This window comes from Papio anubis, chromosome 1 (genome assembly GCF_008728515.1).
Source record: "Papio anubis isolate 15944 chromosome 1, Panubis1.0, whole genome shotgun sequence".
NCBI lineage: Eukaryota > Metazoa > Chordata > Mammalia > Primates > Cercopithecidae > Papio > Papio anubis.
This window is the reverse complement of record NC_044976.1, coordinates 26,038,581-26,105,358: the sequence shown is the minus strand read 5'-3', so window position 1 is coordinate 26,105,358 and position 66,778 is coordinate 26,038,581. Positions and strand designations below refer to the sequence as shown.

The following is a 66,778-nucleotide window of genomic DNA, read 5'->3' as shown; positions in this document are numbered from 1 at the left end:
CCATTCTCTTATTGATGGATGTTTGCATTGTTTCCAATTTGGTGTTATTATGAAGTTCATAGCAGTATTTATTTTTACTAATTCCAAACTGGAAACAACTTGAATATCCATCAACAGAGGTTTGTATAAACAGATATTATAGAGCACAAAAATAAATGGCCTACTGCTGTGTGAACAACATAGGTGACCTCTTCCCAACAATGCATAGCTAAAGGAGCCAGATGCAAATTAGCCAGGCATGGTGGTGCACACCTGTAGTCCTAGCTACCTGAGAGATCAAGGTGGGAGGATCCTTGAGGCCAGGAAGTCAAGGCTGCAGTGAGCTATGATCGCACCACTGCACTCCAGCCTGGGCAACAGAGCGAGACCCTGTCTCTTAAAAAAAAAAAAAAAAAAAGGAGAAGCAGCAGCCAGACATAAAATGAGTACAATCTGTATCATTTCATCTTTATTAAGTTCAAAACTGGCCAAATTAAATCTGTGTTATTAAAAGTCAGAATAGGACTAGGTGCAGTGGCTCATGTCTGTAATCCCAGCACTTTGGGAGGCCAAAAGGATGGATCACTTGAGCTCAGGAGATTGAGACTATCCCGGACAATATGGTGAAACCCTGTCTCTACAAAAAATACAAAAATTAGCTGGGCATGGTGGCACATGCCTGTAGTCCCAGCTACTCGGGAGGCTGAGGTGGGAGGATGGCTTGCACCTGGGAGGTAGAGGTGGCAGTAATCCAAGATCATAAAATATCACTATCACTATCAGTATGGTGAGCTTCCTGGGGACTGTTAGGGAGGAGTTAATGGGGAAATTCACTTAGATTGCAAATAATACTGTATTAAACTTAGTGCTCATATATTGCTGGTGGGGATGCAAAATGGTACGGTCACTTTGGAAAATAGTTTTACAGTCTCTTATACAGTTAAGAATAAATTTACCTTACAGCCCAGCAATTCAGCAGCTCCACTGCTATATATTTACCCAAGAATAATAAAAACACATTTCTATTAAAAGACCTGTATGCAAATGTTCAAGGCAGCTTTATTCATAATAACCAAAAACTGGAAGCAGCTCAAGTGTCCATCAACTGCTGAAGAGATAAACTGTGGTACATCCATACAGTGGAAAACTATTCAGCTATAAAAAGAAACTACTGAGACTTGGAATAAATTACTGAGACATGCAAAAAGACGGATGAATCTCGAACACATATGCTAAGTGAAAAAAGTCAGACACAAAAGGCCATATCCTATGTGATTCCATTTGTATGACATTCTCTTTTTTTTTTTTTTTGAGATGGAGTTTCACTCTTGTCACCCAGGCTGGAGTGCAATGGCACGATCTCGGCTCACTGCAACCTCTGCCACCCAGGCTCAAGCGATTCTCCTGCCTCAGCCTCCCGAGTAGCTGAGATTACAGGCATGTGCCACCATGCCTAGCTCATTTTGTATTTTTGGTAGAGATGGGGTTTCACCATGTTGGCCAGGCTGGTCTTGAACTCCTGGCCTCAGGTGATCTGCCCACCTTGGCCTCCCAAAGTGCTGGGATTACAGGCGTGAACCACCGCACCTGGCTATATGACATCCTCTAAAAGGCAAAGGTATAGGAATATAAATCAGATTAGTGGTTGCATAAAGGCTGGTGTGGAGGGAAGGGCACCAAAGGACACAAGGGAACTTTGGGGGTTGATGAATATGTTCCATATCTTGATTATGGTGGTGATTACACAACTTCATACACTTGTCAAAACTCATTGTGCACTAAGGAGGGTTATTTTAGTGTATGCCAATTTTATACACACACACACAGACACACACATACTTAAATGGCACTCTAGAAATCAATGCAATAAAATGGCATATATGAGGTAGGTAATGTGGAGTTGAAAAAGAGGTTATAAAAGTTGTGGGTTGCAATAATGGTCTGATGGCCTAGAGGTGACCTAGGAATAAAGTGACTTTGGAAGCAAAAAAACAAGTAAACATACATGTTCATTCTAATTTATCCCTCTATCACCTTCCTTCTTAGAAAACATAAAATGTTGATTCTGTAGAAGTCATAGGTGACAATAGCTTACAAAATTGAGTGCATACTATGTGCCAAGCACTGTTCGCCCAGGCTGGTGTGCCTGGCAGCTACATGACTTCTACATGTAGCTGGGCATAGTGGCTTGTGCCTGTAGTCCCAGCTTCTCGAGAGGCTGAGGTAGGAAGATTGCTTGAGTCTAAGAGTTCGAGGCTGCAGTAAACTATGATCATGCCACTGCACTCTAGCTTGAGCAACAGAGCGAGATCGGACTCTTTTTTTTTTTTTTTTTTTTTTAGACTGAGTCTCCCTCTGTCACCAGGCTAGAGTGCAGTGGCGCAATCTGGGCTCACTGCAACTTCTGACTCTCTGGTTCAAGCGATTCTCCTGCCTCAGGTTCCTGAGTAGCTGGGATCACAGGAACGTGCCACCACGCCCAGTTAATTTTTTTTTTTTTTTTTTTTTTTTAGAGACGGGGTTTCACCGTATTAGCCAGGATGGTCTCGATCTCCTGACCTTGTGATCTGCCCGCCTCGACCTCCAAAAGTGCTGGGATTACAGGCGTGAGCCACCGCGCCCAGCCGACGCCCAGCTAATTTTTGTATATTTAGTAGAGAGGGAGTTTCACCACGTTGACCAGAATGGTCTCAATCTCCTGACCTCATGATCCACCTGCCTCAGCCTCCTGAAGTGCTGGGATTTCGGGTGTGAAACGCCGCGCCTGGCTGAGATCTGACTCTGAAAACAAACAAACGAACAACAACAACAAAAAAAACACTTCTATATGTATTATTTAATCCTCACAGCAACTCTAAGGTAAGTAGAGACAGGAAGTTTCCACTTCAGGCAGCCTGACATCATAGCACTACATGGTCTCACTTTTCAAATAGGGTTGATAATTTGCTGGAGGGACAGCCTGGCAAGCCCTGGTAGTTGGAGAAGTCATGGATTCCAGTAATAGCTAAGAAGTATGAACTACTTTCCCCCAAAAGGTAATTTTTATTGCTATCTTCAAAATCCAGAGGTTCACACAATCGTTACTCAATCCTGCTGGCCAAAAGTCAATGTGGTAGCTAGCCTCCAAGGTGGACCCTTGATATCATCTTCTGGTATTAATGCACCTGGACAGTCTCTTCCCACATCAAAGTGTCAGTAACTTGACCACTGTAACCAATAGGCTATTGTAGAAATTATGGAGTGTGATGTCTGAAGGTAGGACATGAAGGACATTACAGCTTGCTCTCTCTGATCTGGCTTAGTTCCAAAACCCATTCCCTGAGTGGCAGATTGTATTTTATAAGATGGTCAGTACAATAGCCTCCACCTCACATGCTCTTCTACTTTGTTGTCCTCTGTCCTGTGAAACGGCCGTATATGCAAAGTGACCTCCAAATGCCAAGAAGCCAAGAAGCCAAAGGAGGAGGCAGACAAATCCAATTTGTCAGTATTGGTTGATTTACTGAGGGAACTTATAGACAAACGCATAGTCTTGGGCAGCCACAAGACAGGTAGATTTCTGTGCTGTTACTCCCCAGACCCAAAGCTTATATGCCATAGTGAATAGGTATACATGTTCTAGGAAGCCAGTTAATTAAAGGCAATCCTCCAGGACAGGCAGAAGTGCCATATGCGTCATAATTTGTGCAATTAACATCAAGGCTGACATGTTCTTACACTAGGGACAGTAAATAAAGTAGAAACCAGCTAATTTTTGTATTTTTAGTAGAGATGGGGTTTCGCCATGTTGGCCAGGCTGGTCTACGAACACTTGACCTCGTGATCTGCCCACGTCGGCCTCCCAAAGTGCTGGGATTACAGGCGCGAACCACTACTCCTGGCCTGTTTATACTATTTTCTTACCCTAAGTGGTTTTAAAGGCTGAGTAAATGAGTCAATTAAGATAATTCACATAATAAAGGTAGTCATAAAAATAGCCTACAAAATAGGCGGGGTGTGGTGGCTCACACCTGTAATCCCAGCACTTTGGGAGGCCAAGGTAGGCAGATCACTTGAGGTCAGGAGTTCGAGACCAGCCTGGCCAACATGATAAACCCTGTCTCTACTAAAAATACAAAAATTAGCCAGGCTTGGTGGCGGGCACCTGTAATCCCAGCTACTTGAGAGGCTGAGGCTAGAGAATTGCTTGAACCAGGGAGGCGGAGGTTGCAGTGAGTCGAGATTGCAGCACTGCACTCCAGCCTGGGTGACAGAGCGAGACTCCATCTCAGAAAAACCAAAAACCAAAAAACAAAAACAGGCCAGGCACAGTGGCTCATGCCTGAAATCCTAGCACTTTGGGAGGCCAAGGCAGGTGGATCACCTGAGGTTAGGAGTTCAAGACCAGCCTGGCCAACATGGCATAACCCTGTCTCCACTAAAAATACAAAAATTAGCTGGGCATGGTGGCGCATGCCTATAATCCCAGCTACTTGGGAGGGTGAGGCACAATAATCACTTGAACCCAGGAGGCAGAGGTTGCAGTGAGCCGAGATCGCACCACTGCACTCCAGCCTGGGTGACAGAGCAAGAGTCTGTCTCAAACTAAAATAAAAACAAAAACAAAAACATAACCTACAAAATAAAACTATCTTCAACTTATTCTGAGAAAATTAGGTTTGAGTTTATAGAATGACCAGGATGTAACAGTGACAGTGTCTGAAAGGCACTTCTCATTTTAAAACCTACTGGCTCTAGGGTTTCAAAGGGATGCATTCCTCTCCTTGTGAGATGACATTTCAAAAAGCTTTCACTCATACTTTATGAAGATTCATTCTGTATTATGTTTTGAATAATAAGAATAAAAATTAAGGAACATGGCTGGGCATGGTGGCTCATACCCGGGTAATCCCAGCTCTTTGGGAGGCCAAGGTGGGAGGATCACCTGAGTCCAGGAGTTCACGACCAGTCTGGGCAATATACTGAGACCTCATCTCTACAAAAAATAAACAAAATTAGCTAGGAATGGTGGTACACACCTGTAGTCCAAGCTACTTGGGAGGCTGAGGTGGAAGGATCAATTGAGCCTGGGAGGTCAAAGCGGCAGTGAGCCAAGATCACATCACTGAACTCTGGCATAAGTGAGAGAGAAAGGCTGTCTCAAAAAAATTTTTTTTGGCCAGGTGCAGTGGCTCACACCTGTAATCCCAGCACTTTGGGAGGCCAAGGGCAGGTGGATTACCTGAGGTCAGGAGTTCGACACCAGTCTGGCCAACATGGTGAAATCCTGTCTCAACTAAAAATACAAAAAAAATTAGCCAAATGTGGTGGTGCGCACCTGTAATCCCAGCTACTTGGGAGGTTGAGGCTGGAGAATCGCTTGATCCCGGGAGGTGGAGGTTGCAGTGAGCCGAGATCATGCCACTGCACTCCAGCCTGGGCAACAGAGCATGACTCCGTCTCAAAAAAATTTTTTTTTCTTTTTAAATCAAGGAACAATGGTGGTGTGGTGGTGTCCAATATTCCACTAAATGGAAGCCCCATAAAGACAGTAACTTGTTTTTGTCACTGCTGTAACTGCACTGCCTAGCACAGTGCCTATCACATGAGCACTTAAACTGGGTAAATAGAATCACCAAGAGGCTCAGTGTGGTAGCTCATGCCTGTAATCCCAGCACTTTGGGAGGCTGAGGTGGGCGGATGGCTTGAGCCCAGGAGTTGGAGACCAGCCTGGATGGCAAAACCCTATCTTTACAAAAAATACAAAAATTAGCTGGGTATGGTGGTGTGCATCTGTAGTCCCAGCTACTTGTGAGGCTGAGGTGGGAGAATCCCCAGGAAGTCAGGGCTCAGTGATCCACTTGCCACTGCACTCGAGCCTGGATGACTGAGGGAGACTCTTGTCTCAAAACAAAGTCATAGAAGAGAGAAAGAGAATGAGTTTATTCTCTAATGGACAGGAAATTCCCAATTAGCAGTTAGGCTTTTAATTTTTTAAGTCTACAAGCAAGACAAACTTTTCTAGGCTGAAGGGGATAATGGGGTATGTCTATTGGTAAATCAGCAAGAAATAAAAACAAAACCCAACAATTACACTTGAGTCAATATGAATTTTTATTAACACACATTTGTCAAAGTCTGTACAAACCAAAACATTCCTGTTTTAAAATGTCCATTATTACAAACATACAAAGAAACAAAAGGTGTTACCAAAAGTTAGCTACTCAATTTCATGGTAAAACAGTGTCATGATCTTTAAAAAGCAAAATTTCAAGACTGAGGTTTCTTCTTTCCCTTTTTGGAACTTACGGAAAGTTAGAAAATGTGTGAATTTACTTTATATTAAATGCCAAGACCTTAAAAAAAGATTTAGTATAAAACTAAATATGTTTTTATATTGTCATACATCATGTAACAGAATTTCAGTCCTCAAAATAAAATAAAAAAAAAACACCATGACTGTCATTTCCCCAATTTTTCTCCCATAGTCAGTGCAAATGCATCTGAAAAATATTATGACAGTTTATCTTTACCTAAAAGTTTCTCATTCAAAAACTTTACAAAACTATTTAGCACTGCCATTTCCCTTGCTTAGAAGGGAAAATTATATCCCCTAGTAGGGTGATATATAAGCGACATGGTCCACTGTATCCCTTATCAGAAGGAAACTACCATTTCCACATCTCTGTCCAATTATGTGTAGGACTCCATTTATGAGAATGCTATCACAAATTATAGAGCATCTGCTTCCAGGAAACGCCTAGAAGTTAAATTTAGTGCTACAATTTTTTGGTAGACTGAGGTACAAATGTTATCTGCCCTTATTATTATTTCTAACTTTAGTACCCCCTGCATAAATGATTCTAGGATAGTTGGTTTTGTTGTTTCATGGCACACATGACACACCCTAATTCCTTTCACAAACATCACAAAGAGGACCTGAGAGTATGCCTAGAAATGTAAATCTATCCCCTTTCCTGGAAAAGTAAATCCATGTGCCTACAGGGTTAAGAAGGGAAGACAGGCAGGGCACACATAACTCTGGTTGAGGCAAAGTGCTTCTGAGAAGCACCTGTTTTCAATACATATCCATGAAAAGCAGGGAGTGTATGGGCTCGGGTGGGTGAGGAGTGGGGAGAAGGTACAGTGATACCACTTTTCCCAATCAGACTCAGAGTCCTTACTAGAGCAGCTCATGCTGACCCCCAAAATTCTCTGTAGTTCAAATAATATTCCTTTTTTTTTTTTTTTTGAGACAGAGTCTCACTCCATTGCCCAGGCTGCAGTGCAGTGTTGCGATTTCAGCTCATTGCAACCTCCACCTCCTGGGTTCGAGCAATTCTTCTGCCTCAGTCTCCTGGGTAGCTGGGATTACAGGTGCGCACCACCAGTCCCGGCTAATTTTTGTATTTTTTTTTTTAGTAGAGATGGAGTTTCACCATGTTGGCCAGGATGGTTTCAAACTCCTAACCTCAAATGATCCACCCGCCTCGGCCTCCCAAATTGCTGGGATTACAGGCGTTCGAGCCACTGCGCCTGGCCATATTATTCCATTTTTAATCTGTTCATGTAAAAAAAAAAGTTCTCTGACAGCAGCCCAGTATGACAACTGATATAAGCAAATAAAGGATTTTATTTTTTAAAGAAGTGGCAGTGTTCAAATTTAAAATCAATCACATAAAACAATCAGGAAAAGGGTGGGGAGAGAAGTGTCCAGTACAACCTGGACAACCTTGCTTTCTGCCCTTACTTAAAAAGACAGACGGTTCAAATCTTTGCTACCTCCCTTAAGTATCTCCATAAATGCTCTTCCAAGAAATCCTCCAAAAGGCACTTAGCTCCATACTTATGCATTGAATTGTTTCACCTTAGCAATGTTTTTAAGACAAGGTAACAAAAAAGAAAAGATCTGATTATTTTACTAAAAGCTAGTGAATAGGACCTTTTTTTTCAAGAGGCATCACTTTTACAAGAACTAGCTAGGCTACCATTATTCCTTTATCAAGAAAAAGTTTCTTTTTTAAAAAATAAATAAAACTCTGGCTATACATAGTACAAAGTTCATACATAATACATCTGGAAAAAAACCCAAGAGTATACCCTGAAGCAAAAGGTTTATTGGAGAGAGAAAGCCTCTTCCATTATACCAAGTCTGAAGGTGGCAGTTTTCAAAGTTCAGAGGGTGGCAGTGATATATAATTAATGCCAAACAGTTTGCTCATGGGTATGGCAGGATGCAATGATGGACCAAAAAAAAAACCAAAAAAAACAAAAAACCATTCTGCACATTATACTGAGCAGTGACCACCACAAAAAAAAAAAATAATAAAATAATAAAAAAAAATAAAAAAAAAATAGAACCAAAATAGAGAGAGAAGAGGAAGAAGAAAAAGAAAAGTCCTAATAGTGAGAGAAACAGAGTGAGCTTGAAATCCCAAACACTCAAGCATGCAGTCTAACACAGCACAAACCAGGTGTTTCCATTCAGCCCACTGTAATCGCACAAAGAAGGATAACTGTAATAAAATAGAGATTTCTTAAGAAAGCTTGCAATTCCCACAGAACAGCCAGGTCTCCAACCCTAACCCTGGACAACTCCATTTGCTGTTGCTATGGAGCCTCCTTGAGGTGTGTCATGGAGAGGTTATAGCTCCTGACTTCTCTGACTTCTTGCTCTTGGACAAGGCAGCTGCCTGCTTCAGGAGCTCTCGGTTTTTGGCCTAAAGAAAAAAAAAATCAGTGTAAGAAGGATGTTTTAAACAGGATATAATGTTTTTTCATGCAGAATAAGTGCACATGCTAAGGCAGACGATGTGGAGGGTCAGAAAGAGACAAACAATTCTAGAGGTGGAAAACAACAGGAAGTTCTAGGGCTTGACACTTGGTTCAGGAAAAAAAAGTATTTGCCAGAGGTTAATCAGTGTACCTCAATCTCTTGGGACCCACTGTTACAAAGGGATGCTTTATGCAATACAAACTGTGGAGTGACTTCATGAGCTAGATAAACAGAATCTATAATTCAGACATCTGGAATCACATCTGGTTTATTCAAAAATCAAAGAACACACTTAATATTTCTACTGTTTTTGAGGGGGAAAAGATCAGAACACATCCAAGAGTGAAACAATACAAAGTATCTACAGGCTGGGCATGGTGGCTCACGCCTGTAATCCTAGCACTTTGTGAGGTTGAGGTGGGAGGATCGCTTGAAGCCAGGAGTTCAAGACTAGCTGAGGCAATACAGCGAGAGCCCATCTCTGCAAAAAAATTTTAAAATAAATTAGTGGGATAGGGTGGTATATGGCTGTGGTCTTCGCTACTTGGAAGGCTGAGGTGGGAGGATCACCAGAGCCTGGGAGGCTGAGGCTGCAGTGAGCCATGATCGTGCCACTGCTCTCCAGCCTGGGTGACAGAGAGAGAACCTGTCTCAAAAAAAAAAAAAAAAAAATCTAAAAAGGGGATTAACATGATTTGTCAATACTTTGAGAAAAAAATAAATCTATGAGATGATCACTTAAAATAGAATCAGCTAGGTATACCAGGTAGGTACACAATTTTAGCATGTAAAATAAGCAGTCACCTGCAATTGTTCTGTGACTTCTTTGTGGGTTTTCTCCATCTGGTTCATTTTGGCTCTCATCTGCGATTCCTGGTACTGAAAATCAGCCTTCAACTCTGTAATCTGAGGGAAACAAGGCAGAGTAACTAGAATAAATTTCTGTGCAATAAAAAAAATTTGCTTTCAGAGAGCTAAATGGTCACCCAAATTAATGAAACCCAGGGCTCTCCTGCAGATCCGTATCTAAATCAAAGCCAGGGAGTTCCACACTCTCTTTTCTCCTAAAGCTTTCCTAAAAATTACACAAAGTCCTGAACTAACATTTCTGAATATCTGAGAATAATAGCTGCTACCAATTACTGAACTTTTACTATGTTGTAGAAAAACTGATTACTTCAGCAGATCTTTATGATAACATTGTGAGGGTAGTAGTCCCATTTTATAGAGGAGAAAACTGATCTTTAGAAAGAGTTAAGTAATGTGGCCAAGATCATATACAGAGTTAGCAAGGGGCAGAGCTAGATTTCAAATCCCAGACCCTCTTCTGAATAGTTGACTACTATTCAAGGAAATTCTAAATCAGAGAGGTGATGTGTGAGCTGAGCTTTGAGATGTAGTAACAATAGGCACATAAGGTGAGCAGGAGGGCATCTAAACAGAGAACAGTATAGGCACAGACAGATAAATGTGAGATAACAGAGATTATCTGGATGGCTGATGAGGTTGGAGAGATGGGCAGGTATTATGCTAAAGAGCCCGTATTCCAAGCTGAGGAGTGTGACCTTGATCCTGAAAGCTTTGGGAAACAATCTATTTGTTTTTGCTCCTTTAAAAACCCTAACTCTGGGCCAGACGCGGTGGCTCATGCCTGTAATCCCAGCACTTTGAAAGGCCAAAAGGGTGGAACACTTAAGCTCAGGAGTTTGAGACCAACATGGACAACATGGTGAAATGCCATGTCTACAAAAAAAAAAAAAAAAAGACAAAAATTAAAATAGCTGGGCGTGGTGCTGTGCGCCTGCAGTCCCAGCTACTTAGAGGACTGAGGTGGGAGGATCACTTGAGCCAGGGAAGTTGAGTTTACAGTGAGCTGAGATTGCACCACTGCCCAACAGCCTGGGCAACAGAGCAAGCCCCTGTCTCAAAAAAATAAAAATAATAAATAAAAACTCTCTCTCTGCAAAGCAGTAGAAACAAGTGTTCATCTTGTCCCTGTTTTACCGAAATCCTTTTATGTGCCATTCTGATCTAGTCCATAGAGAGAATATACTTGGGCCATTTTCACTTGACAGTCATGTAGTTATGTGAAAGAACACAGATCTCTTCCCATGAATTTCCACCTTCCTAGCAGGAGAAAGCATAGCACAGTAGAAAGAACAGTAGAGTCAGAAAGATTTCCAGTCTCTTGTTCCGCCATTTACTAGCTGTATGGTTTGGACATATTAACCTCTTTGGGTCTGTTTCCTCATCTGTAAAATGAGGTAGAAATTACATGAATGCAAGAAAGGAATTTACATCAATGTCTTAGCTATTCAGAATGAATCACAGCATTCTGAACTTGGCACAAGACAACATAAAGAGCCAGGGGAGGGAATTAGAAACCCCTAAGAAGAAAAATACTGGCGGCATTCTTAATCTATGAAATGATTATAACAATTCCTACCTCAAAGACTTTTTTTTTTTTTTTTGAGACGGAGTCTTGCTATGTCGCCCAGGCTAGAGTGCAGTGGCACGATCTTGGTTCACTGCAAGCTCCACCTCCCGGGTTCACGCCATTCTCCTGCCTCAGCCTCCTGAGTAGCTGGGACTACAGGCGCCTGCCACCACTCCCGGCTAATTTTTTGTATTTTTAGTAGAGATGGGGTTTCACCATGTTAGCCAGGATGGTCTCGATCTCCTGACCTCATGATCCACCCACCTCGGCCTCCCAAAGTTCTAGGATTACAGGCATGAGCAACCAAGCCCAGCCTCAAAGGCTTATTATAAGAATAAACAGGCCGGGTGTGGTAGCTCATGCCTGTAATCTCAGCACTTTGGGAGGCCGAGGCGGGCGGGTCACTCGAGGTCAGGAGTTCAAGACCAGCCTGGCCAACATGGTGAGACCCCCATCTCTATGAAAAATACAAAGATTAGCTGGCCATGGTGCCACGTGCCTGTAATCCAAGCCACTCAGGAGGTTGAGGCAGGAGAATCACTTGAACCCAGGGAGGTAGAGGTTGCAGTGAGCAGAGATTGCACCACTGCACTCCAGCTTGGGTGACAGAGAGAGACCCTGTCTCAAACAAAAACAAAAACAAAAACCAGCCAGGCATGGTGGCGGGCGCCTGTAGTCCCAGCTACTCAGGAGGCTGAGGAATGAGAATTGCTTAAACCCAGGAGTCAGAGGTTGCAGTGAGCTGAGATCGCACCACTGCACTCCAGCCTGGGTTACAGAGCAAGACTCTGTCTTTAAAGAAAAAAAAAAAAAAAGGAATAAATGAGTTAATACATATAAAGCACTTAAAACAGAGTCAGGCATGAAGTTACATCCAATAAAAGTTAGCTATTATTATTATAATATTAAGGCAAAATGAGATATTATTTTTTGTTTGTTTTTGGAGACAGGGTCTGGCTCTGTCACCCACAGGCTGGAGTGCAGTGGTATGATCACGGCTCACCACAGCCTTGACCTTCCGGGCTGAGGTGATCCTCCCACCTTAACCTCCCAAGTAACTGGGACCACAGGTGCACACCATCAAGCCCTGCTAATTTTTGTATTTTTTTGCAAAGATGAGGTTTCACCAATGGCCCAGGCTGGTCTTGAATTCCTGGGCTCAAGCAATCTGCCTGCCTTAGCTTCCCGAAGTGTTGGGATTACAGGTGTGAGCCACTGCACCCAGCCTAAAAATGAGATACTATTTAGAAAACCTGAAAACAAGATAAGAGACATGAATCAGAGTAAGAATGTAAAAAAGGAAGATAACTATCAGACCATAATAAGACTGGTCTTATTCTGAAGATATTAATGTGGAGATATTAGAAATATAAGGTAGAAGATATTCTGATGTGAAAATAAAATATTAACACTGAGGCCAGGCGCAGTGGCTCACGCCTGTAATCCCAACACTTTGGGAGGATGAAGCAGGCAGATCACTTGAGATCAAGAGTTTGAGACCAGCCTGGCCAGCACGGTGAAACCCCGTCTCTACTGAAAATAGAAAAATTAGTCAGGCATGGTGGCGGGCACCCGTAATCCTAGCTACTTGGGAGGCTGAGGTAGGAGAATCGCTTGAACTCGAGAGGTAGAGGTTGCAGTGAACCTGGGCAACAGAGACTCTGTCTCAAAAAACAAAAAATGAAAAAAAGAATATTAATACTGAAGATAAATTAAGATTAAAATATTAACATATTAAAGATGGGTCACTTAGTAACAGACTTGTTAGCAGTGGAATCACAGTGACGTAAGAGTCATGGCAGAAGGCCCACGTGAACACTGTTCAGGGAAGAGGAAGAACTGGCCCGTGAACTTTGCGTATTATTGTCCCACAGACATGGCCACCCCCATAATAAGAGAAGGAGACATTAGGTTCTTTTCGCTGGACAGAATCGAACATTCCAGTTACATAACTACCTCCTCTTGTCCCAACTCTATGCTTATTCAGCACCACCTGATTACAGCCTTTCCAGGTAGCTCATGCCAAGAACACTGTGCTGTTACATGCTCCGCTGTGAACTGAGATGTGAACACTGTTTTTTTAAATACATTGTCTCTATAAGCTCAGTTAACAAATGTCCTCTCTGAGGCCAGGGGCAGTGGCTCACGTTTGTAATCCTAGCACTTTGGGAGGCCGAGGTGGAAGGATCACGTAAGACCAGGAGTTCAAGACCAGTCTGGGCAACATAGTAAGTCCATGTCTCTACAAAAAAATTTTTTAAATTGACCGGGTACAGTGGCACATGCCTGTAGTCCCAGCTACTCAGGGGGCTGAGATGGGAGGACTGCCTGAGCCTGGAAGGTAGAGACTGCGTAGCCATGATCGTGCCACTGCACTCCAGCCACTCCAGCCAGGGTGACACAGCTGAGACCCTGTCTCAAAAACAAAACAAAACAAAATAAAATGTCCTCTCTGAGAAATGGAAGCTGCAAGTACTGAGAAAAATCCGTTTTTTGAGCCCAATTGACTGGAGTAATGCCATCCCAAGAGTCATCTTGGCAGACAACCAGCCTCTCCCCAGGATATCCCAACCTGGACATAGGCTCTCAAAGTGTCAATGTTAAGTACCCAACAAACATCAGTTTTAAAAAGTTATTATCATGTCCCATACCACATTTCTCACCCTCACATCATTCTGGTCAGAGAGGAATAAAATAAACCATACCTTCTTCTCTTTCTCTAAAATCATTTGATCCTTTTGATGCAACATCTTCTTCAGGGTAGCCACTTCTTCCTTCAGTTGGGCAATGATGACAAAGTGGTCAGTGCCTGGTGAGTCCAGAGCCAGGTCTGGGGAGAAGCTAGATTTGAAAATCAGGGGAAAATATTGTAACTTGGATGGATAAACTTTTCCCTACCTGAGGATGCATCCTAGACTACTTGACTGCAAGCTCCTCAAGAGCAGGAATCCTAGCATCAAGCACATTGCACCACACATGCTGGGCTCAACGGCACTTGCTGAACTGAACTGCAGAGGTAAGGTGGCCATCAGATAACTCTACAAACCAAAGCCACAACCTGGCAGCATCCCTGCAGCATCTTCTCTCACATTTAGGACTAAAATAAATGCCACATCCCAAGAGCTAAGGATACTGTTTCAGGTTCCTTGAAGATCCCCAATGATGTACTAGAAAAACAGTCCTAATTTTTGTGATTAGATAAATTCCTTAGAATTCCAGATAAATTATAAACTGTGAGCTCATGCATTTTTCTTTAATGCTCCACTCAGAGCTCGTCTTTCAGGGCCTTGTCTTCTGTCTCAAAGCACCACAATGCAGTCAGTGTATCTGCCGAGAAGCTGCTGGATTCCCACCCAGGAGCAGTCAGTTCTTTTTCAAAAAAGATGAAACAGGAATGAAGCCAGCTTCCCCTACACTACAAATGGCTTGCAGATTGTCATTTCCAATATCAGGAATTTGGTAACATTGCATTAGGAAAGGAACCAAGAGGTGGCAAATTCCAGAGTCACAACACAACTTGGGCTTTCAACAGATTCCTCCCAATAACAGCATTGGAGCACTCCATTTTGTCCAAGTGCCAGGTGGACTCTATGTCCTTTTAGCAGAGCCTCTTAAGAAGGGACAGTTTGGGGCCGGGCGCGGTGGCTCAAGTCTGTAATCCCAGCACTTTGGGAGGCCGAGACGGGCGGATCACGAGGTCAGGAGATCGAGACCATCCTGGCTAACATGGTGAAACCCCGTCTCCACTAAAAAAAAAATACAAAAAACTAGCCGGGCGAGGTGGCAGGCTCCTGTAGTCCCAGCTACTCGGGAGGCTGAGGCAGGAGAATGGCGTAAACCTGGGAGGCGGAGCTTGCAGTGAGCAGAGATCCGGCCACTGCACTCCAGCCTGGGTGATAGAGCGAGACTCCGTCTCAAAAAAATAAATAAAAAAGAAGGGACAGATGGCCGGGCACGGTGGCTCACGCCTGTAATCCCAGCACTTTGGGAGGCCGAGGTGGGTGGATCACAAGGTCAGGAGATCAAGACCACGGTGAAACCCCGTCTCTACTAAAAACACAAAAAATTATCCGGGCACGGTGGTGGGCGCCTGTAGTCCCAGCAACCCAGGACGCTGAGGCAGGACAATGGCGTGGACCATGAATCTGTGAGGCAGAGCTTGCAGTGAGCCGAGATCGCGCCACTGCACTCCAGCCTGGGGGACAGAGCGAGACTCCATCTCAAAAAAAAAAAAAAGAAGGGACAGTTTTAGGCCAGGCTCGGTGGCTCATGCCTATAATCCCAGCACTTTGGGAGGCCAAGGCAGGCGGATCACCTGAGGTCGGGAGTTAGAGACCAGCCTGAACAACATGGAGAAACCTCGTTTCTACTAAAAATACAAAATTAGCTGGGTGTGGTGGTGCATGCCTGTAATCCCAGCTGCTCGGGAGACTGAGGCAGGAGAATCTCTTGAACCCGGGAGGCGGAGGTTGCAGTGAGCCAAGATTGCGCCTTTGCACTCCAGACTGGGCAACAAGAGCAAACTCCGTCTCAAAAGAAAAAAAGAAAGAAAAAGAAGGGATGGTTTCACGAAATCTGCAAAACCCCAAAATTATATGTACAATCTCGTCTACACATATAATGGGTGGTTTTTAGAGTGAGGATCCATAGCTTTCAATGGCCAGTCACAAATGCCTCAGACTCAAAACAAGTTAAGGAATCACTGCCAAGAGGGTCAAATCCTGTTCTCTAGAGAGTTCCCAAAGAACGCTCTTTACTTTTCCCAGGACAATCTTTGAAGTAAAACACAAACCTGTTTTTCCTAAGCAGACACTGGAATACTCATTCTCAACTCCCTAGATATAGCAACAACTCACAGTTCTTATATCCTAAACCACGTCTAAGAGCCAACATTTCTCTACACAGGAAGAAACTCCAAATAGCAAGCCTAACCAGTGGACAAACTACCTCACAGTTACCAAGTCAAACATTTCTATGGCTAGAATAGGAAGATATAGATATTCGACAAGAATATTCCTACCCTCCTCTCAGTCTACATGAAGCATATGAGAAGACTGTCAGAGGAAGAATGAATCAATGTTCTCATAACTAAAGAATGGATGGAATTACTGCGTAACAAAAATAAATGCAAAATCATAAAACAAGGCACGCAGGAGAAAGTACTGAAAGGAACTATTACCATCTCTACTAGTTTCAGATCTGGAAGCACCCTTATAGCTGCAGTCTCACATCTGTTTCAATACCTGCTAAGGACCTTTCTTCAACTGAATAGAGTCTATTTAAACCCATAACTAGAGTAATAAGCTAACGTAAGTAACTTTTTGCTGTCCCCAAACTCCTAATGCCCTATCCTTCCTGCTTCTTGTGAGAGGATTCCCCCCATACCAATAAATAGTTGACGAAACCCATCCTTTCTATCCTGTGTTAGGAACTGGCCTCACTCTCTCTTTTTTTCTTTTCTTTTTTTTTTTTTTTTGAGACAGAGTTTCGCTCTTGTTGCCTAGGCTGGAGTGCAATGGTGTGATCTCGGCTTACCACAACCTCCGGCTCACCACAACTTCTGCCTCCCAGGTTCAAGTGATTCTCCTGCCTCAGCCTCTCAAGTACCTGGGATTACAGGCATGTGCCACCACACCTGGCTAATTTTTGTATTTTTAGTGGAGACAGCATTTCTCCATGTTGGTCAGGCTGGTCTCGAACTCCCGACCTCAGATGATCCACCCGCCTCGGCCTCCCAAAGTGCTGGGATTACAGGCGTGAGCCACTACGCCCAGCCCTCACTCTCTAATTCCTGGTTCAGTAAGAACTGCTAGAAATGAAAAAAGATGGCTAGGGTAACAAGGCAAAAAAACCAGTCTCTTTCCTAATGGCTCCAATGACAGGGAACTACTACTTCTCCAGAAAAACTGTCTTTTACAAAAGCTCATAATGTAAGAACAATTTTCTTGGGTTGACCCAAAACCTGCCTCTCTATAACCCTACATATGGTCCTGAGACTGTCCTCAAAGGCTATACAGATTAAGTCTAATCTTCCAGGCACATTTCAGGGGAGGATAAAATGAAACTATGAGTTAAAAAAAAGAATGTCTTTTAGAAACAGTAAACCACAAGCTGTGCCTGAGTGCCACCAGCTGTTGCGGCTGCTTTTTTGATTGCCTATGGAACAACAAACAAGCATGATTAAAAAGTAGCCAGTGTATTTTCTAGAGGGAAGAAAACTAGAAATTAACTTAGATTTTCCTAAAATTGAAAAGTTTTTGTCACAATTTCAACAAATAAATTAGGACACATTGAGACAGAGACTGTGGATTTTGTAGGATACTTAGAAAAAAAAGACTAAAGCATCTTATTATAAAGCCATTTTTGAAAGCTAAAATGTGTTCTGTCTGAACAAAATGGAAGGCTAATGGATAAAGAAAAAGAGGAGGAAAAATAATCAAACATACCTCAGTATTAAATAAGTAAGAGAAGATAATGTGGTAGTATAGAAAGGTCAATGAAAAACCATTAGGCAGCAATTTGCAGAAAACATGGGGAATAAAAATAAAAGAATAAGAGCATAAATTTAAAAGTATATGAATATTTTAGGGGCTGAGTGTGGTGGCTCATGCCTATAATCCCAGCATGTTGGGAGGCCAAACCAGGAGGATCACTTGAGGCCAGGAGTTTAAGACTCTGTCTACAAAAAAAAATTAGCTGAGTGTGGTGGCATGTACCTGTAGTCCCAGCTATTTGGGAGGCTGGGGTGGGAGGATCATTTGAGTCCAGAAGGTCAAGGCTGCAGTGAGCCATGATCGTGCCACAGCACTCCAGCCTGGGTGACAAAGTGAGACCTTGTCTCAAAAGAAAAAAAAAAAAAGCCAGGCATAGTGGCTCATTCTTGTAATCCCAGCACTTTGGGAGGCCAACGTAGGAGGATCGCTTGAGCCCAGGAGTTCAGGACTGACCTGAGTAACATGCTGAAACCCTGTTTCTACAAAAAATACAAAAATTAGGCGGCATGGTGGTGCACGTCTGTAGTCCCAGCTACTTGGGAGGCTTAGGTGGAAGGATCACTTGAGCCCAGGAGGTCGAGGCTGCAGTGAGCCAAGATCATGCCACTGCACTCCAGCCTGGGCAACAGGGTGAGACCCTGTCTCAAAAAAAAAAAAAAAAAAAAAAAAAAAAAAAAAAAAAAAAGAAAAGAAATAGGTAGCCAGTGAAATTTTGGTTTGGATGACATTAAAAAAGGACTGTCAAAAAAAAGTCAGAATGCTTTTTTCAAGGCAAAGTAAATGCAGGGAAAAATACCCACAAAAAGTAAAGAGGACAGCAAAGTGGAATTTATCTTGTGTTATGAACATTTAAAAACAAGAAAAGCAAACAAGTAGAATAGAATGTTAAAAATGCTAATGCAGAACATTTCAAATGGAATTTATATGGGTATGAAAATAGTTTTTGTGACAGCAGAAAACATTTCCAAATTTTCAAATTATAAATTACTTAGAAAAATAAATTAGCATGTCATTTTAAGGAAAAACTTATCTCTCCTACCTTTTTTTTTTTTTGAGACAGAGTCTCACTGCCTCGGCTCAAGTGCAGTGGCGCAATCATGGCTCACTGCAGCTCAACTTCCCCAGGCTCAGGTGGTCCTCCCACCGCAGCCTCCTGAGTAGCTGGAAGGCACACACCACCATGCCCAGCTAATCTTTGTATGTTTTGTAGAGATGGGGTTTCATCATGTTGCCCAGGCTGGTCTCAAACTCCCGGGTGATTCACTAGCCTTGGCCTCCCAAAGTGCTGGGACTGCATGTGTGAACAACTGTGCCTGGTCAAAATGATCATTTAATATCTTTTCTGGAGGACATCATGAAAGACCATGTACCTATGTCAAGGATCAGCTTCCAACCTGAGGAAAACATCATTGCTGATGACTGGATGCAATAAAACTCTGAATACAAAACTTGAGTTTTTAGCTTGGTGTATCCATAGCAATGGACAGCAAGAATAGCGGCAGTATCTCAGAAACAAAATAAGCTAATAGAAAGTGAACCTGGCCGGGCGTGGTGGCTCACGCCTGTAATCCCAGCACTTTGGGAGGCCGAGGCGGGCGGATCACGAGGTCAGGAGATCAAGACCATCCTGGCTAACACGGTGAAACCCCGTCTCTACTAAAAATACAAAAAAAAGTTAGCCGGGCGTGGTGGCGGGCACCTGTAGTCCCAGCTACTCAGGAGGCTGAGGCAGGAGAATGGCGTGAACCTGGGAGGTGGAGCCTGCAGTGAGCCAAGATTGCGCCACTGTACTCTGGGCGACAAACCGAGACGCCGCCTCAAAAAAAAAAAAAAAAAAAAAGAAAGTGAACTTTAAGGACTGGTCGGTTAAACTGGAGGATACGAACGAGCTTTTTCCAGGTCATTCAAACACAGCCTGGATCATAAATGAGCACAAAACAGAAATGAATCTAAAGGCATAGGTCTTGGCTTAGGCCTTTATAAAGCAGGGCATTCAAAAAGTTCATTCCTTGAAGTAGTTTTTGCAGGGTCACATGCGCTGGCAGAGGTGATGGACAACCTGTGCCACATCTCTTTCTTCACAAGGGCCAGACTAGCTTCTGAGAGAACAGTAAAGCTGGCCAGAAAGATGATCTTTATGGTTCCTCCCCCCATGTAATCTGACTACCTAAATTAAGCATTCCAGAAGGTTCAATTCAAGAAGTTTAAAATCAATGAAACTAGTTCAAACTAGTTCTAAAAACCTTGTAGAATCTGAAAGCAAGTTAACAAAAAAGGCAATGGGAAAGAATTTTTTGTTTCCCTCTAAATAAAATCAGTCCTGGTAAGCCTATATGCTGGTCTGCTCCTATATCCACTACTGGCTGGGAAAGAGAACTGTGAATGGGTGGAGTTTTCAGAATGGAGATGATTTCTTTTTTTTTTTTTTTTTTTTTTTTTGAGACGGAGTCTCGCTGTGTCTCCCAGGCTGGAGTGCAGTGGCGTGATCTCGGCTCACTGCAAGCTCCGCCTCCTGGGTTCAGGCCATTCTCCCGCCTCAGCCTCCCAAGTAGCTGGGACCACAGGCGCCCACCACCACACCCGGCTAGTTTTTTTGTATTTTTAGTAGAGACGGGGTTTCACCATGTTAGCCAGGATAGTCTCGATCTCCTGACCTCGTGATCCACCCGCCTCGGCCTCCCAAAGTGCTGAGATTACAGGCTTGAGCCACCGCGCCCGGCCCAGAATGGAGATGATTTCAAGGATCTTAGGAAGTGTGTCAGGTGGTTTCACTTCGGGATGCCCAGGCCTGAGGAACAGGAAAATGGTTGGTCCCAAGACTTTTGTTGAGAAGCAGCCCACTGTACCAACACAGATGGGACACTCTGGATATTAGGACCCAAGCAGCTCACAAGAGGAAGTATCACTGAGGAGGGGAGAGGGAAGTGAGGACTAAAAGTATGCATTTAGACTGGCTTGAAATGAAATACAAATATGCAAATGAATCTCATTCTCTCCTGATCCAGAATCTGCGCTGGGCTGGCTTTCTGAATGTTAAGGAAGTATGGATCCTCACAAATTTGGCAGCATTGCCTTATTCCCAACCTGTTTTTACCTCTCAAGATCAACTCCTCTTCTGCCTGCAGGAGGACATGGGCACAGATCACAAAGAAAAGGATCCAGCTCTGGACTTCTTAGAATTACTGTAGGGAAGGCTAGGCAAGGTGGCTCCTGCCTGTAATCCCAGCACTTTGGGAGGCTGAGGTGGGTGGATCACTTGAGGCCAGGAGTTTGAGTCAACATGGTGAAACTAAATGTACAAAAATTAGCTGGGCATGGTGGCACCCCTGTAATTCCAACTACTCGGGAGACTGAGGCATGAGAATTGCTTGAATCCAGGAGAGAGGTTGCAGTGAGCTAAAATCACACCACTGCACTCCAGCCTGAACGACAGAGTGAGACTCTGTCTCTAAAAAAAAAAACAAAAAGAATTAGGAATTAGTGTAGGGGAATAATTTAGTGGACTGCAGAATTCAACTGCTATTAAATCAAGTTACAAGTTCTTATCTTTTAATGACAAGATTAGATTTATAAACAAATATCAGTACTGCTTTCTTATAAGATGCACTGACAGCCATAGACTAATTCCAAGGCAGACCCTAAAACGTATTCCTGTTTCAGGAACTGTGTATGTATGTCAAATGTGTGCGCACACATACTCCAACTGGCTCACCTGTCTCCATTAGTTGTGATTGACTCAAACTTGGACTTTTTCTTTGGGATTTCATTTTGAATTGAAGATGTAGAAAGTGTTTTCTGGCTTTTAATGGCAAAAATAGAGAGACACACATTAGAAATCAAAGATTAACAAAACATCACAATGAAAGTCTGTCAAATAGACCAATGTAAGATAGCAGCTCTACTATGCAAGAGCTAATAATTCTCGATTAATAATCTACCAAGGTGATGATTTTGTAGGCCTGGATGGATGGGTAGCTAGTTTCCACAGGATCAAAAAAAAAAAAAATTCTTGGCCTTAATTAATTAAATATTACCTGCTTTATTAATAACCATGAGAACAAAAATCAATAAAACTTCAATAAGAAGTATAATCTGTCTTCTAGTTTAAAAAGTTCTTTTACATTCACTGTCTCACATGCATCTTATAATTCTGTGAGGTAGAGGTAAGTTATTATTTCTACTGTGCAGAAATAGCTCAAGATCAACTTATCTACCAAAGGACATATAGCTAGTAGTAGTAAAGTAAAGAAACCAGGTCAATATATTTGAACTCCTAGTCTACTTTTTTTTTTTTTTTTTGAAATGGAGTCTCACTCTGTCACCCAAGCTGGAGTGCAGTGGCACGATCCTGGTTCACTGCAACCTCTGCTTCCTGGCTTCAAGTGATCCTTCCACCTCAGCCTCTCGAATAGCTGGGACTAAAGGTGCGTGCCACCACACCCAGCTAATTTCATATTTTTTGGTAGAGACAAGGTTTCACCATGTGGGCCAGGTTAGTCTCAAACTCCTGACCTCAAGTGATCCACCTGCCTTGGCCTCCCAAAGTACTGGGATTACAGGCGTGAGCCACCACATCCGGCCAGTCTAGTTCTTCTTCACTATATTTGTGTTAACCTACTGGTATTTCAGTCACACTACAAGACTAAAAATCAGTTTTAGCCCCAATAAGTTCACTCAAAACTGGTCTTGAAACAAAAGCTGGAGGTCTGTCTCTGCTATGCAATCCTTTGACTCTGATTGGTGTTCAACTGCGAAGTCCAAAGGATTCCTCAGACCTTTTCTTACTTGACCTCTTTTCAGCATTTGATACCACTGATACTGCATCCTTCTTCAAATGTTCTCCTGGTTTGGTCAGCCCACTTTTGTGACAGCTGCTTCTTAGTTCCTAATCCTTAAATACTGAATGCTTTTAGAGTTCTGTTCTCAGCCCGGAATCTGAATTATATCATTTAAGAGCATGATTTTAACAACTACCTATCATAGTGGTTGGAAATGGTGTTAACTGTATCACCTGCATTAGAATCATCTGGGATGTTTATAAAATAATGTAGATTCCTGGACTCCATCCTAGTTCCTACTGAATTAAATTATGGGGTGGGACTGCTGCAGGAATCTGCTTTTTAATATTTTTTAATTTTAGAGAGAGTGTCTTGTTCTGGTGCCCAGGCTGGAGTGCAATGGCATAATCATGGCTCACGGCAAGCCTTGAACTCCAAGGCTCAAAACAATCCTCCTAACTCAGCCACCCAAGTAGCTGGGACTACAGGTGTGTGCCACCATACCTGGCTAATATTGTTTTTTGTAGAGATGGGGTCTCACTATGTTGCTCCTGCTGGTCTCAAACTCCTGGCCTCAAGCAACCCTCCCGCCTCGGCCTCCCAGAGTGTTGGGTTTACGGGTGTAAGCCAGCCAATGTATCTGGCCAGAATCTGCATTTTCAAATAATCCCTACCCCCAGTGATTCTTTTTACTGTTGTTGTTTCTTTTTGACACAGAGTCTCACTCTGTCACCCAGCCTGGAGTGTGGGGACGCGATCTCAACTTACTTCAACCTCCGCCTCCTGGGTTCAAGCAATTCTCCTGCCTCAGCCTCCTGAGTAGCTGGGATTACAGGCACGCACCACTATACCTGGCTAATCTTTGTATTTTTTGTTTTAGTAGAAACAGGGTTTCACCATGTTCGTCAGGCTGGTCTCAAACTCCTGACCTCGTGATCCACCCGCTTCAGCCTCCCAAAGTGCTGGGATTACAGGCGTGAGCCACCACGCCCAGCCAGATTCTTATGTGCTACCTATGGCCCATGTCCAAACCTCTCTTCTAAGTTCTAGGCTAAGCTCCTAAAAGTAATTCTTCATGCTTCAAACTCAACCTTTCAAAACTAAACATATTCTCTCCGCTTCCTACATTGTCTCTCAGTTAAGGATCTATCTATTCACCCAAATAAAAAACCCGGGAATTATCCTTTACTTACTCAGTTCTTGCCCATGTGTCTGTTCATCAGATTATCTAAGTTTCTCATAATTCTCCATCCAAAACATCTTCCTGAATCAGCCTTTTCAATCTTCCACTGCCACTGCCTCAGGTGAGGTTCTTGTTTTAACATCTCTTACCCAGACTCTTAGAAAAAAGGCTTTTATATTTTATATAATTTTATAATTTATATAATTTATATTTATATATAAATTAACCCCCAGTCCCTTTTTCCTCCAATGCATTCTCCACACTAGTCAGGGTTAATTTTTTAAATGAAGATTTGGTCTCTCCTCTGCATAGACCCTTCAATAGCTTCCCACTAACACCCTGACCTTAGGATTAAGTTTACATTCCTTACCAGGATGCAGGACCCCTTTTTCCTTCCATTCCCCAGCTCCCAGCCAAAAGCTCCAGTAATATAAAAGGACTTACAATTCTCCAGGGTTCCATGTGGTCTCATGCCCTCCATGCCTTTGCAAATGCTATTTTCTTAGCCTAGAATGCCTCTGCCCATTCCATCCCTAAGGATTCCAACTCACCCTAAGATATAGCTCTAATGCCAGCTCTTCTCCAAGCCTGCTTGCCCGACTTCTCAAGGCAGTTCATTACTACCCTCATATCTGCATTCTTGACATGTTTCCACTGTGGTACCCATTACATTATACTAAGATCATCTGTTTATAAGTCTGTCTTTCCTACCAGACTGCATACTCTTGGAGAACAGCATGACTTGTACTTAGCTCTTCATTCCCACCAGCATCCCTGACCCATGAGAGTACTTAATGCTTGCTGATTAAACAAAGTCATAATGGTAATAACAAAACAAACAAACAAACAAACAAAACCTGAAATGTATTGAATATTTCCTATATGCCAGTTATAAAAACAATCACTGTGCATGTACTAATTTATCTTCAAAACAACCCCATGAGGTAATACTATTACTTCCCTCATTTTACAGATGAGAAAACTTGCCCAAGATCCCCACAGAGAACCTGGCACAGCCAGGATTCCATCCAGAGCCAGAACTGTTAACAATACTAGATACTCTGAAAGTAAGTTTAAAACAACAATGAAAATACATCTTTTTGACTAGGTGCCACCAGGACAAACCTAGAACATCTATTAGCCTCCTGGCTAAATATGCATGGAAAAGCTGTATCTCTCAGAAAGTGAAATGTCCAATCTTCTGGGAAGAGAATCCACTCTAAGGGTGAGAACACTACAAACCAAAGTAGGGTAAGTTCCACGAACATTTCAGACACAATACAAAGTCAGGAAATCCTGACACTTTATGGAAATCTCTCTGGTTCTTGGAAGATATATGAATTATAAAATATGACAAATGAGTTTCCTCCTACAGATTAGTACCTACAGAGAATATAGAAAATGCATATAAGATGGTATGTACCATGATGGTTATGTGAGCATTACATCTGACCTACCAGCACTTCTAGTCCTATCTTATGCATCTTGAGGTTACCTGTTATAATGGCCACCACCACTCAGGCGACTATACTGTTCCTTCTCCTGGTGGCCAGCACGAGAAGAGCTACTCAGGTGTTTCCTCTGCTCTTTGGTCTTCTGAAGGACCCGTTTGTATGAAAGTGTGCACAGCCAGCACAGCAATTTCCCATCTACCTGAAAGATGAGGAGATAAAGATAAAGAAGCGGGAATCTAGTGCAGTGGCTGCAAACGTGGTATTAGGAGCTAGAACCCTTGGGTTCAGTCCCAGTTCTGAAACTTATGAGCTGTGACTTTGGGCATGTCACAGGGGGCTGCTACAAGGATCTAGTGACATAATGTAGGTAAAGCACTTAACACAGTGCCAGGCACATAAAAGTTGCTTAATAAATTTCAGCTGCGGGGCCGGGCACGGTGGCTCATGCCTGTAATCCCAGCACTTTGGGAGGCCAAGGTGGGTGGATCACGAGGTCAGGAGATTGAGACCATTCTGGCCAACATGGTGAAACCCTATCTCCACTAAAAATACAAAAATTAGCCAGGCATGGTGTCGTGCACTTGTAGTCCCAGCTACTCAGGAGGCTGAGGCAGAAGAATCGCTTGAACCTAGGAGGTGGAGGTTGCAGTGAGCTAGACCATGGCACTCTAGCCTGGTGACAGAGTGAGACTCCATCTCAAAATAAATAAATTAATTAATTAAATTAAATAAATAAATTTCAGCTGCTAATTTTATATCTTTTTGTTTTGTTTCTCTTCAACTTAGCAAACACAGACAAGAGTAAAATTCTCACAAGACCATGGTTCTCATTAAGGAAAACTCAGCAGGGAGAAGAGAAGACAGAAGATGAATTATAAAATTCATCCTTACAGTTTTTTGGATTTTTTTTTTTAGTGATGGGATCTCACTCACCCAGGCTGGAATGCAGTGGTGTCATTGTAGTACACTACAGCCTTAAACTTCTGGGCTCAAGCAATCCTCCTGCCTCAGCCTCCTGAGCAGCCAGGACTACAGGCACATGCCACCAAGCTCACCTAATCAGTTGTTGGGTTTTTTTTTTTCTTTTTTCTCCCCCAAACAGGGTCTTGCTCTGTTGCCCAGGCTGGAGTGTAGTGTTATGATCTCGGCTCACTGCAACCTCCACCTCCTGGGCTCAAGCAATCCTTCCACCTCAGCCTCCCGAGTAGCTGGAACTACAGGTGTGCACCACCATGCCTGGCTAATTTTTGTATTTTTTTTTGTAGAGACAGGGTTTCACCATGTTGCCCAGGCTGGTCTTGAACTCCTGAGCTCAAGTGATCTGCCTGTCTTGGCCTCCCAAAGTGCTGGACGTACACGCGTGAGCCACTGCATCTGGCCATTTTTTTTTAAATGACAAAATTTGTATATATTTATTGTGTAAAACATGTTGTTTTGAAATATGTACACTTTGGGAGGCTGAGGCAGGTGGACCGCATGAGCCCAAGAGTTCGAAACTACCCTGGGCAACATGGCAAAACCCATTTACAAAAAGAAACACAACAAAAATCAGCCAGTTGTGGTGGTGCATGCCTGCAGTCCCAGCTACTAGGGAGGCTGAGGTGGGAGAATCACTTAAGCCTGGGAGGTCGAGGCTACAGTGAGCTGTAAGCGTGCCACTGTACTACAGCCTTGGTGACAGAGTGAGACCCTTTCTCAAAAATGAATAAATATTTTTAAAAATATGTATACATTGTGGAATGGCTAAATCAAGATAATTAACATGGATTACCTCATACAACTTTTGTTTGTTTCTGAGACAGTCTCGCTGTGTTGCCCAGGCTGGAGTGCAGTGGTGCGGTCTCAGCTCACTGCAGCTTCCATCTCCTGGGTTCAAGCAATTTTCCTGCCTCAGCCTCCCGAGTAGCTGGGATTACAAGCGTCTGCCGCCATGCCCAGATAATTTTTTTTTTGTATTTTTAGTAGAGATGGAGTTTCACCACGATGGCCAGGCTGGTCTTGAACTCCTGACCTCCTGATCTGCCTGCCTTGGCCTCCCAAAGCACTGGGATTACAGGCATGAGCCACTGCACCTGGCCTACTTTTTTTTTTTCCCCTGTGGTGAGAACACTTAAAATCTACTCTTTTAATAACTTTCAAGAGTACATTTTATTAACTATAGTTACCATGTTGTACAATGGATCTCTTCAACTTACTCCTCCTATGTAACTGAAATCCTTTGGCCAACATCTCCCCAAACCCACCCTCCAATACCTCAGTTTTAATACTTTATAAAAGGTTCGCGTAAACCCAGGAGGCGGAGCTTGCAGTGAGCTGAGATCCGGCCACTGCACTCCAGCCCAGACCACAGAGCGAGACTCTGTCTCAAAAAAGAAAAAAACAAAAGGTTCACAAAGTGGTATGCTGGATACCATCTCTCAGATGGAAAGAGGGTCCCCAGAGAAAGAACAATGAGTAAGCAGCTTCCAGGGCCTAGTCCCTGGCGGTGGCCTGCCATGGCGCTGTTTGAATTAGAAAAAGTTGACTCCTTTGAGCAGAAGTAACTGCACCACGCAGCAGGGCCCAAAGCTAGGAAGCATAATGTAGCTTTTGCCACCCTCTGAAGCTGTGGTGTCTCTGTGCAGCATTCAGACTGAAAAACCACTGGAGGCACAGTAGGACAGATGACAGGGCAGCGGGGCTGGTTGGAATTTCTCAGGTTAGGCAAGGAATATGCTGATACATTACGGAATTTTACAGTTTTCATTTCTTATTTCTGAAATTAGATCTTGTGCTTCATCTTGAACATGGGTAGGCCACATCATCATTTACCTGAAGTGTTTTATCTCATCGGCAAAAGCCTCTTTGCTCCCCATCCCCCAACCCATCAGCAAGTCCATCAGTCTGAATCTACTCACTTCTTTCTAACTCCACTGCTTCCGTTGGCATTCTCATCTCTCACTGCTGTAAGAGCTGCCCAAATGATCACCCTACCTCCAATAAGCCATTTCCCCATAGCCGCCAAAGGGTTTCTTAAATGTAAATGATTACATCCTCTCTTTTTTTTTTTTCTGAGACGGAGTCTCACTTTGTCGCCTAGGCTGGAGTGCGGTGGCACTGTGTTGGCTCACTACAATCTTCGTCTCCTGGGTTCAAGCAATTCTTCTGCCTCAGCCTCCCAAGTAGCTGGGATTACAGGTGCCCACCACCACGCCTGGCTAATTTTTTTATATTTTTAGTAGAGATGGGGTTTCACCATGTCGGCCAGGCTGGTCTCAAACTCCTGACCTCAAGTGATCCCCCACCTTGGCCTCTCAAAGTGCTGGGATTACAGGCGTAAGCCACTGTGCCCGGCCTGTTTTTCTTTTTCTCTCTACTGTAAAATGGAAAAAAAAAATTTTTTTATAGTGTAGCTAGTATGCCCTCCTTAGGTATTAAGACACATTTCTGTTTGTAACCTTAATGCAGCCATATTTTTACTCTTTATAAAAAATCAATTGAGCACAGTGGCTCACACCTGTAATCCCAGCACTTTGGAAGGCTGAGGTAGGCAGATTGCTTGAGACCAGGAGTTTGAGGCCAGCCTGAGCAACATGGAACATGGTGAAACCTTGTCTCAACAAAAAATACAAAGATTAGCTGGGCGTGGTGGCACATGCCTGTAGTTCTAGCTACTTGGAAGGATCGCCTGAGCCCGGGAGGCTGAGGCTGTAGTGAGTCTAGATTATACCACTTGTACTCCAGCCTGGGCGACAGAGTGAGAACCTGCCTCAAAAAAAAAAAAAAAAAAATCAAATCTCCTAATAAAAACTGAGTATTTCACCACATGAATCGTTAAATTGCTTCACTAAAAATGTAGTTAGACATGCCAATTTCTAACCTCTTAGAATATTCTGCACAATCAATTTTAATCATTAGAATGAATAATTGCTCAGAAAAGCAGTACTGCCTCAGCTGCAATATGATTTGGTAGTCAATATTCCTGTTTTCTGGTAAAAAGGAGATCTCATGAGCAGCAACATTGGGCACCTTATGGTCTCACTGATCAAGAGAACGTTTCTGAGTGGCTTCTGAACATGTATTTCTTAACAAGTTGATCACAGATCTGGGGTCCTCACTCCTCCTCATAGCAACACTTCCAGACATAATCATGTTAGCTCCTGCCTCTGCACACTTGTGGACAGTGTCAGGACCTACTCCACCATCGACCTCTTATCCAAAGATGGGAACTGTGTCCTCAACCAGTGAATGTTTGGCACCATATCATTCATGAATTTCTGCCTTCCAAACTCAGGTTCCACTGTGATAACCAAGGCCATATCTATTTGATTAGTCCATGGTGCCAAATACTCAACTGTAGCTCCTCATTTGATGGCAAGGCCAACCTTCATCCCATTCTCCCAAATGTCTTCAATCAAAGCCTCTGAGTTCTTAGTAGCCTCAAGGTGAAAGGTATACAGACTGGCTTCTGCTATAGCTATTGGTTTTACCCACTGTTCCAGCTTGGACACCATCACATGCATGTCAAAGAAAGGGTCCTGGACGAGCTGCTCTTGAAAGCTTTCTACCACAGGATAACCAAAGGTGACGTTGGGAACAAAGTGCCCATCCATGACATCCAGGTGGCCCCAGAGTCTAGCATACGGAGGCACTTGACCCCTAAACTGGCCAGGTTGCTGTTGAGGATGGGCGAGCCAATCTTGCAGGGTAAAGCCATAGCACTGGCTCCCAAGAGTAAGTTACCCTATGAGTCCATCTTCTCTCCTTAAAACCCAATGATTTCTCATCATACCATAAAATTCAAACTCTGTACCATAGCCCATTTTTTTTATTTGAGACGGACTCTCGCTCTGTCACCCAGGCTGGAGTGCAGTGGCGCGATCTCGGCTCACTGCAAGCTCCGCCTCCGAGGTTCACGCCATTCTCCTGCCTCAGCCTCCCAAGTAGCTGGGACTACAGGCGCCTGCCACTATGCCTGGCTAATTTTTTATATTTTTAGTAGGGTTTCACCGTGTTAGCCAGGATGGCCTCAATCTCCTGACCTCATGATCCGCCTGCCTCAGCCTCCCAAAGTGCTGGGATTACAGGCATGAGCCACCACGCCCGGTCCATAGCCCTTTTTTTTTTTTTTTTTACATTATCATTTATTTATTTATTGCTAACATGAATTCAAAGCAACTATGCATTTTTGTTTTGTGACAGGGTCTCACAATCTCGCCCAAGCTGGAGTGCAGTGGTGCAATCTTGGCTCACTGCAGCCTCGACTTCCCAGGCTTAGGTGAGCCTCCTACCTCAGCCTCCCAAGTAGCCGGGACTACAGGTGTGCACCACCACACCCCACTAATTTTTTGTATTTTTGTGTAGAGACGGGCTTTTGCCATGTTGTCCAGGCTGGTCTCCAACTCCTGGGCTCAAGTGATCCACCTGCCTCGGCCTCCCAAAGTGCTAGGATTATAGTCATGAGCCACCACACCCTGCCATATGCAGTTTTTTTTTTACATTAGAACAAATCAGAAAATCAAGACATAATTGCCATCATCAAATCTTAATCCTTAGAGAAAAACACTTCCACGAGGCTGGCCTGAAGACACTAAGATTCTACCAGTTTTTGAGGTGTTCCATATTTAAGTAGTGTAGGCACTGTGGTTGCTTCCAAGTTTTTTCTGAAGTCATTATTTGGATCTTTCCAATAAGGCTTTTCTTCTACTTGGCAGCAGACAAACACACACCCTTCACTAACGTGCTTCAGTCCCTTTCGTACGGCTGGTTCAGCATGCATACAATAGGGGCACCAGCTTTTCCTCCAGCATCCTTAGAACCAATAAAGTAGGCGAAAATGCCATTGTGGCGTTCCACAGCCCAGTTGAACTCCTCAAAGCTTCACCCATTCACCTTCTTGTAGTGTAGTGGGCTATCTGCAGTGTGCCTCATGGCCTATGTTGACTTACCTTACCTGCCTCTATAACCTTGTTTCCTTCCTCTTCCCCATGTTCACTCCACCTTCTTTCTGTTCTAATCATGTGCCAAGCTCATTCCTGCCTTACGGATTTTCCACAGCTGGTCCTTCTTCCTGGAATTTTTGTCCTCCAGAGCTTCCCATGGCTACCACCTTTTCATCATCCTAGTTTCCACTCAAATGCTATTTCCTCAGAGGTTCTCCTGATTGCCCAATATAGGCTGACTTCCCAGTCACTCCCTATCACGTACTTTATTTCTTTATAGCACTAATATCTAAAATTTGTTATTTTTCTCCTCACCCATTTCTCTTTTGCACACATAAATGTAAGCTCTGTGAGAGTAAGGTCTTGTCTGTTCAGTTCATTAGTGTATTTCTAATACCTGGAACAGTGTCTGGTACATGATAAGCATTTAATTTTTTGTTAAGAAACATAACAATGAACTTTGAAACCAAACTTCAATCTGGTTCATTTCACGGTTACGGGATACGGCCTGAAAGGCTGTTTATTATTATTATTACTTTATTTTATTTTATTTTATTTTTTTGAGACACAGTCTTGCTCTGCCACCCAGGCTGGAGTGCAGGGGCGCGATCTTGGCTCACTACAGGATTCAAGCAATTCTCCTGCCTCAGTCTCCCGAGCAGCTGGCATTACAGGCATGTGCCACCACGCCCGGCTTATTTTTGTATTTTTAGTAGAGATGGGATTTCACCATGTTGGCCAGGCTGATCTCGAACTCCTGACCTCGTGATCTGCCCTCCTCAGCCTTCTAAAGTGCTGGGATTACAGGCGTGAGCCACTGCGCCTGGCCTGTTATTAATTTTTAAAGACAAAGTCTCACTATGTTACCCAGGCTGGACTCAAACTCCTGGGCTCAAGTGATCCTCCCACCTCAGCCTCTAGGGTAGCTGGAACTACCAGAGCATGCCATCAGGCCTGGCTTGAAGGCCTATTTTTATTTATTTTATAGATAGGGTCTCATTCTCTCACCCACACTGCAGCACAGTGGTATAATTACAGCTTACTGGAGCCTTGTACTCCTAGGCTCAAATGATCTTCCCACCTCAGCCTCCCAAGTAGCTGGAACCACACATGCACCACCAACCCTGACTAGTTTTTTTTTTTTTTTTTTTTTTTGAGATGGAGTCTCACTCTGTCAACCAGCCTGGAGTGCAAGGTCACGATCTCAGCTCACTGCAACCTCTGCCTCCCAGGTTCAAGCGATTCTCCCACCTCAGCCTCCTGAGTAGCTGGGATTACAGGCACATGCCACCATGCCCGGCTAATTTTTGTATTTTTAGTAGAAACAAAGTTTCACCATGTTGGCCAGGCTGGTCTCAATCTCCTGACCTCAACTGCCCGCCTCAGCCTTCCAAAGTGCTGGGATTACAGCCGTGAACCAACATGCCTGGCTGAGTTTTTAATATTTTTAATAGTGACAGGGTTTTTGCCATGTTGCCCAGGCTGGTCTTCAACTCCTGGCCTCAAGGGATCCGCCCACCTCAGCCTCCCAAAGTACTGGGATTACAGGCATGAGCTACTGCACCTGGCCTTGAAGGCATAATTTTAAAACACCCTGTAAGACCTTCCCCAGGTAAGAGCTTTCATTAAAGAGTTTCAAAACAATACAACTCCACTGAAAGAGAGCAAACAATGAACATCAAAATTGCACATAGATTCACAAGACATGTTTTTCAGATCTCTCTCTTAAAAATAAACTTTAGAAATAAAAGAGCAGGCCAGGCACGGTGGCTCACACTTGTAATCCCAGCACTCTGGGAGGCCAAGGCGGGTAGCTCACCTGAGGTCAGGAGTTTCAGACCAGCCTGACTAACATGAAGAAACCTCGCCTCTACTAAAAATACAAAATTAGCCAGGCACGATGGCGCATGCCTGTAATCCAGCTACTCGGGAGGCTGAGGCAGGAGAACTGCTTGAACCCAGGAGGCAGAGGTTGTGGTGAGCCACAATCGCGCCATTGCACTGTAGCCTAGGCAACAAGAACAAAACTCCGTCTCAAACAACAACAAAAGAAATAAAAGAGCACTGGCCGGGCGTGGTGGCTCATGTCTGTAATCCCAGCATTCTGGGAGGCCAAGGTGGGCTGATCACTTGAGGTCAGTAGTTTGTGGTTAGGAGTTCAAGACCAGCCTGGTCAACATGGTAAAACCCCATCTCTACTAAAAATACAAAAATTAGCCAGGCATGGTGGTGCGCACCTGTAATCCCAGCTGCTCTGGAGGCTGAGGTAGGAGAATCACTTGAACCTGGGAGGCAGAGGTTGCAGTGAGCTGAGGTCATGCCTCTGCACTCCAGCCTGGGTGACAGAGTGAGATTTCATCTCAAAAAAATAAAATAAAATAGCATCCTCTGAGAATTAAACCATCAAAAACAAATCATCATAGATAACACTGAGTATTTATCATGTACCAGATTCCATTCTAAGAGTTTTACTAATATCTTGACCTTTGTAACAACACTGAGATCTGATCATCCCAATTTACAGATGTGGAGACTGAGGCACTGACAGATTAACATGCCCAAAGTCACACAGTTAATAACTGACAGAACCAAGATTTCAATCCACACATTCTGAGTCCAGATACCCCACTTTTTTTTTTTGAGATGGAGTCTTACTCTGTTGCCCAGGCTGGAGTGCAGTGGTGTGATCTTGGCTCACTGCAACCTCTGCCTCCTGGATTCAAGCAATTCTCCTGCCTCAGGCTCCCTAGTAGCTGGGATTACAGGTGTGAGACACCACAACCCGTTAATTTTAATATTGTTGGTAGAGACGGGGATTCATCATGTTGGCCAGGCTGGTCTCGAACTCCTGACCTTGTGATCCACCCGCCTCGGCCTCCCAAAGTGCTGGGATTACAGGTGTAAGCCACCGGTCTTGGCCCAAATTCCCTACTCTTAATCCCTAAATTTAGCTTTCTCCTAAAGTTTATGAACATGTAGATGTCTAAAAATATCTATAAACACTTAAGACAGGATCGTAATTTATAAAGCAGAAAGGTAATAAATTCTAGTATAACCAGATTAACAAAAATGAACTATTCCAATCAGTAATAATACAGGAGCCATGCACTGTGTTATATTATGTGCCAGGTTCAACATTGTTTTATATACCTATCTGAAATACATTTCCCCATGTCTTTGTGAAGTAACTATTGTTATTCCCACAGAGAAAGATGAAGAAAGTGATGCATAATGAGGGTAAATAGGCAGGGTCATTCAGCTAGTCCCAGGAGTTGGGGGGACTGCTGCTTGTGCTACCTCCTGATTACTAATTCAGATTCTTCAGTATCTTGATACAGGGAAGAGGTGTCCTGGTTGGCAGGCAGGAGTATCCTAGTCAATGGAAAGTTATATCCTTCCATTGTAAGTTAATGAATTTGGTAAGCAAGAATCAACCCTTGAGCCCAGGCACCTCCTAAAAGCACCTCTGGCCACTGAAAAAGAGTTTCTCAACTGCAATCTTTTATTCAACAAATACTTATTGAGCAGCTACTATGTGCCAGGCCACTGGAAATAAAGCAGAGAATGAGATGGAGAAAGAGCTCACATTCTAGTGGGGGTGGACAAACATGTAACCAAATAAGCAAGACTAGTTTTCAATATGTGAGATGCTATGAAGACAATAAAATAGTATGGTAAATAATGACTGAGGGAGTCAGTAAAAGGTCACTATGAGCAGGTGGTATCTGAGCTGAGAGCTGACATAAGGAGCCGGTTATGAGACCCTAGAGAAAGGTACATTAGGCACAAGGATAGACAGTGCAAAGGTCGGAGTGAGATCTGCATGTCAGACAGACTACAGGGTGGCCAGTATGGCTGGAGCAAGGTGAGAGGCAGAAAGTATGATGCAAGATGAGGCTGAGAGCTGGGTATGGGGTTGCAGGCCATAGAAGGGATATGAGTTTTATTATAAGCACAACTGGAAACCCCTGGAGGATTTTAAGCAAGAGAGTAATATGACCAAGCTCTAAATCATTTTGATTCTATCAAGGTACACCCTTCCACATAGAGCTTCCCTCTAATGTAACCTTGTAATCTTGAATTTCAACAGATAGAAACATTTAAAGAGCCAGATAGTAAAACTGGTAACGCCACTCCACTCCATCTTGCTTAAGTTATAATCTCTCCTTTACAGAATTCTATAGAATTCTGCCAATCACCATTTCACTTATGTGATCACTGTAATTCATATTCTTGTGAAATGTTAGAATATAATGGTCCACATTTTATGAACAAAATATGAATATCTTCTTTAAGGTCAATAATAGAACCAGGAAAGAAACTGAGAAATCTTTCTTTGTTAAATGTGTTTTTTTGTTGTTGTTTTTTCTTTGTTGTTGTTGTTGTTGTTGTTTTTGAGATGGAGTCTTGCTCTGTCACCCAGGCTGGAGTGCAGTGGCATGATCTCGGCTCACTGCAACCTCTGCCTCCTGGGTTCAAGTGATTCTTCTGCCCCAGCCCCCAGAGTAGCTGAGACTACAGGCATGTGCCACCACGCCTGGCTAATTTTTTGTATTTTTAGTAGAGACGCGGTTTCACCGTGTTAGCCAGGATAGTCTTGATTTCCTGACCTCATAATCCAGTCGCCTCCTCGGCCTCTCAAAGTGCTGGGATTACAGGCATGAGCCACCGTGCCTGGCCTATTAAATGTGTTTTTAACACAGTTAGCCCACCTTAATTTCTCTGAAAGGAAGAAAAGAAATCAAGAAAAACACAGAAATTTACCTTCTTTCTATCATCTTTCCTGTCAAATGCACACTGCTGCTTGCACTGTTCACAAGAATAGGGTGGTCCATACTTCTTTTCTGAATTTGTGCAGCGCTGGCATTTATTCCCAATAAATGCCGCAATTATGTTGCAATACTGACAAGGTTTGGGCTTAAAGGGGGAAAAAAAGAGTCAAGTGTTATTTTCATAAAATACCACTGCATTTAAAAGAGCATTAATTCCTACTTTGTAGTTCATTAATCATGGTACAAATGTATTGCCAACTTCATAGATATGCTTTTATATTGACCAAATAAAGCCCAATTCTTTTTTGTTGTTGCTGTTTTTGTTTTTTGAGACGGAGTCTCGCTCTCTTGCCCAGGCTGGAGTGCAGAGGTGCAATCTCAGCTCAATGCAACCTCCGCCTCCCGGGTTAAAGCAATTCTCCCTGCCTCAGCCTCCGTCCAGAGCAGCTGGGATTACAGGCACCCGCCACTATGCCTGGCTAATTTCTGTATTATTTCCTAGAGATGAGGTTTCACCATGTTGGCCAGTCTGGTCTAGAACTCCTGACCTCAGGTGATCCACCTGTGTCAGCCTCCCAATGTGCTGGGATTATAGGCATGAGCCACCACGCCCGGCCATGAAGCCCAATTCTTAACACTATGTGAAGTGTTTTTCTGCACAGGACTATTGATTTTTAAATAAATAAATAAACAAATAACAAAAACCCATTAGTATGTATGCAGAGACTTCTATGAAGTCTTCTGTTGAATGTCTATTCAACAGAACCAGCTCTTTGGAGAAACTAGCAAGGGCTTCCAAATTTCTGAAAAGGCCTCTTTGCTATTATCAGCATATAAACGTGTTGGGAGAATGCCTACAAGCACATAACATCCTGAACTATAACACTAAGAGAAAAAGAGAATCATTCATCAAAATAACTAGTCAATTATTACCAAACAAAGGGATCAAAGTTATAAAAATTCATCTTGCTGGGTGAAGTTTGCCTCCCAGCACTTTGGGAGGCTGAGGTGGGCGGATCACTTGAGGTCAGGAGTTCGAGACCAGCCTGACCAACATGGTGAAACCCCATCCCTACTAAAATACAAAAATTAGCCAGGTGTGGTGGCATGTGCCTGTAGTCCCAGCTACTCGGGAGGCTGAGGCAGGAGAATCACTTGAAGCGAGGAGGTGGAGGTTGCAGTGAACTAGATCACCATTGCACTTCAGCCTGGGTGACAGAGCAAGACTCGGTCACAAAAAGAAAAAAAATTTCATCTTTCTCTTTCTCTTTCCATACTGGTCACTGAAGCCTCTCGAGGAAAATTATAATCATAATCCTGGCAGTGTGACTATAAGCACGGAATTCCTTAACAATAAGCATTAGCTAAATGTGAAAGCTGAAATCAGTACCAGATATATTACACATAACTATTTCTTCTAATAAAAATATTGTAAAGACATTAGTAGGTCACAGAAGGTAAGGTTCCACAAGACCCTAGTACTCACTGTTAGGTTTGAAAATATCCTACTTACCGTTCCATACAACTGCACGTTCTGAGCACATTTCTTGCATATTGTATTGGTTTTACTGTTAAGGAAAAAACAGACACAGGCTTTTCTTAGAATATCTGAAAACTGATACCTCCTTAAGTCCAAGGAATTTGCTCATTGCTAAAGGCCAAGGTGAAATATGGTCTGGATGCTTGGTTAACAGAAGTTTGAGTATCTTTCTAATAACTCTTTTATTTTTATTTAATATATTTGAGACAGAGTCTCATTCTGTACCCCTGGCTGGAGTGCAGTGGTACAATCTGCTCACTATAACCTCTTACTCCCGGGTTCAAGCGATTCTCATGCCTCAACCTCCCAAGTAGCTGGAATTATAGGTGCATGCCGCCACACCCAACAAATTTTTGTATTTTTAGTAGAGACACCACACCTAGCCTCTAATAACTCTTTTAATTATTATGTGGCTGGGCATGGTGGCTCACGCTTGTAATCCCAGCACTTTGGGAGGCTGAGGGGGGTTAGATCACCTGAGGTCAGGAGTTCGAGACCAGCCTCGCCAACATGGTGAAACCCCATCTCTATTAAAAATACAAAAATTAGCCAGGCATGGTGGTACACGCCTGAAATCTCAGCTACTCGGGAGGCTGAGACAGGAGAATCGCTTGAACCCAGGAGGTAGAGTTTGCAGTGAGCTGAGACCGCACCACTGTACTCCAGCCTGGGCAACAAAAGCAAAACTCCACCTCAAAAAAACAAAAAGATTATTATGTGGTTATGGATTTTTTAATCTCAAATAAAGTGAGGCTTTGGCTAAAATGGAGAGTGAGTTATTTCTAATTATGACATCCCCAAGTATCACTAAGTAAAATTATCAGATACAGAGAACACCCTCAAAATAGTATACTAAAATGGACTAGCAGGAAAAAAAAAATTCTCCTTAATTCGGATGAATAGTTGGGAAATTTGAAGTGACAAAGCATGTGTGTTTGGAATATAAACTCAGAGATTCTATCTTTGCTAACCTTACTCTGTGTTCTCCTTCATAAGTAAAGGCATATGAAAACACCAGAGGTGGGGAAAAAGACACTATGATCAAATACTTTGTCAATATTTAGGCCGGGCACAGTAGCTCATGTCTGTAATCCCAGCACTTTGGGAGGCCGAAGCAGGTAGATCACCTGAGGTCAGGAGTTCGAGACCAGCCTGGCCAACACGGGGAAACCATGTTGATTATTTTTAGTCTTTACTACAAATTCAAAAAAATTTGCCAAGTGTGGTGGCGTGTGCCTGTAATCCCAGCTACTCAGGGGACTGAGGCAGAAGAATCGCTTGAACCTGGGAGATGGAAGGTGCAGTGAGCCGAGATTGAGCCACTGCACTCTAGCCTGGGCAACAGAGCAAAACTGTGTCTAGAAAAAAAAAAAAAAAAAGGCCAGGCGCGGTGGCTCAAGCCTGTAATCCCAGCACTTTGGGAGGCCGAGACGGGCGGATCACGAGGTCAGGAGATCGAGACCATCCTGGCTAACATGGTGAAACCCCGTCTCTACTAAAAAATACAAAAAACTAGCCAGGTGAAGTGGCGGGCGCCTGTGGTCCCAGCTACTCGGGAGGCTGAGGCAGGAGAATGGCGTGAACCCGGGAGGCGGAGCTTGCAGTGAGCTGAGATCCGGCCACCGCACTCCAGCCTGGGCGACAGAGCCAGACTCAGTCTCAAAAAAAAAAAAAAAAAAAATTCTGATTTCTCTAAGAGTTAAGCACTGACAAAAATAAAAACATCCTTTGCCTTGTGAAGATCCAGAGGTCATATTACCTAAATGTGTGAATTAATAAAGCTGCCCTGGGGGAAAAATCATCTTCAAATAAAAGTCTAACTCTTCATATAAGGAGGTAAAAATGAATGTCTTATGTATAAAGACAATTTAAGCAGTACTCTGGGGCTAAAAACTAATAAATCACATAAAAATCTAAGACCAGGCACAGTGGTTCATGCCTGTAATCCCAGCACTTTAGGAGGCTCAGCCTGGGAGTCCAAGGCTTCAGCGGGCTACAATTTCGCCACTGCACTCCAGCCTGAGTGACAGAGTGAGACCCTGTCTCGGAAAAAAAAAAAAAAAAGTCTAGTCTATTCTCTGCTTTGTGATCATTTTCCCATACAATTCCTATGAAAGTGACTATAAAGTTAAAATAGACAAAAGAAAAACCTTAGAGTAGAAAATATTTAAATTAAAAATTATTTTCCAGGGCAATTTTCTGTTACTTTTAAAAGACAGTAAAAGAAGTGAAGGACATTCAAAGAAATCTCTAGAAAGAGGATTAGCATCAGTGATTCTGTGATGTTGAATAGCATTTCGATTTACGCCTAGATTTACTACTGAAGGAATGGGGTAGATGCCAATATATACATATGCTCCTAACACGTTAAAAAACATGCAAAGAAAAACTAACTCTAGGCTGGGCGTGGTGACTCATGCCTGTAATCCCAGCACTTTGGGAGGTTGAGGCAGGCACATCACCTGAGGTCAGGAGTTTGAGACCAGCCTGCTCAACAAGGAGAAATCCCATCTCTACTAAAAATACATAATTAGTTGGGTGTGGTGGTGCATGCCTGTAATCCCAGCTACTTGGGAGGCTGAGGCAGGATAATCACTTGAACCTGGGAGGCGGAGGTTGCAGTGAGCCGAGATCGCGCCATTGCACTCCAGCCTGGGCAACAAGAGTGAAACTCTGTCTCAATAATAACAACTAAAAAAAAAAAAAGAAAGAAAGAAAAAGAAAAAATAACTCTATGATCCATCTTGAATTAATTTGTATGTATAGTTTAAATAAAGGGTCAAAGTTCCTATCTCACCCCACACGTGAATTAACTCAAGATGGACCACAGACCTAAATTTAAGAACTAAAATATAAAGTTTCTAGAGTATATTCTGTATGATTCCACTATCATGAAGTCCTAGAATAGGCAAAACTAATTTATAGTGGGAATGAAAAGTGGAGCAGTGGTTACTTGGAGGAAGCAAGGGTATGGGGATTGTCTAGGATGGGGCATGAGAGAACTCTATAGAGTGATAGTGACATTCTGTATTTTGATAGGGTTTGGGGCTACACAGATGTCTACGTTTGTAAAACTTGATATATTTAAGATTTAAGTATGTTAGTATAAGCCAATTTTGCCAAAAAAAAAAAACTGCAAACAAATATTTAACTCTAAATAATGCTGTGCATGCTGAAGTGTTTAAGGATCATGTATACTGATGTCTGCAACTTTAAATACATCGGAAACAAAATGAATTGGTATAGTGATGGACAGAGAGATGCACCAGATGGATAGGTGAATATACAGTAAAGTGTATATTATAGAATTTAAGTAGAGGGTATATGGGTGTTCACTAATTCTTTTAACCTTTTTTTTGTTTGAAAACATCCATGATAGGCTGGGTGTGATAGCTCACGCCTGTAATCCCAGCACTTTGGGAGGCTGAGGCAGGCAGACTGGTTGAGCTCAAGAGTTCTAGACTAGCCTGGGCAACATGGCAAGACCCGTCTCTACTAAAGATACAAAAAAAAATAGCCGAGTGTGGTGGTATGCACCCCTGATCCCAGCTATATGGGAGGCTGAGGTGGGAGGATCATTTGAGCCTGGAGAGGGGAGGCTGCAGTGAGCTGAGATCATCTCACTGCACTCCAGCCTAGGTGACAGAGAGAGACCCTGTCTCAAAAAAGAAAAAAAAATCCATGATAAAATCCTGGAGAAGATATTCTAAGAATTGAAATGACTAATTAAAAATAGGCTTCTAGGTCTAATGGATGAATTAACAAATAGACCCCACCCTCCTCAAGGCAGGATTTGCAAAAGTTCTGCAAAAGTCAAATTTGCTATACCAAAAAATAACTTTGTTGCTATGGAAATGCCCCCTAAAGATGTCTGACCATTCATACCTGCATTTCACACTTTTTTTTGAGACAGAGTCTTGCTCTGTCACCCAGGCTGGAGTGCAGTGGCGCAATCTCAGCTCACTGCAACCTCCACCTCCTGGATTCAAGCAATTCTCCTGCCTCAGCCTCCCGAGTAGCTGGGACTACAGGTGCATGCCACCACGCCCAGCTTATTTTTTTGTATTTTTAGTAGAGACTGGGTTTCATCATGTTAGCCAGGATGGTCTCGATCTCCTGACCTCCTGATCCGCCCGCCTCAGTCTCCCAAAGTGTTGGGATTACAGGCGTGAGCCATCGCACCCGGCCCATTTCACACTTTTAAAAATGAGATTTGTCCAGGCATGGTGGCTCACGCCTGTAATTCCAACATCTTGAGAGGCTAAGGAGGAAGGAATCACTTGGGCCCAGGAGTAAGAGACCAGCCTGGGTAACATGGCAAAATCCTATCTCTACAAAAATTAAAAAATTAGCTGGGCATGGTGGCACACACCTGTGGTCCCAGTTACTTTGTAGGCTGAGGTGAGAGGATCACTTGGGCCTGGGAGGTCCAGGCTGCAGTGAGCCATGATGGCTCCACTGCACTCCAACCTTGCTGGCAGAGAGAGACTCTGTTTCAAACAAAAAAAGAGATTTGCCCAAGGAAAAGTGTAATGGCAAGTGAGTTTCAAATGTGACTAGAGCTAACAAACTCTTATCAGGATTGTCACATTTCCAAAAGTATCTTCTTTGGGCTTATACACTCTTCAATCTCTGTATATGTACATATTGAAACATGAAGCTCATGTTTTACTGTTGTGGGATTGGTTTCTTCTTGTCAGAAAGATTATAACCACAATATAAAATGATCAAGGGTCTTAAAAAGAACTTTAAGAATTTAAGCAGGCCAGGCGTGGTGGCTCACGCCTGTAATCCCAGCACTTTGGGAGGCTGAGGCAGGTGGATCATGAGGTCAGGAGTTCAAGACCAACCTGGCCAAGATAGTGAAACCCCGTCTCTACTAAAAATACAAAAAAACTAGGTGGGCGTGGTAGAAGGCACCTGTAATCTCAGCCACTCGGGAGACTGGGGCATCAGAATTGCTTGAACCTGGGAGACAGGGGTTGCAGTGAGCCGAGATCACGCCACTGCATTCCAGCCTGGGTGACAGAGCGAGATTCCGTCTCAAAAAAAAAAAAAAAAGTTTTAAGCAAACAATAGATAATAACTAGGAAACAATGTATGTATTATATACCCTTCATTGTATATCTCATCCCACACACAAACTAACTCAAGATGGATCACAGACCTAAATATTTAGCAATTATAGTCTGTATATAATGTGATTGATTACAGATTTGTATGTTACAATGCAACTGATTACAGATCTGTACATGAAATGCAATCAATTATAGATTTTAAAAGGAAAAAAGCCTATTAATAATATCTTTCATGGTCAACAAAACTCTACCTCTCCTGCTGGTACTCAGTCCTGCAGTAGGTGCACTTCACAACAGGGTGTGCAATCCGACATTCCTGAAATGAAATGAGGATATAATTTTAAAAGGCAGTCACAAATGGAAACAGCCTTCAGTAGGAAACCGACCTGGGTACTATTTCTAGCATAGCTACTATGCTTGAGTGAGTCACTTAAACTTTCTGGGCCTTACTTTTCTCCTCTGTAATACTGGCATCACCTCCCTACTGTTGATGTGGGAATTAAGTAAGAACTTACATGGATTATATGGAACTAGCCATAAATTGTAAAACAAACATATATATGAATAAGCCCCCAGACTGGGAATCAGAAACCCTGAATTCCAGGCCTGGTTCTTCTGCCACTGTGTGATTTTGAGGTTTACTTGTGAAATGAAAGTGCTGGATTAAAATTATTATTATTTATATATACATAACTTCCTTAAAATCATATATACATATTTTGAGGCCAAAAAGGGCACTCAAGCACTTGCATTCCCTCAGACCTGTATATAAAGACTGGCAAATGGAAAGTCATGACCATCTGAGGCAAAAGTGACAATTATGAGTTATCCAAATCAGAGACACAAACTCTGGATTACTGGGAATACCCCAACATTGTTCTTCAGACAGTTTAGTGACTTTTTAACTGTTGCCTCACAGCAACTCTAGTCACTTAAAAAGTCAAAGTGGGATGAAGCAACTTAAAAGAAAAAGAAGTTGGACCTTCAGGAGTAAAAACTAAGCAGCAGCTAGTTAGGGAAGACCGAAGACCCCAATTGGATGCTGAGAAGTGATCCCTCGGATCTGTGAGCCAGAATGTGGGGTTTTTTAAAAAATAAAGCCTTGCTGCCTCCGACTCTGAGACTGGCCGAAAAGTGCGGGGCTTAAAGAAAAAAAACAAGCCTTGCTACCTCCGATTCTGTAACTGGTCGAGAAGTGCCCGTGAGGAGCCCGAGTTCGACACACTCCTCCCAGGCAGCACCCAACTTTGGAGTTCAGTCCCAGGAGGGGCAGGAGGTCCCCTCGTCTGTGACCAGGGAGACCGCGGCGGCCGGGGAGGCAGCGCAAAGGCATCCCGAGGGCGACCAGTCAGGGCAAGCAGAGGACCCGCTGTCCCTCCCCCGACCTCACGGGGTCCGAGAACAATCCCCGCGGTTGCTAAGCACCCGGACACGCCGGCCGCGGGAGCGTGGACCCGGCCCAGGCTCCCGCACGTGCCCCTCCGGCCCCCAGCGGGGTGGGTGCGGGTCCTCAGCCTGGCGGGCCTGCCACACCCTGCTCCGGGGACCCCGCCGGGCGTCCCCACAGAATCAGGAGCTCCGGGCCGCGCCTCCTGCGTCCCCAGTTCCCGGCCGCCGCCCCAGCCCGCGCACCTTGCACAGCTGCTGCCCCTGAGACAGCGCCTCGAAGGGGAAGCGCTGGTGGCACTTGGTGCAGGCGTAGAGCGCCGCCATGTCCGGCCCGGGCCGCGTTCACCAACCCGCCGGCCCGGCCCGCCGATTTATCTGACAGTCTGAGGCACAACCCGGCGGCGGCGGCAGGCTGCTGGCTGCAGCAGGCGGGCGGGCGCAGGCGGGTCGGGGCGGACCTGGGCGGGCTGGGGCGGGCTCGGCGATTCTAGACGCCCGCTCACTGGTGGGCTTTGACGTCGATCAAGTGGGAAGGGGCGGAACACGGAGCTTTCGCCCACTCTGATTCGGTCTGGCCTGGAGTACGCCACTGTGACGCTAGAGGCCGCGATTATGTAAAGCGCAGTCACGCGGGGGCGCTGCCTGGAGGGGACAGGCTCCCGGCCTGCCAGACCTCGGAAGAGCTCAGGCTCCGCCCTACTTGCTCGGCGTTCCCGCCCTCGCTCCGCCTCTCCACGGCCTCAGGCGCATCTGCGCTTCTCGCGATACCTTCGGGGATTTGTGATGTTTTGGTTTCCATGGAGCTGCTTTCTGGGAGCACTAGGGGTACAATTGGAACGAAGGCGGCGCACAGTTAACTAGAACTCTGTAGCCGCCCAAGCCCAAAGAAGGTGGGGAGCTTGGGAAAGAAGTTCCCCATAATCGGAGCTGGAGGAGCCCGCCCAGCCTCGCTCAAAGGAGGAGAGGAAATTCTGAGGGACAATTTAGAAGTGTGCCCTCAATTTAAGACCCCTAAATAGGGAACTGTGGGGCTGTGGGCCTTAGGAGAGAAAAGGAGAGCGCCAGAGAGGGCACCCCTATGCTGCGGAAGAGGGACTAAAGAGATGGCAATCCTTCTAGGGGGGATTGGACAGATATTCAGGCGTCAGGTGGCCTGCAGGCCCTGATCAGAGTGGGCCGCAATTGGCCCAGGCCTGCTTCCTACTTTGTTTTCTCCGGTTTCACCCCGAGCTTCTCTCGCAAGCAACCACCTGGTGATTCCTGGCAAGGCCTGGCTTCCGGAAGGCAAGCCACGCCCTCCGGGCTCCTCTGCCTCTCTTTCGCTCCAGCTTGGCAAGTATAGGAGCTGCCCAAGGAATGACAGACTTCTTGTTCTTGAGGCGTTGGCAAAGCTTCCTGCACAGCTGACCTATCCAAGTCCTGCCTTGTAGCTGCTCTTGGGCGTAGGTTGCTATTGGCTCTGCCAACCACCTGTGCAGTACTAATTGCAGTTTTACCTCAACGTGCACTTTTTACAATTAAAAGCTGACTTATGGCTATTTCCTGCCTCAACAAAATTTACTGTCTCTGAACCCACATCTGGCTGCTTCTTTGTAGGTTCCCCCAAAGATGTGCATTAATCATTAGGATCAGAAAGCAAAGGTTCAAAATCACTGTTCCATTACTAACTACATGACCTTAGATCTATCACTGAACTTCTCATGTCCTCATTTTTCTCAGTTGTACAATTAGGTCATTGTGAGAATCAAAACCAGTACACGAGTCGGGACGGGATGGCTCACAACTGTAATCCCAGCACTTTGGGAGGCCGAGGCAGGTGGATCACCCGAGGATCACCTGAGGTCAGGAGTTCCAGACCAGCCTGACCAACAAGGTCAAGCTATCTCGACTAAAATACAAAAATTAGCGGGGCATGGTGGCAGGCGCCTGTAGTCCCAGCTACTTGGGAGGCTGAGACAGGAGAGTTGCTTGAACCTGGGAGGCAGAGGTTGCAGTGAGCCAAGATCATGTCACTGAACTCCAGCCTGGGTGACGGGGCAAGACTCCGTCTCAAAAAACAAAAATAAAAAAGACCAGCCTGTGCAGCAACAGTGGGACCCCTTTCTACAAAAAAAAAAAAAAAAAACACCTTTTTTTGAAATTAGCCGGGTGTGATGGCACGTGCCTGTGGTTCCAGCTACTCAGTGGCTGAGGCAGGAGGATCCCTTGAGCCTGGGCAGTCGAGGCTGCCCTGAGCCGTGATTGTGCCAGTGCACTCCAGCCTGGGTGAGAGAGTGAGACCTTGTCTCAAAATATATATGCAAATACAAATAAAAACATTACATGGAGAAATATGTGGGGAAATTGTTTAATGGGTAAGGGGCTTTTGGAGTGATGAAAATGTTTTGGAACTAGATAGAGGTAATGGTTGTTCAACATGGTGAATATACTTTTTTTCTTTTATTTATTTATTTTTTTTTGAGATGGAGTCTGGCTCTGTCGCCCAGGCTGGAGTGCAGTGGCGCAATCTTGGCTCACTGCAACCTCCACCTCCCAGGGGTTCAGGCAATTCTCCTGCCTCAGCCTCCTGAGTAACTGGGATTACAGGCACATGCCACCATGCCTGGATAATTTTTGTATGTTTAGTAGAGACGGATTTCACCATGTTGACCAGGCTGGTCTTGAACTCCTGACCTCAGGAGTTCCTGGATCAGGTGATCCACCTGCCTCAGCCTCCCAAAGTGCTGGGACTATAGGCATGAGCCACTGTGCCCAGCTTTTGTTTTTTTTTTTTTTTTTTTTTCTGTGGCAGAGTCTTACTCTGTCACCCAGGCTGGAGTGCAGTAGTGTGATCTCGGCTCACTGCAACCTCCACCTCCTGGGTTCAAGCGATTCTCCTGCCTCAACCTCCTGAGTAGCTGGAATTACAGGCATGCACCACCATGGCCGGCTAATTTTTGTATTCATAGTAGAGACAGTTTTTGCCATGTTGGCCAGGCTGGTCTCAAACTCCTGACCTCAAGTAGTCTGCCTGCCTTGGCCTCCCAAAATCTGGGATTACAGGCATGAGCCACCACGCCCAGCCTCAGCATGGTGAATATACTAACTACCACTGAATTGTTCACTTTAAAATGCTCAATTTTATGTTATGTGAATTTCATTTCAAATTATTATTATCATTACTTTTTGAGAGAGGGTCTCACTCTCGCCCAGGATGGAGTGCAAAGGCTCAATCTCAACTCACTGCAGCCTCAACATCCCAGGGCTCAGGTGATCCTCCAGCCTCAGCTTTCCAAGAAGCTGGGACTACAGGCGCACACCACCAAGTTCTTCATGGCAAGCTAATTTTTTTTTTTTTTTTTTTTTTTTTTTTGAGACAGAGTCTCACTCTGTTGCCCAGACTGGAGTGCAGTGGCGCAATCTCGGCTCACTGCAACCTCTGCCTCCCAGGTTCAAGTGATTCTCCTGCCTCAGCCTCCTGAGTAACTGGAATTACAGGCGTGCACCACCACGCCCAGCTAATTTTTGTATTTTTAGTAGAGATGGGGCTTCACCATATTGACCAGTGTGGTCTTGAACTCCTGACCTCATGATCTGCCTGCCTCGGCCTCCCAAAGTGCTGGGATTACAGGCGTGAGCTGCCGTGCCCGGCCAATTTTTGTATTTTTTATGGAGGCGGGGTTTCACTGTGTTGTTCAGGCTGCTCTCCAACTCCTGGGCTCAAGTGATCCTTCCACCTCAGCCTCCCAAAGTCCTAGGATTACAGCTGTGATCCACTGCGTCTGGCCTCAAATTACTTTTTTTAAAAACAGAAAGGCCGGTCGCGGTGGCTCACGCCTGTAATCCCAACACTTTAGGAGGCCGAGGCGGGTGGATTATGAGGTCAGGAGATCGAGACCATCCTGGCTAACACAGTGAAACCCCGTCTCTACTAAAGAATACAAAAAATTATCCGGGCGTAGTGGAGAGCGCCTATAGTCCCAGCCACTCGGGAGGCTGAGGCAGGAGAATGGCGTGAACCTAGGAGGCGGAGGCTGCAGTGAGCTGAGATTGTGCCACTGCACTCCAGCCTGGGGGACAGAGCAAGACTCCATCTCAAAAAAAAAAAAAAAAAAAAAAAAAAAAACAGAATGTAAGCCACTCGGTGTGGTGGCTCACGCCTGTAATCCCAGCACTTTGAGAGGCCAAGGGGGACAGATCACTTGAGGTCAGGAGTTCGAGACCAGCCTGGCCAACATGGTGAAACCCTGTCTCTACTAAAAATACAGAAAATAGCTGGGCATCGTGGTGAGTGCCTGTTATCCCAGCTACTTGGGAGACTGGGGCAGGAGAATCGCTTGAACCCGGGAGGTGGAAGTTGCAGTGAGCTGATACTGCGCCACGCTGCATTCCAGCCTGGGCAACAGGGTGAGACTCTGCCACAAAAAAAAAAAAAAAGAAAAAAAGAAAAATGCAAGCTCAGAGCCAGACTGCCTGACTTTGAATCCCAGCTCTACTACTTAGAAGTTGTATGACTGAGCACATTGAAAACGAAACAAACAAGAAACAGTACATGGAAGTTGGCACACTAGTGTATGTTAGTACTAGAAGAAAAAAAACTGCATTTCTTCTAGAGAGATGTTGGTGGACTGAATCGTGTAAACACAGCCTCCCTTTTCACACACAAGCCCTACAGTGGGGTAAGAGCCTCTCTTTGTTCCCGCCGTCTTCAGTTCTGATCTCCACTCTATTACCAGTTTTACAATTACTTATTGGTTTTCATCAGACTATGGGCCATCATATCAGGGTCATCTCTATAACCCCTTCACTCAGTGCAAGCCTAATTGATCCGTTCATTAAACAAATATTTATTTTTTATTTAATTAATTAATTTATGTATTCATTTTTTTGAGAGGGAGTTTTGCTCTTGTTGCACAATCTTGGCTCACTGCAACCTCTGCCTCCCGGGTTCAAGCGATTCTCCTGCCTCAGCCTCCCAAGTAGCTGGGATTACAGACCTGTGCCACCACGCCTGGCTAATTTTCATACTTTTAGTAGAAAAATGGTTTGGATTTTTGTAGAGACTGGGGTTTCACCATGTTGGCCAGGCTGGTCTCGAACTCCTGACCTCAGGTGAGCCACCCACTTCAGCCTCCCAAAGTGCTGGGATTACAGGCATGAGCCACTGTGCCCAGTCTATTTATTTTTTTGAGACAGAATCTCCCTCTGTTCCCCAGGCTGGAGCTCAGTGACGCAAACTCTGGCTCACTGCAACCTCCACCTCTCGGGTTCAAGCGATTCTCATGCCTCAGTCTCCTAAGTAACTGAGATTACAGACCTGTGCCACCACACCTGGTTAATTTTTGTATTTTTAGTAGAAACATGGCTTGGCCATGTTGGCCAGGCTGGTCTCGAACTCCTGAGCTCAAGTGATCTGCCCCTGTCAGCCTCCCAAAGTGCTGGGATTATAGGCCTCAAGCATCCTCCAGCCTTGGCCTCCCAAAGCACTGGGATTACAGGGAGCCTGGCCATATCATGCCTCCTTTTTTTTTTTTTTTTTTTTTTTTTTTAAGACAGGGTCTGGCTCTATTGTTCAGGCTGGAGTGTGCCCATTCAATCAACAGTCCATTCAATCAACAAATCTTTATAGAGCATTTGTGCCAGGCTCTGGCTTAAGCATTGGGGATACACCGGTATATAAAAAAGACGTGAGGGCTGGGCACAGTGGCTCAAGCCTGTAATACCGACACTTTGGGAGGCTGAGGCAGAAGGATCGCTTGAGCCCAGGAGTTTGAGAGCAGCCTGGGCAACGTGGCAAAACCCTGTCTCTACAAAGAAAAAAAAATTAGGTGGTTGTGGTGGCGTGGGACTGTAGTCCCAGCTACTCAGAAAACTGAGGTGGGAGAATGGCTTGAACCAGGGGGGTGGTTACAGTGAGCTGAGATCATGCCACTGTATTCTAGCTTGAACTACAGAGACAGACCTAGTCTAAAAAAAAAAAAAAAAAAGGCATGATATGGCCAGGCATGGTGGCTCACCTGCAATCCAGTGCTTTGGGAGGCCGAAGTTGGAGGATTGCTGAGGCCAGGAGTTTGAAACCTGCCTGGGCAACATAGCGAGACCTTGTCTCTACCACTTGGTGCACACCTATAGTCTTAGCTACTCAAAAGGCTGAGGCGGGAGAATCACTTGAGCCCAAGAGTTAGAGGCTACAGTGGCACCACTGCACTCCAGCCTCAGCAACAGAATGAGACCCTGCCTCTTTAAAAGAAAGAGAGAGAGAGAGAGAGAGGAAGAAGAAGGAGAAGGAGAAGAAGAAGAGGAGGAGGAGGAGGAAGAGGAGGAGGAGGAGGAGGAAGGGAGAAGAGAAGAGAAGGAAAAGAAAAGAAAAGAAAAAGGCATGATCCCAGCCCTTGTGAAGCCAACAATGTAATGTCAAAGACAGCCAAGAAGCGAGGACTGTGAATTAAAAGATGCACCACAGGGACAGACAATGCTATAAGGCAGGGGGACTCATTTAGGTAGAGCCGGTCAGGGAAAAAGCTCTCAGAGAAGATGCCAAGACCTGAAGGTCAAGAAGGACTTAGCCATGTGACTTAGCCAAGAATGTTCTGGGCAGAGGAGAAGGGGAAGACTTTGAGATGGAATAGAACATGGCATGTTCAAGAAATGGAGAAGAGGCCAGTATAACTGAGGGTGGGTGAAAACATCACCAGGGACAGCAGGGCCAAATGTGCAGAGCTGGTAAACCCTACCATGGATATGGAGTTTGGTCAAAGTACAATGGGAAAGAAGCCAGTGACAGTTTTTAAGCAGGCAAGTAACATGATTGGGTTTTTTGTTTGTTTGTTTTAAGCTTTTTTTTCTTTCAGAGATGGGGTTTCTCCCTGTTGTCCAGGCTGCTCTTGAACTTCTGGGCTCAAGTGATCCTCCCACCTCAGCCTCCCAAAGTGCTGAGATGTACAGGTGTGAGCTACCATGCCCAGTCTGGATTTATATGTTTAAGATTTCTTTGACTGCTAAGAGGAGAAAAGACAGCAGGGGGCCAGAGTAAAGACAGCGAGATCATTTAGGAGGTTATTGCAGGCATCTAAATGAGAGGTGATGGTTAAAAGTTTGCAGTGGAAAGAAGTGAACAGATTCAACCTATATTTTGGAGGTAGAATCAACAGGACTTAAGGGTGGATTGAACTTGGGAGGTGGTAAGGGAAAGGAAGAAATTATGGTCAATGTGTTCAGCTATGTGTATGGTGGTAGTATTTCCAGTGAAAGAGAAGACTAGAAGGATGGGTTTCAGAGACAAAACCAAGAGTTTTGTTCTGACATGTTAAATTCTAGATGTCTGTGGGGTATCTGGGGGAGACATCACGTAAGCAGCAGGCTCTATTCTGTTATATCTCTTAGAGGTGAGTTCTGGGATGAAGATACAGTTTTGTGGGGAATGTCAGCAGGTATGTGGTATTTAAATCCCTGGGACTGGATAATAGTATCTTGGAAGCCCAGAGAGAGAAGAGACAATGCCTCTTCTTCTTCTTCTTCTTTTTTCTTTCTTTTTTTTTTTTTTTAAGACGGAGTCTCACTCTATTGCCCAGGCTGGAATGCAATGGCATGATCTCGGTTCACTGCAACCTCCGCTTCCCAGGTTCAAGCAATTCTCCTGCCTCAGCCTCTCAAATAACTGGGACTACAGGCATGCGCCACCACGCCCAGCCAATTTTGTTGTATTTTTAGTAGAGACAGGGTTTCATCATATTGGTCAGGCTGGTCTCAAACTCCTGACTTCATGATCCTTCCCCCTTGACCTCCCAAAGTATCGGGATTACAGGCATGAGCCACCATGCCTGGCTGAAATAAAACTTTTTAAAAAACTAAATTTAATTTCTAATTTATTTATTCAATAAACATGCACTGAATATCTACTAAGTATTAGGCACAGTGCTGGGTCCTGGAAGCACAATGATGAAATGACCAAGACCTTGTCCTCCTAAAGCTTCCATTCCTGGATAAGGAGACAGATTATATATGAGCAAATACATATATTTATTTATGTAAATATAAATATTTACATATAAATAAGTGTATTTATTTGAAATTGAATAATACAATTTCAGGTAATGCTAAGTTCTGAAAAATAAAGCAGGGAAAAGGAACATAGGATTATGGGAGTGGCTCTGTTTTATTTATTTATTTTTTTACATTCAGGGGATACACGTACAATTTGTTACAAGGGTACATTACATGATGCTGAGGTATGGGCTTCTATTGTCCTGTCATCCATATAGTGAACACAGTACACAATAGGAAGATTTTTAGCCCTCATTCCCCTGTAATCCCAGCACTTTGGGAGGCCGAGGCAGGCAACTTGCTTGAGCTCAGAAGTTCGAGACCAGCCGGGGCAACATGACGAAACTCCATCTCTACCAATAATACAGAAAATTAGCTGGGCATGGTGGCATGTGTGCCTGTAGTCCCAGCTACTCAGGAGGCTGAGGCAGAAGGATGACTTGAGCACAGGAGGTCAAAACTGCAGTGAACCAAGATCACACCACTGCATTGCGGGTGACAGAGCAAGACCAGACTGTGGGTGATAGAGCAAGACCCTATCTCAAATTAACCCAAAAAACTCTGTACCCATTTAGCAATAACTCTCCTTTCCCCTCTACATCCAGCCTCCAGTCCCTGGTAAGCTCTGTTTTACTTTCTCTGTGAATTTGCCTTCCTAGGTGACTGAAATCATGATGTTTGTCTCTTTATGTCTGGGGTACTTGGCATGTTTTCAAGTTTCATCCCTGTCGAAGCATATATCAGAACTTCATTCTTTTTATGACTGAATAATATTCCATTGTATGTATAAACAGTTTATTTATCTTTTAATCTGTTGATGGACATTTGGATTGGTCCCACCTGTCTTAGTCTGTTTTGCGTTGCTCTAACAAAATACTTGAGACTGGTTAAATACTTGAGACTGGCTAATTTATAAAGAATAGACATTTATTTCTCAAAGTTCTGTAGGCTGAGAAGTCCAAGATCATGGTGCCAGCAGGTTGGGTAATCTGGTGAGGGCTGCAAAGCAGGGAAGGGGCTAGAAAATATTAGCAATCAGGGGTCAGGGCAACTTTAATTTTTTTTTTTTTTTTTTTTGAGACTGGGTCTCGTTCTGTCACCTGGGCTGGAGTGCAGTGGCACAATCATAGCTCACTGAAGCCTCAAACTCTTGGGCTCAAACAATCTATCTTCCTGCCTCAGCCTTCTGAGTAGCTAGGACTACAAGTGTGTGCCTGGTTGATTCTTGAATTAAATTGTTTGTTTTTTGTTGTTGAGTTATAGGAGTTCTTTATATATTCTGAATATTAATCCTTTGTCAGATAAATTATTTGCAAATATTTTCCCCCATTTCGTGAGTTGTCTTTTCATGCTCTTGATAGTGTCCTTTGATGCATAAACATTTTTTATTTTAATTTAGTCTAATTTAATTTTGTTTTTTCCTTGTACTTTTGGTGTTATAATTAAGAAACCATGTCTGGGTGCAGTGGCTCATGCCTGTAATTCCAGTACTTTGGGAGGCCAAGGCGGGCAGATCACCTGAGGTCAGGAGTTCGAGACCAGCCTGGCCAACATGGCAAAATCCTGTCTTTACTAAAATTACAAAAATTAGCTGATCGTAGTGATAGGAGCCTATAATCCCAGGTACTCAGGAGGCTGAGACAGGAGAATCGCTTGAACCCAAGAGGTGGAGGTTGCAGTGAGCAGAAATCATGCCACTGCACTCCAGCCTGGGTGACAGAGTGAGACTCCATTAAAAAAGAAAAAAAAAGAAAAAACAAAACAAAACAAAAAACCCATTGCCAAATCCAAGATTATGAAGATGGGATACATTTTAAGACTAGAACTTACATGGCTGGTGAGGGATTGGATCTGGTAGGAGCAGTGAAGAGGAATCAGGGATGCATCCTAGGTTGTTGGCATAAGCAACTGGGTAAACAGTGATAGAAATTACTGAGATGGGAAGAGCAATAGAGGGACAGATTTGGAAGGGAAAAGCAAGGCTTCTGTTTTGGCCATGAAACTTTTGAAATGACTGTGAGATGAGTAGACAGAGATACATGCCTGGGGTGCAGAGCAGCAGTCAGGGCTGGAGGTGTAATTTGGAAATCATGAACATTTTAGATTGTTTTACAAGCCATGAGATCACCTGGAGAGTGAGTGAAGAGAGAGAAGAGTTTTTCTTAGTCTGTTTTCTGCTGCTATTACAGAATAACACAGATTGAGTAATTTATGAACAATAGAGGCTTATTTGACTCATGGTTATGGAGGCTGGGAAGTCCAAGAACATGACACCAGCCTCATGAGGGTCATCCACGGCAGAAGATGTCATATAGTGAGAGAGGACAAGAAAGAGAGAAAAAGGGGGCCAAACTGCTGTGACAATGGCAATAAGCCATTGATGAGGGTGAAATCATGATGACCTAATCACCTCTTAAATGACCCACCCCTTAATATCATCACGATTGCTATTAAATTTCAAGCTGAGTTTTGGAGGGGACATTCAAACCAGAATAAGTTTGAGTAAGCTCCTAAACTTGAAACTCCAAACATTAGGAGATTGGGAACCAAGGATGGGGTGGCAGAAGGAGGACTGGTAATCTGACAAATGAGATAGAAGGTATAATCAGTAAGGTAGGAAGAAAACTAGGAGAGCTTTGAGTCTGAGAAGCCAGGTGAAGAAAGTAAATAATTGGCTGTGTTAAAGGTTGCTTAGAGCTTTGGTAGAATAGATGTGTTTGCTGACCTTAATAAGAGTGGTTTCACTGACCTGGCAGAAAGAAAAGCAGGATTGGAATGGGTTTTAATTTTTGTCTTTAGATAGAATGGGTGTTGTGGGGAGGAGAAAGAGAGAATGAGAAGTGTGGAAGTGGAGCCATTAAGTATAGAGAAAGTTTTAGAGGAATTTTGCTACAAAGGAAAACAGAAAAATGGGGCAGTAGTTGAGCTGGGCTGTGAGGGTCAGGGGAAGGTTGGTTTGTTTGTTTTGAGACAGTTTCACTCTGTCGCCCAGGTTGGAGTGCAGTGGCATGATCTCGGCTCACGGCAACCTCTGCACCCTGGGTTCAATCAATTCTCCTGCCTCAGCCTCACGAGTAGCTGGGATTACAGGTGTGAGCTACCATGCCTGACTGATTTTTTGTGTGTGTGTTTTTGTTGTTGTTGTTTGTTTTGTTTTTGAGACAGGGTTTCATTCTTGTTGCCCAGGCTGGAGTACAATGGTGCAATCTTGGCTCACCGCAACCTCCACCTCCCGGGTTCAAGCAATTCTCCTGCCTCAGCCTCCCGAGTTAGCTGGGATTACAGCATGTGCTACCACGCCCAGCTAATTTTGTATTTTTAGCAGAGATGGGGTTTCTTTGTGTTGGTCAGGCCGGTCTCGAACTTCCGACTTCAGGTGATCCGCCCGCCTTGGCCTCCCAAAGTGCTGGGATTACAGGCGTGAGCCACTGCGGCAGGCCTTTTTTTGTGTTTTTAGTAGAGACAGGGTTTCACCATGTTGGCCAGGCTGGTCTCGAATTCCTGACCTCAAGTGATCTGCCTGCCTCAGCTTTCTGAAGTGCTGAGATTAAAGGCTTGAGCCACCACACCTGGCCTGTTTTTTTGTTTTTGTTAAGTGGGGGCTATTACAGTAAAGGGGGAAATTGTGCAAGAGAAAGAGGAAAAACTTGTGGGAGCGAAATCTTTGATAGGTGAATGGGGATAGGATCTAGTATATAAGGGAAAATTTGGTCTTAAATAGGGATAATTTAGGTTGTCCCACAGTCCCAGGGAATGTGTGTAGGAGGTGAAATGGAGTGGGTTAGGAGTATGTAAGTCCTTTTTACTTTTTTTTTTTTTTTTTTTTGAGACTGAGTCTTGTTCTGTCATCCAGGCTGGAGTGCAGTGGCACAATCACAGCTCACTGCAGCCTCAACTTCCTGGGCTCCAGTGATCCTCCCACCTCAGCCTCCTGAGTAGCTGGGACCATACGTGCACACCACTATGTCCAGCTAATTTCTGTATTTTTGGTAGAGATGGGGTTTTGCCATGTTGCCTAGGCTGGTCTCAAACACCTGAGCTCAAGAGATCAGTCCACTTCAGACTCCCAAAGTGCGGGGATTACAGGTGTAAGCCACTGTGCCCAGCTTATTTTATTTTGAGACAGGGTCTTGCTCTGTTGCCCAGGTTGGAGTGCAATGGTGCAATCATGGCTCACAGTAGCCTCCAATTCCTGGACTCAGGTGATTGTCCCACCTCAGCTTCCTGAGTAGCTGGGACTACAGGCACATGCTACCATGCAAGGCTAATTTAAAAATTTTTTTTGTGGTAATAGGGTCTTACTAGATTGTCCAGGATGGTCTTGAACTACTTGCCTCAAGCGATCGATCCTCCCATCTCGGCGTACCAAAGTGCTGGAACTACAGCATGAGCCACTATGCCTCGCCCAGGAGTATCTAGTTTTTATCACATGACCACACTGACATCCTCCTTCCCATCTTGTGTAAGGTCATCTGTCCATGTGGTTTGCTGTTGTGTCTGTCTCATCTGGACCTCAAGGCCTCTTCATATCTGTCAGCAATATATGCCACACCTGCTCTGCTCAAGGCTATTGGGGAAAATGTTTTGCTGCTCCCTTTGCCACCCTTAAGCAGAAGGAGTCATACTCTTCAACTGTTCCTTCTCTTTTTCTCCTGAACTATCTTGGGTGTGGGAACCTCCATAAGGTTTGTCACCCAAGGTAAGGTTGGGCTGCTGTAACAAAGAAAATGAACAATCATTCAGTGATTGGAACAAGTTAGAAGTTGACTTTTGCCTTCTATCATTGTCTAAGGGCTAATGTTCCACGTCTGCTAGTGGCTGTGGTCCATGTTGTCATCCAGGTACCTGTAAGAATTAAAGAAAGAGGAAAGAAGCCAGGTGCGGTGGCTCACGCCTGTAATCCCAGCACTTTGGGAAGCTGAGGCGAGAGGATCACCTGAGGTCGGCAGTTTGAGACTAGCCTGACCAACATGGAGAAACCCTGTCTGTGTTAAAAATACAAAATTAGCCAGACTTGGTGGTGCATACATGTAATCCCAGCTGGTCGGGAGGGTAAGGCAGGAGAATCGCTTGAACCCGGGAGGCAGAGATTGCGGTAAGGTGAGATCGCGCCATTGCACTCCAGCCTGGAAAACAAGAGAAAAACTCCATCTCGAAAAAGAAAAAAAGAAAGAGGAAAGAAACACGAAAAGGTGGCTCTCCAGTCAAGACAGATTTATTTTAGAGAAAACAAACCTGAGAGGCGCCTTCTGGCCGAGTTAAGTCAGAGACACACTCTTTTACAGACTACGAGTTTTTAAGGATTCAGGGTGGGAGAGTTTATCGGAGGCTTGAACTGCTTCTGTATCTCTTTGTTCTTATCTGGGAGGGAGAGTTGTGTGTCTGTTCCCATACATCTTTCTGCAGCTGCAGACATATCCCCAGAGTCTGCTTTTAGCTTCCCTTAGTGCGCCTGAAGGGAAAGGAATGTGCTTATTAAGGCCCACTGTTTTACTGGGGCCCATTGTATGAGGGTGAAGTTTGGCTGTTACCCAAGAGATTTTCCCCCACCTGCCTCTGTGCCCGAGCTGTTTTATCTGTTGTTTACTGTCGGCTCTTTCTGCTGCTTGTAGTTAGAAGAGAAGTGATTTCCTTGAAACGCATGAGGCTAGAAAGGGAGTTGGAACTTAAAGCGGCGGCATTTGTCCAAGATGACAGTGCTCCTGCTCTGTCAATACTCACATTCCTTCCACTCTCGGCGTGGTTGAGGCTAGGTCATGTGGGGTTCAGCTAGGAGGAACAGTAAAAGTCCTTGGACCTCTTCTGTCTTTCGACTCATGCTAGGTGATCTCATCTAGTTCTTGGCTTTTCTATCACTGATGATTTTGAAATTTGTCTTTAGTCTGGTCTCTCCTCTGAACTTGGCATCCCCATTTGGAGGTCCGTAGCCATCTCAAACTTGATATGTCTAAAAATGGCCAGTTCCTTCTGTTGTCCTCCCTCTTTCAATGAATGACAGTTCCATTTTTCCAGTTGTTCAGGCAGGAAAGCTTGGTGTTATTTTTGATTCCTCTTTTTCTCTCATATCCCAGATCTGGTTTGTCAGTAAAAGCTTTTGGCTCCATTATCAAAATACTGATACCTTTCTCTAGTTGAACTCCTGTTATGCAAACTCAGAAACCAAAGAGATGCAGACAAAATGTTTCAACTATCCCTCAGTATCCGAGCCCTTACTACTGCTATTATCCTTAGACCTAGGCCCTGTGTTTTAGAGGACTCTACATATCACAAACACACAAAAAAATAAGGATCACATGAGTGCCTCTATCACCGGCATCTGAAGCTCAGGGCTGATTTAGCACAACCCGTTATCATAAGCATCTGCTCCAGGACTTGCACCATTCAGTCCCCAGGGAATGCTTCTAAAATGTCTTGCCCTATGTTCTAGAAACAAAAATGGACTGTGTTGATTGCTCTAAAGGTTTACAGATTGTTATCACTGCCAACATCAGAGACAGACACCGCTTTGGAGTCTGGGAAGGGCAGAGAGGTAGAAACGCTTAGGTTAAGAGAAAAGACAAATTAATTGATTCACCAAATCCTTTCCAATAGCATGAATGCAATTAATTATGGCATAACGGAGTATCATTTCCCAGAAGTGCCCAGTGTCCATTTTCTTGCTTCTCTTTCAGTTTCAATTACTTTTCCAAATGGGAGGTGTTTGCAGATTACCTTGGTATTCACAGCAACAGTTAGGCATGGCAGCATGGAATGTTTTCCAATGGAACAAATCTTTTCTCATCTGTGTATGGATAGACCTACATGTAATATGGGCGGAGCATGGTACAAATTCTTCCTATTGACATTTAGATGGATCTTGAACACTAAAATGGCAAGATTTTTTTAAATTAATAAGATTTGATTAAATTTTCAAAAATAATAACAGCTTTAAATAATATTGATTGTAAACCTTTTAATGCCCATAATTTCTGTTTGTATTTTATTTTATTTTTGAGACAGAGTCTCGCTCCGTCTCCAGGCTGGAGTGCAGTGGCACGATCACAGCTCACTGCAGCCTCGTCCTCCTGGACTCAATTGATCCTCCCACCTCAGCTTCTCAAGTAGATGGGACTACAGGCGTGTACTACTAAGTCCGGCTAATTTTTGAATTTTTTGGCAAATACTGGGTTTTGCCATGTTGCCCAGCTGGTCTCAAATCCCTAGACTCAAACAATTCACCCGCCTCAGCTTCCCAAAGTGCTGAGATTACAGGCGTGAGTCACTGCACCTGGCCTATTTATGTTTTTTTAATTTATTTTTTTAATTATTATTTTTTTGAGACAGAGTCTCCCTCTGTCGCCCAGACTGGAGTGCCCTGGTGCAATCTCGACTCACTGCAAGCTCCACCTCCCAGATTCATGCCATTCTCCTGCCTCAGCTTCCCGAGTAGCTGGGACTACAGGCGCCCACCACCACGCCCGGCTAATTTTTTGTATTTTTAGTAGAGACAGGGTTTTACCGTGTTAGCCAGGATGGTCTTGATCTCCTGACCTCGTGATCCACCTGCCTCGGCCTCCCAAAGTGCTGGATTACAGGTGTGAGCCACTGTGCCTGGCCTATTTATGTATTTATTTTAGAGCCAGTGTCTCATTCTGTCACCCAGACTGAAGTACAGTGGCACAATTATAGCTCACTGCAGCCTGGAACTCCTGGGCTCAAATGATCCTCTTGCTTCACCCTCCAGAGTAACTGGAACCGCAGGCGCAAGACACTACATCTATCTGCTTTTTAATTTTTAATAAATTATTTAAGATATTTTTGAGTTATTTTTAAAATATAGGCCAGGCAAAGTGGCTCTCTCCTGTAATCCCAGCACTTTCGGAGGCTGAGGTGGGAGGATTGCTTGAGGCCAGGAGTTGGAAACCAGCCTGGGCAACATAGCAAGATCCTGTTTCTATAAAAAATTAAAAAATTTTTAAAATATATGAAACATTTTAAGTGTTAATTTTCACATTTATTTTTATTTTTTTGATCAAAATATATTCAAATTTTATATACTTTAAGACAGTTACATTTTAGCTTAAATTTTTTTTTTTTTTTTTGAGACAGAGTTTCACCCTTTTGCCCAGGCTGGAGTACAGTGGCACGATCTCAGCTCACTGCAACCTCTGCCTCCCACGTTCAAGAGATTGTCCTGCCTCTGCCTCCCAAGTAGCTAGGATTACAGGCACACACCACCACGCCTGGCTAATTTTTGTATTTTTAGTAGAGACGGGGTTTCCCCATGTTGGCCAGGCTGGTCTCAAACTCCTGACTTCAGATGATCCACCTGCCTCGGCCTCCCAAAGTGCTGGGATTACAGGTGTGAGCCACCATGCCCAGGCTTTAGTTTAAATTCGTTAGATCAGGGGCTAGTAAACTTTTCTGTAAAGGGCCAGATAGCAAATATTTTAGACTTTGAGGGCCATTATGGTCTTTGTCACAACTACTCAGCCATTGTAGGACAAAGGTAACCATGGACAATACATAAATGAATAAATGTGGCTGTGTTCAAATAAAACTTTATTTACAAAAACAGGCAGCGAAGCCTGATTTGACCCACAGGCTCTAGTTTGTTAATGACTAGATTGTTACTGTCAAGGCTGGGCGTGGTGGCTCATGCCTATAATCCCAGCACTTTGGGAGGCAAGGCAGGTGGATCACCTGAGGTCAGGAGTTTGAGAGCAGCCTGGCCAAAATGGCAAAACTCCATCTCCATTAAAAGTACAAAAATTAGCCAGGCGTGGTGGCACGCGCCTGTAGTCCCAGCTACTCGGGAGGCTGAGACCAGAGAATCGCTTGAACCCGGGAGGCAGAGGTTGCAGTGAGCCGAGATCGCACCACTGCACTCCAGCCTGAGTGACAGAGCAAGACTCCATTTCAAAAATAAATAAATGGGTTGGGCATGGTAGCTCACTTCTGTAATCCCAGCACTTTGGGAGGCTGAGGTGGGTGGATCGTGAAGTCAAGAGATCAAGACTACGCTGGCTAACATGGTGAAACCCCATCTCTACTAAAAATACAAAAAGTTAACTGGGTGTGGTGGCACATGCCTGTAGTCCCAGCTACTTGGGAGGCTGAGGCAGGAGAACCACTTGAACCCAGGAGGCAGGAGTTGTGGTGAGCCGAGATCACGCCACTGCACTCCAGCCTGAGCAACAGAGCAAGACTCCATCTCAAAAAAAAAAAAAAAAAAAGAAAGAAAAAGATACTTGCACACATGTTTATAGCACCACAATTCATAATCGCAAAAATATAGAACCAGCCTAAATGCCCAGCAACCAGTTAGTGGATAAAGAAAATGTGGTATGGGCCAGCCGTGGTGGCTCACCCCTATAATCCTAGCAGTTTGGGAGGCTGAGGCAAGTGGATCACGAGGTCAGGAGTTCAAGACCAGCCATGCCAAGATGGTGAAACCCCGTCTCTACTAAAAATACAAAAATTAGCCAGGGATGGTGGTGGGTGCCTGTCATCCTAGCTACTCAGGAGGCTGAGGCAGAGAATTGCTTGAACCCCAGAGGTGGAGGTTGCAGTGAACCAAGATTGTACCTTTGCACTCCAGCCTGGGCAACAGAGCGAGTCTCCTTCTAAAAAAAAAAAAAAAAAAAAAAAGAAAGAAAGAAAGAAAAAAAGAAAGAAAATGTGGTATGTATACACCATGGAATACTACTCAGCCATAAAAAGGAATGAAATAATGGCATTTACAGCAACCTGGATGGAGTTGGAGACCATTATTCTAAGTGAAGTAACTCAGGAATGGAAAATCAAATATTGAACATCTCATTTATAAGTGGGAGCTAAACTATGAGGACACAAAGGCATAAGAATGATATAATGGACTTTAGGGACTTAGGGGGAAGAGTAGGAAAGAGGCGAGGATAAAAGACTATACATTGGGTACAGTGTACACTACTCAGGTGATAGGTGTATCAAAATCTCAGAAATCACCACAAAAGAACTTATCCATGTAACCAAAAACCACCTATTTCCCAAAAATTATTGAAATAAAAAAAGAAAAAGCTTTTCCTTTCTCTTCCACATTTCTAGGCTGCAAATTTTCCAAATACTTACGCTCTGTTTCCCTTTAAACATAAGTTCCAACTTTAAGTCATTCCTTTGCTCCTGCATCTGAACATAGGCTATTAGAAGCAGTCAGGCAACTTCTTGAACATTTTGCTGCTTAGGAATTTCTTCCGCCAGATACCCTAAGTCATCACTGTGAAGTTCAAACTTCTATGGCGTGAATTAAATCCAGCCAACGACTTTGCTAAGGCTTAACATGAGTGACCTTTGGTCCAGTTCCCAATACATTTCTCATTTCCATCTGAGACCTCAGCAGCCTGGACTTCACTGTCCATATCACTATCAGCATTTTGGTCACAACCATTTAACCAGCCTCTGAGAAGATCCAAAGTTTCCCTCACCTTCCTATCTTCTTCTGACCTCTCCAAAGTCTTCCAACCTCTGTGCATTACTCAGTTTCAAAGCTGTTTCCACATTTTCAGGTACCTTTATGGAAATACCCTACTCCTTGGTACCAATTTTCTGTATTAGGCCATTATTGCCTTGCTATAAAGAAATACCTGGCCAGGGCTAGGCACAGTGGCTCACGCCTATAATCCCAGCACTTTGGGAGGCTGAGGCGGGTGGATCACGAGGTCAGGAGATTGAAACCATCCTGGCCAACATGGTGAAACCCCGTGTCTACTAAAAATACAAAAATTAGCTGGGCATGGTGGCACGCACCTGTAGTCCCAGCTACTCAGGAGACTGAGGCAGGAGAATTGCTTGAACCCAGGAAGTGAAGGTTGCAGTGAGCCAAGATCGTACCACTACACTCCAGCCTGGTGACAGAGTGAGAGTACCTGAGGTTGAGTAATTTTTAAGAAAAGAGGTTTAGCTGGGCATGGTGGCTGTTGCCTCTAATCCCAGCACTTTATGAGGCTGAGGCAGGTGGATCACTTGAGCTCAGGAGTTTGAGACCAGCCTGGGCAACATGGCAGAATGCCATCTCTACAAACAATACAAAAATCAGCCATGTGTGGTGGCATAGACCAATAGGAGATCTGGTTTGTTTTCATAGATTCCAGTTCATCTTCATGGTGGTTTGTGCCTGTAAACGCAGCTACCCGGGAGACTGAGGCAGGACTGGGGAGGCAGAGGTTGCAGTGAGCTGAGATCGAGCCACTGCACTCCAGACTGGGTGACAGAGTGAGACTCCATCTCGAGATAAAATCAGTGGAAAAAAATAAAAACAAGCCTGAGCATGGTGGCTCAAGCCTGTAATTCCAGAATTTTGGGAGGCTGAGGTGGGAGGATTGCTTGAGGCCAGGAGGTTGAGACCAGCCCGGGTGACCAAGTGAGACTCTATCTCTATAAAAAGTTAAAAATTAGCCAGGTGTGGTGGTGTGTGCCTGTATTCCTAGCTACTTGGGAGGCTGAGATGGAAGGATCCTTTGAACCCAGGAATTCAAGGTTGCAGTGACCTATGATTGTGCAGTGACTCCAGCCTGGGTGACAGAGCGAGACCTTTTCTCAAACAACAACAAAAGCAAAAAGTAAGATTTTTAAAAACCAGGAAGTAGGAGAGAAAGATGTAAAAGATATCACTGGGCATGGTGGCTCATGTCTGACCCCAACGCTGTGGGAGGCTGAGGCAGGAGGATCACTTGAGGCCAGGAGTTTGAGAATAGCCTGGGCAATATGGTAAGACCCGATATCTACAAAAAATATTTTTTAAAAAATTAGCCAGGCACTGTGTCACACCTCTGTAGTCCTAGCTACTTGGGAGGCTGAGGCGGGAGGACCGTTTGAGCCCAGGAGTTTGAGTTTGCTGTGAGCTACAAATGGACTACTGCACTCCAGCTTAGGTGACAGAGTGGGATCCTGTCTCAGGGAAAAAAAAAAAAGAAGATTAAAGATGTAGTTATCTTATGAAAGGTTAAAAAAAGAGAAAAGTTTCTGAGAAGACTCCAGTAGAACAAAAGGAAAGAAAAAGAGAGAGAAAAAAAGTATTCAAAACAATTTTTTAAAACAGTGAATTTTGTCCTAAAGTCAAATGACTGGTTATTTAAGAAAGAAAAAACGTAAAACAAACAAGAGGTCTGAGCAGGTTGAGGAAGGTCAGAGTAAGTCATAAAAGGTTTATAAAGGATAAATTTATAAAAGAAATTTTATGTGTGATCAAGTTGAATATACTTAAAAGAGAATTATTTGTAGGTCTTTCTAACGATTGTGCTTTAAGCCAGGTCCAGTGGCTCACCCCTGTAATCCTAACACTTTAGGAGGCTGAGGCAGGAGAACTGCTTGAGCCTGGGAGTTTGAGCCTAACCTGGGCAACACAGTGAGACCAGGTCTCTACAAAAAATTTTAAAAATTAAGTAGGCATGATGGCATGCGCCTGTAGTCCCAGTTACTTGGGAGGGTGAGGAGGGAGGATCACTTGAGTCCAGAATTTAAGGATGCTGTGAGCTGTAATCATGCCACTGCACTCTAGCCAGGGCAACAGTGTGAGACCCTGTTTCCAAAAAAATTAAAATTAAAAATTAAAACATTAAAAAATGAATAAGCTTTAATATTAAAAATATAATGATACAAAACTAAAATTTTGGTCCCATATGATAGAACAATAAGTTTTTCTTGAAGTATTCATCTGCTTTCAGTAAAATTGCAAAAGATTTTGACTTTTAATTCTAAAACCTGTTTCTGTAAATTTTCAGCCATCTTCCAAACTACAGCTTTTTTTTTTTCCAGATTCCATTTAATTTTCCTAGTTTCCAGTTAGAAATAGTGTCTTCTTCATTTAGAATGATTATTTCATTTCTCAAGGTAGAGTTTTCTTCTTGAAGCTTCTCAGGTACATCTCTTGGAATTTCACCTTTTGCTGTTGATAGAGTTCAGATTCTTGTCCTTGCCCAAATCACATGTTGAATTATAATCCCCAGCGCTGGAGGTGGGGCCTAGTGGAAGTTATTTGGATCATGGGGGTGGATCTCTCATGGCTTGTGTGCTGTCTTCATGATAGTGAGTTCTCACAAGATTTGGTCATTTAAAAGTGTGTGTACCTCCCCTTGGCTCTCTCTCTTGCTCCTGCTTTGAACGTGTGATGTGCCTGCTCCCACTTTGCTTTCTGCTATGAGTAAAAGCTCTCTGAGGCCTTCCCAGAAGCAGATGCTGCTATGCTTCCTGCATAACCTGTAGAACCAGGAGCCAATTAAATCTCTCTCTTGTTTGTTTGTTTATTTATTTATTTATTTTTTGAGACAAAGTCTCGCTCTGTCACCCAGCAAGCTGGAGTGCAATTGTGTGATCTCAGCTTACTGCAGCCTCAACCTCCTGGGTTCAGTGGTCCTCCTGCTTCAGCCTCCTGAGTTGCTGGGACTACAGGTGCCCGCCACTATGCCCGGCTAATTTTTTTGTATTTTTAGTAAAGACTGGGTTTCACCATGTTGGCTAGGCTGGTTTTGAATTCCTCGAGTTGGTCTTGAACTCCTGACCTAAGGTGATCTGCCCACCTCGGCCTCCCAAAGTGCTGGGATTATAAGCGTGAGCCACCGTGCCTGGCTGCTGTTTTTTTAATTTATTTACTTTTTGAAACAACCTTAAATAATCTTGTATTTATACAAAATTTTGTATGTATGTATGTATGTATTTACTTTTGAGATGGAGTCTCGTTCTGCTGCCCAGGCTGGAGTGCAGTGGCATAACTTCGGCTCGCTGTAACCTCCACCTCCTGAGCAATTCTCCTGCCTCAGCCTCCTGAGTAGCTGGGATTACAGGCACCTGCCACCATGCGCAACTAATTTTTTTGTATTTTTAGTAGAGACAGGGTTTCACCATATTGGCCAGGCTTGTTTTGAACTCCTGACCTCAAGTGATCAAAATTATTTTTTGAATAAAGAACACATTTTTATGTATTTTAAATAATTTTTTTATGAAGAACACTTTTTTTTCTTTCTTTCTTTTTTTTTTTTTTTTGAGACAGAGCTTCACTCTTGTTGCCCAGGCTGGAGTGCAATGGCACGATCTCAGCTCACTGCAACCTCCGCCTCCCAGGTTCAAGTGGTTCTCTTGCCTCAGCCTCCCAAGTAGCTGAGATTACAGGCTCCCGCCACCATGAGTGCCTAATTTTTGTATTTTTAGTAGAGACGGGGTTTCGTCATGTTGGCCAGGCTGGTCTTAAACTCCTGACTCACCTGCCTCAGCCTCCCAAAGTGCTGGGATTACAGCACCGCACCCGACTTTCAAGAACACATTTTACTTGTTTGCTACACTGTATGTACAGATTTATACACATTAATTTGAATTTTAAACTCTTGGCAACCTTAATTTTTAGTGAAAAGCTAGAAAGTAAGCAAATTCTGAATTTTATCTTAACATTTTATGAATACGTATTTTATAATTTTTAGAAATTTTTTATAACATAATTTTTAAGGTGGAGCAGGACATATTTATTAACAACTACAAATATCTTTTCAGTTTTTGTAAAATTTAGGAAGCCAAAGGTAAATACACTTGAATCTATGTTTAGCAATTAATGTGTAGCATTTTATCTTATTTGGAAATGATCCAGATACTTTATGAATATCTACTGCTTAATTTAATATATAATAACCTTAAGATGTCAAATTACATGAAAAGTTTATTTCTAAACATTTATCCTATTTACATTTACTTTAATTAATTTATTTTTTTAATGACAGCTAAATTACTTATTAATTTCTTAAGAGCAAAGACAATTCCATAAGCCCTTTCAGAGAAATGTCAGGGGTTTGGGCTGGTGTTTTAGATGATGGTGACTGCTCTAGTGGTTTTAATTGGCCATCCTATGCCCATATTTAGAATGTTTATTTTTGCTCTTGAAAGATGTTTAGAAATAAGCAGAGGTTAAGGGGAGGGCAGTAAAAGAGCCAAATTGTTTACAGATGTGCATAGCCAAACCAAAATAAGAGTGTTCAC

The 66,778-nt window shown here is 43.9% G+C and overlaps 1 protein-coding gene and 2 pseudogenes across 2 annotated transcripts; all 3 read right to left on the bottom strand.

The window, feature by feature from the left end:
* Positions 1-6,048: 6,048 nt before the first annotated feature.
* On the bottom strand, positions 6,049-44,219 carry FAM76A (family with sequence similarity 76 member A). 2 transcript variants are annotated; one of them, XM_031666068.1, is made up of 9 exons: positions 44,024-44,219; positions 42,643-42,707; positions 37,287-37,341; positions 35,766-35,918; positions 25,122-25,279; positions 21,378-21,464; positions 13,877-14,012; positions 9,539-9,640; positions 6,049-8,678 (listed from the first exon to the last, which is right to left on the bottom strand). In XM_031666068.1, the coding sequence occupies exons 1-9, from the start codon at positions 44,102-44,104 to the stop codon at positions 8,592-8,594; spliced, it is 924 nt and encodes a 307-aa protein (XP_031521928.1). In that variant the 5' UTR covers positions 44,105-44,219; the 3' UTR covers positions 6,049-8,591. The 2 variants fall into 2 exon arrangements, with proteins under 2 accessions (XP_031521928.1, XP_031521935.1); XM_031666075.1 differs by lacking the exon at positions 21,378-21,464.
* On the bottom strand, positions 28,798-29,958 carry LOC101003095 (annotated as a pseudogene).
* Positions 30,473-31,617, bottom strand: LOC103882847 (annotated as a pseudogene).
* Positions 44,220-66,778: the final 22,559 nt, after the last annotated feature.

Excerpts from the sequence above, each read along its gene's own strand:
- FAM76A (XM_031666068.1), bottom strand. The coding sequence starts at position 44,104 with ATGGCGGCGCTCTACGCCTGCACCAAGTGCCACCAGCGCTTCCCCTTC. Across the intron at positions 25,280-35,765 it reads GGAAAGATGATAGAAAGAAG|GTAGATGGGAAATTGCTGTG; the intron begins GTAAATTTCTGT and ends CTCATCTTTCAG. Across the intron at positions 21,465-25,121 it reads GGTGGTGGCCATTATAACAG|CCAGAAAACACTTTCTACAT; the intron begins GTAACCTCAAGA and ends TGCCATTAAAAG.